General features: G+C 38.9%; 1 protein-coding gene across 2 annotated transcripts; it reads right to left on the reverse strand.

The window, feature by feature from the left end:
- Positions 1-1,137: 1,137 nt before the first annotated feature.
- ZC4H2 (zinc finger C4H2-type containing) lies at positions 1,138-31,115 on the reverse strand. 2 transcript variants are annotated; one of them, XM_049643894.1, is made up of 5 exons: positions 30,970-31,115; positions 9,391-9,562; positions 7,645-7,817; positions 6,638-6,800; positions 1,138-2,649 (listed from the first exon to the last, which is right to left on the reverse strand). In XM_049643894.1, the coding sequence occupies exons 1-5, from the start codon at positions 31,020-31,022 to the stop codon at positions 2,536-2,538; spliced, it is 675 nt and encodes a 224-aa protein (XP_049499851.1). In that variant the 5' UTR covers positions 31,023-31,115; the 3' UTR covers positions 1,138-2,535. The 2 variants fall into 2 exon arrangements, with proteins under 2 accessions (XP_049499851.1, XP_049499852.1); XM_049643895.1 differs by lacking the exon at positions 6,638-6,800.
- Positions 31,116-72,089: the final 40,974 nt, after the last annotated feature.

The following is a 72,089-nucleotide window of genomic DNA, read 5'->3' on the forward strand; positions in this document are numbered from 1 at the left end:
CCAGGTGAGGACACTGAGGCACAGAGAAATTTTTGTCAGCTACTTGGTTACTGGGAAACACTAGGACAGTTTAATGTACAAGATGTTAATTATGGAACCCTTGGGATCAACACTTGTAGAAGAGAAGCATTAGAGGAAGCAGTGTTGAACAGAGGGAGCTGTTGAGCTGAAAGTCTTTTCTTTATTTTTTAAGTTTATTTGTTTATTTTGAGAGAGAAAGAGAGCACAAGCAGGGGAGGGTCAGAGGGAAGGAGAGACATAATCCTAAGCAGGTTCCGCATCCATCAGTACAGAGCCCGATGTGGGGCTTGAACTCACAGTGAGATCATGACCTGAGCCAAGGCAAGATCAAGAGTCAGACGCTTAACTGCACCACCCAGGCACCCCTAACTGTAACACAGTGTTAATGGAAACCTTAGTCCACCCTATGGGGAGCTCTGAAACTAGATGATTTTTCACTGTTGTTCCCTATTGTATCCCTATATGGAAGGAGGCCTTTGTATTCCTGTATCAGTTACTGGATTCCTAGGCCCTATTTTCTAGTTTAGAGTTATTTCAACTACTCCTATCATCAAACCATCCCCAAAGGGAGAAAGGCTTAAAGAAAAAATAATAATTATAGAGAAAAAGTAGGGGAAAACGGGCTCTAGAACCAAATCTGGGTTCACATCTTAAAATTTCTCTTACCAGCTGTTTAACTCAGGACAAGTTATTTAACTTGTCTGAACTTTGGTTTATTTTTTGGAAAATGGTAATAAAAGTACTTAGCTTGAAACATTTTTGGGCACCTGGATGGCTCAGTGAGTTAAGCATCTGGCTCTTGATTTCAGCTCAGCTCATTATCTCAGGGTTGTGAGATAGAGCACTGCATTACGCTCTGTGCACTGGGTGTGGAGCCTGCTTAAGATTCTTTCTCTCCCTTTCCTTCTACCCCTCCCCCACTTCCTCCTTCTCTCTCTCTCTCAAAAAAAAAACATTAAAATTAGAAAGATTGTTTTGAAAATCAAATACAATTATGTACATACAGCATCTTGCATAGAGACCTGGCACAGAGTGGGTAGAGAATAAATGGAAATTATAATAATAGGGTAAATTATTGTGCAGTGGTTTATTCAGTTTCCTTATTTATAGGGTGGAGAGAATGAAAGGGAAGAAGAGCTGCTCAGAACGGGAAAAGGCACGTATTTTATATTACTTGGTACTTAGAAGCATTCAGTCAGCATTCACTCCAATGAACAAATGTTTATTTAAAAGAATTCGTACAGACATAACACTCTACTTTCAAAGAGCAGAGGAACTTTTTATATTATGAACACATGAACACCAGCAACTTAAAACTACAGTTAAAGAAGGAAGAAAATATCCCCCTTTCCCCAGCCAGGGACTGAGATTGGAGTTAAAACTTTCTCACTCAGCCAACTCCCATCTCTGTCTTTAAGTATAAGAATAACTTGACTAGACATCTGATTTTGGTAGAGAGGAGAGATACAGGGCCTGGGGAGCCTAGTGCTTTTTCTTTTGTAAGGGAAGGCCACCTGGAGAATCTATAGGAAAGGGGTGGCCAGCAGTTGACCTGAGCTGAGGCCTCCTTACAGAAGAGGGCAGACCCAAGAGAGGGATGGATGGATGGAAGTCCCACCCTCTTGTCTGTGTAAAATGGTTATCACTCACTTGATTCTCATATATATCACTATGTAAGTGCCAGAATAATAGTTTTGAACAAAAATGGTTTTGTTCAAAATGTTTTTGAACATTTGGCAACACAGATGTCAGCATAGGGTCCCTCTCAACATAAGGCAGCTCCTACATTAGAGCCCAACGATTTAGGCAGCAAGTTATAAAGGACTTGTGGAGTGGGTGTGGCTCCCTAATTTCACCGTGGGGAACTTCTGCCACTGATTTGAAAAGCTAAGGTTATGGGAGAAAAACCCATAAGTCTCAGAATCTCTAGACACACAGCCTGGTACCTGAGAACTTTAGTATATCTGGGAGACTAGGGTGAGAGTGAACTCCAAAAGGAGGCCTTGTCCAAGTTACTTCTGGACTTTGATTAGATGAGATGAGATGAGGGTGGCAGTGGGGGAGAAATATACACCAAAGATACTGGAAAGTCCTGCAAGAAGACTATTGTCCCTTCAGAGCCTAAGGCAAAAGTACAAGAAGAGGGCACACTGGAGCCTTTACCTGAAGGAAGGGCCTCCTCCAACCCTCAGCCCTTAGGCCCCAGGCGTCAGACATAAGAGGCAGAGAATCACATCTGGGCTTTCTGTCCTTCCCTCAACTTCAAACAAGGGCAAGGGTTGAAATGTGGATGGGAGAGAAGGGATCATCGGACACACTGTCATTAGCACCTTCTTAAATCAGAAACTCCAAGAGAAAAAAGAAATAAGAGCAAAGTGAGAGGGGTTGTGCTTCCATCACATTAAATAGGAAACTTGGCAGAGGTAGGGGAGGGTGGTCTCAAATCAGGACATTAATCACTCTGGCCAAGGGGAAGGGTTATGAGCAGCAGAGCTCTATGTATTCTCCATCTCTTCATTCATCCTGCTTCCGTTTTGGCTTTTTGGGGTTCCGGGACCGACTCTTGGCTTTGCACAGAGGACATATAGGTGCATTCCGATGAATTTGCTGATGACATGACAAGCAGGCCTAGTGAAAGGACACAGGACAAAGAAAGTTAGTAATCAGATTCTTTTAGCCTATAGTTCAGGCTTCTGATCCCCAGAAAGCAGTTGTGATTTTCCAACAGAAAGGAGTAGTAATCAATGACTGAGACTCAAGTAGATCGGTGCCAGATGTAACAGATGTAAGGGCTATAAAGGAAGGAGGGTCAAAGAAGGGTACTGAGGAAAAATATCCAAAGTTGGGAAATAACACAAAGTGAGAATTATATATCCATTTAATATTATGTTAAAGCATGGACCAACAGGCTGTGTCAAGGATTATTCAATTCTCTAAGACACATATTAGTAAACTTTCTCTACAAACGCCAAGAAAATAAATATTTTAGACTTTTTAGGTCACATGGTGGTAGTTAAAACTACTCAACTATAACTGTTATACATGAAAGAAGCTACAGAGAATACATAAACAAACAAGCATACATGTGCACCAGTAAAACTTTATTTACAAAAACTGGGAGCAAATCAGACTTGGCCTGTGGGTTCTAGTTTGCTGACCCCTGCTCTAGGAGAATGTTCCTTTATTTGATTATTTACTATTGATCAGGGCCCAACTCTGTGATTTATGGTAATAAGCAACAAATAGTTTTTGCCCAGTAGAGATGCAGATTATTTCTGTTCCAAAGGAAAGATAATTAAAGGTTATAGTTCATCAACCAGTCCTGTATTTAATTTTCCAAACTTATTTCAGCATTCCTTTCATTCCTTTACTATATATGTGTGTTTCTTAAATGCTTTTTGAACCGGCTTTGTAATCCTGTTGAATTCCTCATTAACAACACATGCTCACTATATATTTGCACAAATTTTGTTTCTAACTTTTTAAAAATTATGCTTTGGCAGAGCCTGTCAATCTCCCTGCATTGTAGCCCCTCTGGGAATGTGAGGCTATAAAATCAGCTGGTATGCCACATGAACAAATGCTCAACACTAATCATCTTCAGAGAAATACAAATCAAAACCACAATAAGATCACACCTGTCAGAATGGCTAAAATTAACAACTTAGGAAACCACAGATGTTGACAAGGATGCAGAGAAAGGGCAACCATTTTTGCACTGTTGATGTGAATGGAAACTGGTGCAGCCACTCTGGAAAACAGTATGGGGCTTCCTCAAAAAAAATGAAAAACAGAACTACCCTATGACTCAGCAATTACACTACTAGGAATTTATCCAAAGGATACAAAAATGCAGATTCAAAGGGGTGCATGGACCCCAATGTTTATAGCAGCACTATCAACAATAGGCAAATTATGGAAAGAGCCCAAATGTCCATTGACTGATGAATGGATAAAGATGTGTGTGTGTGTTTATATATATATATATATATATATATATATATATATAGGAATACTACTCGACAATGAAAAAGAATGAAATCTTGTCATTTGCAATAATGTGGATGGAAGTAAAGGGTAGTATGCTAAGTGAAATGAGTCAGTCAGAGAAAGACAAATATCATAAGATTTAACTCATAGGTGGAATTTGAGAAACTCAACAGATGAACATAGGAGAAAGGAAGGAAAAATAAGATAAAAACAGAGAGGGAGGCAAACAATAAGAGATTGTTAAATACAGAGCACAAACTGAGGGTTGCTGCAGGTGAGGTGGATGGTGGGATGGGTTAAATGGATGATAGGCATTAAGGAGGTCACTTGTTGGGATAAGCACTGGGTGTCATATGTAAGAGATGAATCACTGGGTTCTACTGAAGCCAAGACTACACTGTATGTTAACTAATTTGAATTAAAAAAAGTTAAAAATAGTTGGTCATACTTTTGTGGGTCCAGTTCTGGAGTCTCTATTCTATTCCATTGATCTATGTGTCTGTTTTTGTGCCAATACCATGCTGTCTTAATGATTACAGCTTTGTAGTAGAGGCTAACGTCTGGGATTGTGATGCCTCCCACTTTGATCTTCTTCATCAATACTACTTAGGCTATTCAGGGTCTTTTGTGGTTCCATACAAATTTTAGGATTGCTTGTTCTAGCTTCGAGAAGAATGCTGGTGCTATTTTGATTGGGATTGCATTGAATGTGTAGATTGCTTTGGGTAGTATTGACATTTTATTTATTTATTTATTTATTTTTAATTTTTTTTAACGTTTATTTTTGAGATAGAGAGAGAGAGACAGAGCATGAATGGGGGAGGAGCAGAGAGAGAGGGAGACACAGAATTGGAAGCAGGCTCCAGGCTCTGAGCCATCAGCCCAGAGCCCGACGCGGGGCTCGAACTCACAGACCACGAGATCGTGACCTGAGCTGAAGTTGGACGCTCAACCAACTGAGCCACCCAGGCGCCCCGGGTAGTATTGACATTTTAACAATATTTATTCTTCCAATCCATGAGCACGGAATGTTTTTCCATTTCTTTGTATCTTCTTCAATTTCCTTCATAAACTTTCCATAGTTTTCAGCATACAGATCTTTTACATCTTTGGTTAGGTTTATTCCTAGGTATTTTATGCTTCTTGGTGCAATTGTGAATGGGATCAGTTTCTTTATTTGTCTTTCTGTTGCTTCATTATTAGTGTATAAGAACGCAACTGATTTCTGTACATTAATTTTGTATTCTGCGACTTTGCTGAATTCATGTATCAGTTCTAGCAGACTTTTGGTGGAGCCTATTGGGTTTTCCATGTATAATATCATGTCATCTGCAAAAAGTGAAAGCTTGACTTCATCTTTGTCAATTTTGATGCCTTTGATTTCCTTTTGTTGTCTGATTGCTGATGCTACAACTTGCAACACTATGTGAAACAACAGCGGTGAGAGTGGACATCCCTGTCGTGTTCCTGATCTCAGGGGGAAAATTCTCAGTTTTTTCCCATTGAGGATGATATTAGCTGTGTGCTTTTCATAAATGGCTTTTATGATGTTTAAGTATGTTCCTTCTATCCCGAGTTTCTCGAGGGTTTTTATTAAGAAAGAATGCTGAATTTTTTCAATTGCTTTTTCTGCATCGATTGACAGGATCATTTGGTTCTTATCTTTTCTTTTATTAATGTGATGTATCACATTGATTGATTTGTGAATGTTGAACCAGCCCCACAGCCCAGGAATGAATCCCACTTGATCATGGTGAATAATTCGTTTTATATGCTGTTGAATTTGATTTGCTAGCATCTTACTGAGAATTTTTGCATCCATATTCATCAGGGATAAACTACCTGATGATCCAGCAATTGCACTACTAGGTATTTACCCCAAGGTTACAAAAATACTGATTCGAAGGGGTGCATGCACCGCAATGTTTGTAGCAGCATTATCAACAATAGGCAAATTGTGGAAAGAGCCAAAATGTCCATCGACTGCTGAATGGATAAAGAAGATGTAGTATATATATACAATGGAACATTACTCAGTCATCACAAAGTATGAAATCTTGCCACTTGCAACAACATGGATGGAACAAGTGTGTTATGCTAAGCAATATAGGTCAGTGAGAGAAAGACAAATACCATATGATTTCACTCATATGTGGAATTTAAGAAACAAAACAGATAAACATAGGGGAAAAGAATGAAATAAAGTAAGATAAAACCAGAGAGGAAGGATACAAACCATAAGAGATTCTTAAATACAGAGAACAAACTGAAGGTTGCTGGAAGGGAAGTGGGTGGGGGATGGGCTAAATGAGTGATGGGAATTAAGGAGGGCTCTTGTTATGATGAGGACTGGGAGTTACATGCACGTGATGAATCACTAAATTCTACTCCTAAAACAAATACTACATTATATGTTAACTAACTTACATTTAAATAAAATCTTGAAAGAAAAAAAAAAACAGCTGGTCTGCTACAGCACATATAAAACACCCCTTCTTCTGTGTCCTAAGCAAAGGCTGTTTTAGGAAGGCACCAAATAGGTAATTCCAAAGCCCCCGTCCCAGCCTCCCATGAGGTTGCTTGAAGACACCTTTCTTCCTCCACAACCCTTTCCCAGCTCACTTACTTTCATAGGTGGGGGCTGTTGCCTGAAGGTGGCTGTCTGCCGAGTGTCCTGCTTTCTAGCCACCTGGAGTTGTTGGGCAGCAGCGGCTGCAGCGGCCAGGGACTCAGGGATGGGGGGCTCCTGAGGCTCCGTCTGCCACTCTGCTTTCTGCTTCTCAAAGTAACTTTGGAGATGAAAGACATTAGCTGGATCATTCTGAAAGCAAGGAGAACCTTGCCCCTCTTAGAGACTCCATGCCACAGAACCAGTATGGCTCAGTATAGAAAGTTCCTACACCCTCCCCAGCACAAGGTTCCCCTTGGGTACCTGGCTCATTGTCTGCTGGGAAGGGTAATCCTTCTGCTCTCTGGCTCTGATAGACCCAGAAAATCAAGAATCCCAGGGCTAGCAAAGTCCTTAAAAGACATTTGCCTATTGTTTACCCCATGTACCTTTGCAATATTCCCATTAAGTATCCTCAGGCCTATGCTGACATGCTTTTCAGAGTAAGAAGCTCACAACATCCACAGGCAGCCTGCTCTACCATATGGAAGTCTGCTTCCTTCTACTGAACTGAACTATCTCTGTAAGGTGAGTGTAGTTCTTAATTCTGGGTCTTAAACAGAAGTTCCAAGGCTAGCCCCTAGAGACCATGAAAGCCCAGCCTTCTATATTTTCAAAGGTTTCTAGACATCCCTTCTGGACCTTGACTTGGGAAGTAACCTTGTAAGAGTCACAGACACACACACACACACACAAAGAGTCACAGACACAGTCACGTGTTACCAAAATTACACAAAGAATTTTAAAAGCCACCTAGAAATACTAGTCTAACTGTCCTTGTTTTGGTGCACAGAGACTTGCCCAAGGTCATACAATGAGTCAACCACTGACAGTCCTGGGGCTAGGACTGGGTACCATGACTTTTAAACCAGATTTTATGTTTGTATATGTGCCGCTACATGTGTGTGTCAGTATGTATGTGCTGTGTGTGTGTATGTTGCAAGGACAGGGAGCAAGCAGCTTACTCCAAGGACAGCTTCTCCTCCTCTTCACATAGGTCAGGGAGCCTCTGCAGGCCTAGAGTCATGCGCAGGGCATCCACATGTTCCTTCAGTGGCTTATACTCATCATGCAGCCGCCGTGTAGACTCTAGCAGCTTGTTTAGGTCATTCTCAGATTGTTTGATGGTGTTTTCCATCTGAAACATAGAGTGAGGTAGGTACCAAGAAAAGACACCAACATTCTCCACAAGGGTCTATAGCTGAGTGGATAAAATAGCACAGGCTCCAGAGCCAGGCCAATCTATAGTCATGTCCTTAATTCACCATGTAGTCTATGTGACTCTCTTCAAGCCTCAGTTTTTTTCATCTGTATAATGGTGATAATAATAGTTCCTACCTCATATAATCTTAGGAAAATTCAGTGATTGAGTGCATATAAGCTTTAAGTACAAGGACTACCACAGAGTAAAGGGTCAATTAATGGTAGTTATTATTCAAATATAGCACCTTAAAGCTAGAATGGACCTTAGAGCTCATTTAGTCTGCCCCACCAATATTTTAGAGATCAGATAATTGAGACTCAGGAAGAAAAAAAAAAAACTTCCTCAGAGAAATACTTCTCAGGGGCAAAACCTAGACAAAAATTCAGGACTTCTGCTTCCCAGGCTACTGGCTTTTCTCTTAGATCAGTGGTTTTCAAAATGTGGTCACCAAATCAGCAGCATTAGCACCACCTGAGAACTCATTAGGAATCCAAATTCTCAGACACCACCCCAGACATATAAAATCAGAAATTCTGGTGTGGAGTCCAATAATCTATGTTTTAAGAGCCTCTTCCATGTGACTTTGATGTATGTTTAAGTTTGAGATCCACTGGGTTAGATTCTAAGCCCCAGCTAATATTTTCTTAACTGAATTGACTTTGTATCCTTGGTTAGCTGGCAGCAGAAATGCCAACTCCTCATAAGACCCTGGAATCCTGTGATCTTGTGACACAGGAAATACCATTACTACTGTCTAAGTCACATCTATATTTCCTTTAAGGTCTTTGGCTTGGCAATATCAGGAAATAAGTATTGTCATAAAAATGAGTTTCCCAAGAATAGAAACTTAACTCCTTCAAATGTAATTAAAAAATACTTTTTATTGTCATAAGCTCTAAGGATTAGAAAGGACATTATAAGTCAGCACCTCCAATTTTCCTCCTGGTGCAGGAATATCAATACTGCAGCTCAGACAGGTGATCATTCAGACCATATTTGAATAACTCCAAAAAGTGGGAAACTTATCACCTTAGCTGACAGTTTATTCTCCATGTTCCAAGTATCTCCAAAAGAGAGACTCTAATGAGGGAGCCTCACTTTAGTAGGCTGGCAGATATTATTTGTTTAGCCTACTTGGAAGCCTTGGAGCCCTTTGAGCTAGACCCAAGAGGCAGTTGTCTGCTCTGCTTTACCCTAAGGCTAACTCTCAACTCCCAGAATGAGAGCACATCAGTGCTGAAAGAGACGTTAGAGGTGACTGACTCCCTGTCATAGTAAAGAGAAGGAAAATAGGGCCTAGCAGAAAAAGGGACTTGTCCAGTGATATACAATCAGTGACAGAGCCAAGACTAGATCTCAGAACTCCTGGATTCTTCCATTCCACTACAGCCTGATGCCTACTCTCCCAAGTTGGTTGGCCAAAGCCACATCACAAGAGGCCATGGTACTCACTACTGTCTATTTCTCAGAGGGCCTAGAGGTAGGCTTCTGGCCATCAGCTACATACCACATTGATATCAGCATGGATCAGTCGGAGTTCCTCCACATGGGCCATCTTCTCCTGTAGCAACAGGTCCATCTCTTGCTTGTATTCCTTCAGGTGCCTCTCCTCTGATTCAAGGGCCTCAAACTCAGCCTTCAAACGTGCCTTGATCTTCTCCATCTGCAGGGTCTTGTTCCTGCAATTACCAAAAAGCAAGAAACAGACCAGTAGGAGAAGGGAGAAAAATGGGAATAGAGTGCAGTTAGGCCCTGAACCAGGGTTATTTTTCTAAGCCACCTTTCTAAGCTTTTCTTTCTCCAGGCATAGCCAACCTAAAGCCAGCCACAAAAAGTTAGGAGATTCTCTATTCTAAGATAGAAGTTCCGTGGGTCTCAAAGGGGATAGTTTTATTCTACTGTGGGACATTTGTAAATGTGGAAGACTTTTTGTTATTAGACTGATCCAAGAGAGAACACTACTGGCATGTAGTGAACATGGGCCAAAGATGCTAAACAGCCTCTCAAAGCACAGTAAAGTCCCATACCACAAATAATTCCCACTCAAAATGCCAACAATGACCTTTTGAGACATTCTTAAAGGAGCACTGTCCATTAACTTTTGTACAATGATGGAAATGTTCTGTCTCTATGCTTTCCAATACACTAGCCACCAGGCATGTGTAGCTACTGGGTACTTGAAATGTTGGTAGTGCAACTGATGAACTGAATTTTGAATTTTATTTAATTTTGATTAATTTATCTTTAATTTAAACCACACATGTGGCTAATTGGAAAGCACAGCTCTACAGGGTCAACTACTCAGTTCCAGAAGAGGAAGAGGACTAGAAGAACTATAGTTCATTTCTTTTCCTAAAAAATATAAAACCTGTTATTGGTTGTTAAATCCCAATTGTATACTCTCTGGTTAAGTAATCCCACCCTTGTGAATTTATTCTAAGGAAATAATTAAAGAAAACAAAAGGTTAATACACAAGACTGTTCATTATGGACTATGGGCAAAATTGTAATATTTAGAAGCCATTAAAATGAATCATTATGAAGACTTGTGACATGAAAAGTACTGAAGATATGATACTCAATAAAATGCATATGCACTCAGATTGCATTTTTCAAAATATACATGCACAAAATGGAAGGAGGCCCCTCTGCAGCACACTTTTGTCCTTCCCCTGGCTCTCTACTCTCTGGTTCTGAGGTACTTCCTAGCTGTTATCCATCACTAGCTGGGCTTGAAAAAAGCACAGAAGACACGAAGGAGTCCCTTATCTCAGGGACATAAGAGCTTAAAATCATTCAGGCCAAAGTGAAAAATACAATAGCTGAAATGCAAAATGGACTGATGCAATGAACACAAAGATGGAAGAAGTAGAGGAAAAATAAGTGAAAGAGAAGATAGAATAATGGAAAATAATGAAGCTGATCAAAAGAGGGAAAGAAAACTCTTGGATCATGAAAGTATACTTGGGAAATCAGTGACTCCATGAAATATAATAGCATTTGTGTCATAGGAGTCCCAGAAGAAGAAGAGAGGGAAAAGAGAGCAGAAGGTTTATTTGGGGAAATTATAGCTGAAAAATTTTCTAATCTGAGGGAGGAAACAGACTACCAAAACCAGGAAGCTCAAAGAACTCCCACCAAAATCAAGAAAAGCAGGGAAACACCAGGGATATTGTAGTTAAATTTGCCAAATATACAAATAAAGAAAAAAATCCTAAATCATCGAGAAAAAAAAAATCCTAACTTACAAGGGAAGACAAATACGGTTAGCATCATCAGATCTCTCCACAGAAATGGCAGGGCAGAATGAAGTGGAATGATATACTCAATATGCTGAGTAGAAAAAATCTACAGCCAAGAATACCCTATCTAGCAAGCTTATCATTCAGAATAGAAAGAGAGGTAAAGAGTTTCCCAAACAAAACCTGAAGGACTTTGACCATTAAAACAACCCTGCAAGGAATATTAAAGGGGACTCTTTGGGAAAAAGACTAGAAAGGAAATGAGAAAATCTCTGGAAATAAAGACAACAAGCATTAAGATGGCACTAAATTCATAACTATCAACATTTACTCAGAATATAAATGTACTAAATAGTCCATTCAAAAGAATGGGTGTTGGGGTGCCTGGGTGCCTCAGTTCATTGAGTGTCCAACTTTGGCTAAGGACATGATCACATGGTTCGTAAGTTCGAGCCCCACATTGGGCTCACTGCTATCAGCTCAGAGCATGCTTTGGATCCTCTGTCCCCCCCCCTCTCTCTGTCCTTCCAATGCTCGCTCTCTCTCTCTCTCTCAAAAATAAACATGAATAAACAAGAATAGGTGATGGGTATTGAGGACACTTGTTGGGATGAGCACTGGGTGTTGTATGTAAATGTTGATTCATGGGAATCTACCCCCAAAATCAAGAGGACACCATATACACTGTATGTTAGCTAATTTGACAATAAATTATATATATATATATATATATATATATATATATATACACATATAAAGAATGGGTGTCAAAATGAATAAAAAAAGAGAAAGATCTATCTACATGCTGCCTACTGGAGATTCATTTTAAACCTAAAAATGTCTGCAGATTGAAAGTGGGGGGATGGAGAAATATTTATCATGCTAATGGACATCAAAAGAAAGCTGAATACCCATACTTATATTAGATAAACTACCTTTTAAACAAAAGACTGTAAGAGATGAAGAAGGACACTATATCATAATGAAGGGGTCTAACAAGAAAATCTAAAAATTGTAAACAGATATGTCCCCAACTTGGAGGAACCCAAATATATAAAATAATTAATAACAAACATAATGGAACCCAATGATAATAATACAATTGTAGTAGGGCATTTTGAGATCCCACTTACATCAATGGACAGATCATATAAGCAGAAAATCAGCAAGGAAACTATGAATGACACATTGAACCAGATGGAATTAGCAGCAGAATACTTTCTTGTGAAGTGCACATGGGGGCACTTCTCAGTATAGATCACATACTAGGTCACAAATCAGGCCTCAACAAGTACAAAAAGATCGAGATCATACCATTACATATTTTCAGACCACAACACTATGAAACTTAACCCCCCCACACACACACATGTGGAAAGAAAACAAATAAATGTCAATTAAATGGGTCAACCAGAAAATTAAAGAAGAAATAAAAAAAATACATGGAAACAAATGATAATGAAAACATGACGATCCACATCTTTGGAATGCAGCAAAAGCAATCATAAGAGGAAAGTATATAGCAATACAGGCCTATTTCAATAAGTAAAGAAAAATGTCAATTACACAACCTGAACTTACACCAAAAGGAGCTAAAAAAGAACAACAAATGAAACCTGAAGCCAGCAGAAGGGAAATAATAAAGATTAGATAGAAATTAATAATATAGAAACAAGAAAAAACATAACACAACAATAAAATCAGGAGTTGGTTCTTTAAAAAAAATAATAAAATTGATAAACCCCCAGTCAGACCTATCAAAAAGAAAAGAGAAAGGACCCAAATAAATAAAATCATGAATCAGAGAGGAGAGTTGACAATACCACAGAAATACAAACAATTATAAAAGAACACTATGCAAAAAACGTGTGCCAACAAACTGGACAATGTGGAAGAAATGGATAAAATACTTGAAACATATAAAGTACCAACACTGAAACAGGAAGAAATATAAAACTTGAACAGTCCTATAACCAGCAAGAAAATTGAATGAGTAATCAAAAAACTCCCAACAAACAAAATTCCAGGGCCAGATGGCGTCACAGGAGAATTCTCCAACACATTTGAAGAAGAGTTACTACTTATTCTTCTCAAACTGTTCCAAAAATAAAAATGGAATGAAATCTTGCAAACTTATTCTATGAAGGCAGCAATGCCTTGATTCCAAAAGAAAATACTCCATTAAAATGGAGAATTATATGCTAATATCCTTCATGAAGGTGAATGTAAAAATTCTCAACAAGATAATAGGAAGTCAAACAAAACACCACAATCAAGAATTATTCACCACAATAAAGTAGGATTTATTCCTGGGTTGCAATGGTGGTTCAGTATTTGCAAATCAAGGAATCTGATACACCACATTAATAAAATAAAGGATAAGAACCATATGATTCTTGGGGAACCCGGGTGGCTCAGTCCATTGAGTGTCTGAATCTTGATTTCAGCTCAGGTCGTGATCTCAGGGTCATGGGATCAAGCACCATGTTGGGCTCCACACTAAGCATGGAGCCTACTTGGGATTCTTTCTCTCTCTCTCTCTGTCTCTCTCTCTGTCTCTCTCTCTGTCTCTCTCCCTCCCCTGCCCCTGTCTCCTGCTTGTGTGCTCTTTCTTTCCCTTTATCTCTAAAATAAAAGAAATTTTTTAAATAACCATACGATTTTCTCAATAGATGCAGAAAATGCATTTGACAAAGTCCAGTATCCATTTTTTTTTAATAAAAGCCCTCAACAAAGTAGGGATAGAGGGAACATAAATGAACATCATAAAGGCCATATATGAAATATCCACAGGTGATATCATCCTCAATGGGTAAAAACTGTGAACTTCTCCTCTACAGTCAGGAATAAGACAGGGATGCCCATTCTTACCATTGTGATTTAACTTAGCACTGAAAGTCCTAGCCTCAGCATTAGACAACAGAAAGACATGAAAGGCATTCATATTGGCAAGGAAGAAGTCAAACTTTCAATATTTGCAGGTAACATGATAATATATGTAGAAAAGCTGAAAGAACACTTTTCCACCAGAAAAGTGTTAGAACTGATACACGAATTCAGTAAAGTTGCAGGATGCAAAATAAACAAACAAAAATCTATTGAATTTCTATACATCAATAATGAAACAGTAGAAAAAGAAATCAAGGAACTGATTCCATTTACAATTGCACCAAAATCCATAAAATACCTAGGAGTAAACATAACCAAAGAGGTAAAAGATCTTTACTCCGAATCTTTAGAACACTTATGAAAGAAATTGAAAAGAGCACAAATATTTGGAAAAATATTCATGTTCATGAATTAGAGGAAGAAACACTGTTAAAATGTCTATACTACCCGAAGCAATCTACACATTTAATGCAATCCCTACCAAAATACCACCAGCATTTTTCACAGAGCTAGAACAAACAACCCTAAATTTGTATGTAACCACGAAAGACCTCAAAGAGCAAACGTGATCCTGAAAAGGAAGGAAAACAAAGCTGTAGACATCATAATTAAGGACCTGAAGCTATATTACAAAGTTGTAGTCATCAAGACAATACGGTACTGGTACAAAAAAAGACACATAGATCAACGAACAGAATAGAAAACCCAGAAATGGACACACAACCAAATGGTCAACTAATCTTTGAAAAAGCAGGAAAGAACATCCAATGGGGAGAAAAACAGTTTCTTCAATAAATTTTGGGAAAACTGGACAGCCACATGCAGAAGAATGAAACTGGACCACTTTCTTATACCAAACATAAAAATAAATTCAAAATAGATGAAAGACCTAAATGTGAGACAGGAAACAATCAAAATCCTAGAGGAAAACATAGACAGCAACCTCTTTGATTTTGGCTGCAGCAACTTCTTACTAGACACATCTCCAAAGGCAAGGGGAACAAAAGTAAAAATGAACTATTGGGACTTCATCAAGATAAAAAGCTTCTGCTCAGGGAAGGAAACAATCAATGAAACTAAAAGATGACTTATGGAATGGAAGAAAATATGTGCAAATGACATGTCTGATAAAGAGTTAGTATCCAAAAGCATAAAAAAATCTTATCAAAGTCCATACCCAAAAAAACAAGTAATCCAGTTAAGAAATGGCAGAACACAGGGTGCCTAGGAGTGTTAGTTGGATAAGCATGTGACTTTTGATTTCGGCTGAAGTCATGATCTCAAGGTTCATGGGATCAAGCTTCGTGCCAGGCTCTGTGCAGTCATTACAGAGTCTGCTTGAGATACTTTCACTCTACTTCTCTCTCTGCCCCTCTCCCTTCAAAATAAGTAAACAAATAAAAGTTTTTAAAAAAGAAATGGGCAGAAGACATAGACATTTTTCCCAAGAAGACATACAAACAGCTTACAGACAAATGAAAAGATGCTCGATATCACTCATCATCAGGGAAATACAAATCAAAACCACGATGAGATATCACTTCACACCTTTCAGAATGATAAAATTAACAACACAGGAAGCAACAGATATTGGTGAGGATAAGGAGAATGGGGAACACTCTTATACTCTTGGTCTGAATGCAAAGTGGTGAAGCCACTCTGGAAAACAATACGAAGGTTCCTTAAAAAGTTAAAAATAGAACTACCCTATGACCCAGAAATTATTATATTGACCCAAAGGATAAAAAAACACAGATTTTAAGGGACACATGCACACCCAATGTTTATAGCAGAATTATCAACAATACCCAACCTATGGAAAGAGCCCAAATGTCCATTGAGTGATGAATGGATAAAGAGTGGTGTGTATGTACACACACACACACACACACACACACACTAGAATATTACTCAGCCATAAAAAGAAATGAAATTTTGCCATTAGCAAAGACATGGATGAAGCTCTAGCTTTATTATGCTAATTATGTATTTATGTAATTATGTAATAATCAGCGTATTATGCTATGCAAAATAAGCCAGCCAGAGAAAGACAAATACCATATTATTTCCCTCACATGCAGAATTTAAGAAACAAAACAGATGAACATGGGGGAAGGGGAAAAAAGGAAGGGAAGGAAATTATAAGAGACTTTTAAATATAGAGAACAAACTGCGGGCTTATGGAGAGAAGTGGGTGGAAGATAGGCTAAGTGGGTGATGGGCATTAAGGAGGGCACTTATTTTAATGAGTACTGGCTGATATGTTGGCTGTGAACCACTAAATCTACACCTGAAACCAATTTTACCATATATTTTAACTAACTAGGATTTTTTTTAAATTGAAATAAAAATAATAAAACATAAAAAAAATTGCACAGTGAAGAAAACAATCAAAAAACTAAAAGGCAACCTTCTGAATGGGAAAAGATACTTTCAAATGGCATATCTGATAAAGAGTTACTATCCAAAATCTATAACAAACTTATCAAACTAAACACACAAAACAAATAACCCAGTTAACAAATGGGCAGAAGACATGAAGAGACATTTTTCCCATGAAGACATTCAGATGTCCAATAGACATATGAAAAGATGCTGAACATCACTCATCATCAGGGAAACATGAATCAAAACTGCAATGAGATATCACTTCACATTGTCAGAATGGCTAAAACTAACAACACAGGAAACATGAATATAGGGGGGAAAGAGAGGAAATCTGTAAAACCTACTACTCTTAACTATAAAGAACAATCTGAGGGTTGCTGGAGATGAAGTGGACGGAGGATGTGTTAAATGTGTGATGGGTATTAAGGAGGGCAGTTGTGATGAGCAATGAGTGTTGTAAGTGATGAATCTCTAAATCCTACACCTGAGACTAATATTAGAGTATATGTGAAGTAATTGGAAGTTTAATAAAAACTTGAAACTACAAAAAAAAAAAATATATATATATATATATATAGAGAGAGAGAGAGACTCAACCATAGAGGCCAACCTGATGGTTACCAGAGGGGAGGCAGGTGGGGCGGGGGGTGGGTTCAATAAGTGATGGGGATAAAGAGTGCACTTGTGATGAGCACTGGTTGTATCAAGTGCTGAATATTGTATGAAGTGCTGAATATTGTACACCTAAAACTAATGTTATATACTTTATGTTTACTGACTGGAATTTGAATAAAAATTTAAAAACAAAACATATTTCCATGTAAAGACTTATACGATCCTGTTCAGAGAAACATTATTCCTAGAAACTGAAAGGTGGACACAACCAAAATGTTTATTAATATGTCAGTGAATAAACAAAATGTGGTGTATCCATACAATGAAAAACCATTTGTCAATAAAAAAGGAAACAGTAGCATATGATACAGTGTGTGTGAACCTCAGAAACAATATGCTAAGATTTATGCAATGTCCTGAAAATGCAAATCTATAAAGACAGGAAGTACATTCCTGGTTGCCTGGGGCTGTGGGTGGGAATGGAAGTCAACTGATATTGGGCATAAGGGTTCTTTATGGGGTGATGGAAATGTTCTAAAATTGTATTGTGATGATAGTTGTATAATTGCAAATTTACTAAAAGCTATTGAATTGTTCACTTATAATGGATGTTTTCTACAGTATATAAATTGCAACTCAATAGAGCTGTTGAACATATATCCTCCAATGGATTCTTAACACACCTAGAATTAAATCTAAACTTACAACACTGTCAGAACTGAAATTCTAAGGTCTTTCTATTCCTCTGTCCCTGTTTCTCTTGGAAAATAAATGAATCGTCAAAAGGCTTGTGTGTAGGAAAATAGATTTTTTTTAATATGAAATTTATTGTCAAATTGGTTTCTATACAACATCCAGTGCTCATCCCAACAGGTGTTCTCCTCAATACCCATCACCCACCCTCCCCTCCCTCCCACCCCCATCAACCTTCAGTTTGTTCTGTTTTTAAGAGTCTCTTAGATTTTTAATGAAGTTGGTCAACTGAAGTACCCAGGAAGACTAGGGAGGGGGTTAATGATGAAAACCAAAATGGAGACATTACCCTTGTGGTCAACTGCCTTTACTATGCTCTTCGGGCTTAGTATCTAGTGACCAACCTTCCATGCTCTGTCTAGTAACTGGGTAGTTTGAGCTTAAGATCAAATTTAAGTAAAATGTCCTCCCTTTCTCAAATCTAGAGTGAGCATCATGCTAGCTCCTTCTCTTTAAATTTTCTATCAATCAAGTGGACAAAGAAAGTTTATTAAGTAAATACCATTTACTCCAACATTGTGCTGGATCCTGTGGGTGACTGAGGAGAAGATCCCTTCCTTCAAATAAAGTAATTGTGATCCAATACAGAAAATAGAACAAAATGTAACTGTTATGGTTGAAGTGGAAGTGGGACCCCCAGAGTCCTTATTCTTTCTTCAAATCCAACTCTGCCTGACTGTATTAGAGTAACCCTTGATATACCTTTCTGGAACTCCCAGGGCTCCTCAGAACATTATTTCAAAGCTACCAATCAAATCCATCCTCTTCGTTTCAGACATGAAGAAACAAATGTCCAGACTGGGAATAGAACTAGCCCAAGACCACAGAGCTATGGTCCTCTGGGTCCTCTATGTGTACAGACTTACATATGAAGCAATTTAAAATCCAGATAATATACATACAAGAGCCTTCTAGAGACTGGCACAATTCTATAGTTCTCTCTGTAAATCCCACATCATCTATAACACTGCTTTCACCATAAGCAGGGCTCAGAAATTACATTTGGAGTGACAAAATGAATGCAAATATGTAGTAAGTTTAGGGTATTGAATGTAATTTCAGTAGCCTAAGAGAAAGAAAAACATTACCACAGGTGGGGAGGATTTGGTTAATTCAGTCAACATTTATTAAGAATTCATAAGTGCCAGGAACTGGGAAGAACAAACTGGGTATTCACAAGGTTCTGTTTATTTTTTATATTTTAATTCATTTCTTTATTTTTGAGAGAAAGTGCATGCACACAAGAGTGGGGGAAGGTCAGAGGGAAAAGGAGAGAGAGAATCTTAAGCAGGATCCACACCCAGCATGGCATCTGACATGGGGCTCAATCTCATGACCGTAAGATTATGACCTGAGCCAAAATCATGAGTCAGACACTTAACTGACTGAACCACCCAGATGCCCCCAGAAAGGTTCTGTTTAATAATAGTTATTTGTGTGTGTGTGTGTGTCTAGTATGTTCCTGCAATTGTTAGCTGTTTTATATGTCATCTAATTTAATCATTATCACCAGCATATGAATAGGTGTGTTTAGCTTCATTTTTGAAAAATCTGAGGCTGAGAGAAGTAAAGTGGCTTGTCAAAGCTCACAAACCAGGAGACAGAGAATTCATTGTGCTGAGCCTAATCAACCTTTGCACCATACCAAGGAACTTTCCTCATATGATATATTTCAAGTGACAGAAAACAAGCCAATGGGGGTGAATTCTTGTCCTAGTGCAGTCACCGATTTTTAGGGTGAAATAGGGCACATCCTGGAACCTCCTGGAACCATGGAAATTCTACCTGAGAAGTAGAATTCAGTGTAGACTTGCACAGAGGTCTTGGATGACTCCATGAAGTAGAATCTGTGTCACGTTTGGCTCAACAAGTGAGGAAAGCATTCAAGTCATTAAAGATGTTATTTTATGTAGAAAAATTACTAATGAAATCCTCCCAAGAGGCTAAGTGCAGCTGGTATGGCCACAGAATTGCAAGAAAACCACCGGATACTTCCTTAGGGTTTCTCACAGTCACTGGGGCCACAGTGTTACTTAACTGTTAAACAAGGATACCTGACCTCCATAGGCCATAGCCTATCCAGACAGAATCCCAAGTCAAAATAAAAACATTCAGCTGGCTGACTTCTTTCCAATGGCTTTTTGCTGGCTAATGTGGAAGAAGAAGGGTAGAAAGAACGAGAGGTTCTAAGGCAATGGAACATCCATTCTGGGACCAGATGTGACAGGCTCATCCAACTTCGGAGGTTGCTTAGCCTCAACACTCACACAACAAGCAGGGTAGGACATCTGGGACCTGTAGGACTTGAGGATGGGCAGATCAAGTAAAGATATTGGCTAGTGAAGATGGATAAAAAAAAAGCTGCACAGATTTATTGATAAGGAAATGGTAAAAAATGGACAGATCCAGAATATATTATATACGTATAGCCCACCAGGTCTTACTAATGCAGTGATTTTTAACTTTTTTTTTTTTTAATTTATTTTATTTTTTTTTATTTTTGGGACAGAGAGAGACAGAGCATGAACAGGGGAGGGGCAGAGAGAGAGGGAGACACAGAATCGGAAACAGGCTCCAGGCTCTGAGCCATCAGCCCAGAGCCTGACGCGGGGCTCGAACTCACGGACCGCGAGATCGTGACCTGGCTGAAGTCGGACGCTTAACCGACTGCGCCACCCAGGCGCCCCAATGCAGTGATTTTTAAAGTGTGATCCCTGGACCAGCAGTAACAATATTGCCTGGGAACTTGTGAGAAATGCAAATGCTCAGGCTCCACCCCAGATCTACTTAATCAGACTCTGGAGACAGGACCCAGCAATCTGTTTGAAGGGTCCAGCAGGTAGAGCCTGATGCATAACCAGTATGCTAATGTTTAATAGTCACTGAACTAATGCTTCAGATGTAGGGAGTCGGAGAGGGAGGAATAAAAAATTATTCCAGATTTTGGGTTGGGGTGACATTTACTGATGGGGCAGACTAGGAAAGGGGAATATTTGGGATGGGGGTGGAATTGAAAGTTCTGTTGGGGCCTGTTTGAGATGCCAGTGGCACATTCAGTGGGGTTGGTTAAGTGGGAAGTTGGATATGTGAGTCTGGAACTCAGGAGACAGATCAGAGCTATTCATCTTGATTCTAAGATCCTTGAGAGAAGGTCTAATTTATCTTAATGGTTCCCACAGAATATCCCAGCCTGGTGTATAGCACAGATCAGGCGGTTGGTAAATGTCACTTAATGAAGAAAAAAGAGCCAGCTTTTCTGGCTTACTCTAGTCTAGCTAGAACACTCCGTAAATACTGAGTGTTCTTCCATTTTATATTTATTTGCTAATCTGGGAAAACAGCTACTGTCAGAAAAGCAGGTATCTTAGAACAGTTCAGTTTGAAGACTTCATTACAGCTATCAAATGTCAACTCCTCTCCATTCTCTCTCCTGTGATGGGCATTGTTTGGCTTGACTTGCCCATTCCTAAATCACAGAGGTACCAGATCTCCTGTGATGAACTGTTGAGTGAGCACTGGGGATGTGTCAGTTCTCAAGCCAGGTGACAGAAGAACCTGCTGAAGCTGCCACAGCAATGACTGAATGAAGTAAGGAAAGGAGATGTCAATTCAAAACTTTATCAAAAGGCAGAATAACTTGAGTGGAATAATAAATTTCTGTAAGTTTCCTTGTGGGAGCCCAAAAAGTTAGTGATCCATTTGGACTGGGGAATGTGGAAGGTTTTGAATAAGAGGCAGGGTTTGTTCTGGGTCTTCCCTGAAAAAAAAAAAGAGTAGGACTTATAGGCTTAGAATGAGGGAAGGGAATTCAAGAATGAGGGACTGACACTGGCAAAGGCCTACAGGAACGAAAATTTGTGAGAGAGCAAGGAACATTCATGTAGATAAAGTATAGGTTGAATGAAAAGGAGTAGTAGCAGATAAGATTGGAAAGGTGGGCCTGGGCCAGCCTTGGGGGGGGGGGCATGAATATAACAATTGTAGGCAAATAGCAGTCCAGTAGACATACAGTAAGAAATGACCTACAGCAAGAAATGATTTTCATATTGTGACTCAATACACACATAGACAGATAAAAACTTGAAAACAAAAGTTTGTGAGAAGAACACCTACCATTTCTTATGTAATGTATGTTTATATTTTCTATCTTATTTTATTATTTTTTAATTTTTTTAATGTTTATTTATTTTTGAGAGAGAGAGAGACAGACAGAGACAGAATGTGAGCTGGGGAAGGGACAGAGAGAGGGAGACACAGAATCCAAAGCAGGCTCCAGGCTCTGAGCTGCCAGCACAGAGCCTGATGTGGGGCTCGAACTCACAAGCACGAGATCATGACCTGAGATGAAGACAGACGCTTAACCTACTGAGCCACCCAGGCCCCCCTTTATTTTACTTTTAAAAAAGGTTTTATAAATGTTACTGGAAACTGACTAATTTATTTCATGAAACATATGGCTCATGACCTGTGTTTTGAAAAAAAAAATTGCTATAGGCAATGGGAAGTCAGTAAATGTGTTTGAAGGATAACATAGTAACACCAGCACTTTAGGAAGGCAGTTCTTATAGCAATGTGGATGGCACTGAAGACAGGGAAGGAGAATGAAGACAGGAAAGTAATTCTGTAGGTACAAATGGATAAAACATTACAAAAACGCAGGACAGTCATGATGAAGGCATAATGGGGCAGTAAGTGTGGAAATGGAGAATGGGGCAGGAATTTGAGCCATATGGCAAATGTAGAAACAATAGGACTTACTAAGACATCAGAGGTGAGTTATAAAAAAAAATGTAAGCAACACTGACATTTAGGTTTCAATCTGAGGTAACTATTCAGAGAATAATGGCACTAAATCATTAGGGTAAGTACCTGGACTGGGGTAGGGGGAAACAAAGTCATAAGATTTGGCCAATGTAAGCATCATATGTGGAACAACCAGGTGGACAAGTCCAGGAGGCTGTGGGATGTATTGGGCTGAAGCTTGGAAGGATGCTAGGGGGTAGAGACTGGGGATTTGAAAGTAATATTTGAAGCCATAGGAGTATAGCTGGATGAAAGAAAGAAAAAAAAGAGGACCTAGAGCAGAAACTTAAGAGAATCTCCTTCACACCACAAAACAGGCATGATTCTGACATATTATGGGTTCTGATTCAGACCACTGCAATACAATGAATATTACAATAATAAAAGCCAAATATTTTTTGTTTCCTAGTACATAAAAAGCTATGTTTACACTGTACTGTAGTCTATTAAGTATGCAATAACATTATGTCTAAAAAAGATGTACATACGTTAAAAATATTTTATTGCTAAAAACAGCTAAACATCATGTGACATTTCAATGAATGATAATCTTTTTGCTAGTGGAGGGTCTTGCCTTGATGTTGATGTCTGCTGACTGATCAGGGTGATGGTTGGTGAAATGTGGGGTTGCTGTGGCAATTTCTTAAAACAAGACAATGAAGTTTGCTATATTAATTGACTCTTTACATGAACGATATCTCTGTAGCATGTGATGCTGTTTGGTGACATTTTATCCCAGAAGTTCTTTTAAAATTGCAGTTAATCCTCTCAAACACTGCTGCTTTATCAACTGATATTTATGTAATATCCTAAATCTTTTGTTGTCATTTCAACAATCTTCATGGCATCTTCACCAGGAGTATATTCCATCCCAAGAAACCACTTTCTTTGCTCATCCATAGGAAGCAACTCCTCATCTGTTAAAGTTTTATCATGAGATTGCAGCAATCCAGTCACATCTTCAGGTTCCACTTCTAATTCCAGTTTTCTTGCTATTTGCACCATATCTGCAGTTAGTTCCTCCAATGAAGTTTTAAATCCTTTAAAGTCATCCATAAGGGTGCAATTATTTCTTCTAAACTCCTGTCACTTTTGATATTTTGATCACTTCCCATGAACCATGAGTGTTCTTAATGACATCTAGAGTGGTTAACCTTTTCCAGGTTTTCAATTTGCTTTACCCAGATCCATCAGAGGAATCACTATCTATGACAGCTATAGCCTTACAAAATGTATTTATTAAAAAATTTTTTTTTGACATTTATGTATTATTTTTGAGAGACAGAAACAGAGCACGAATGGGGGAGGGGCAGAGAGAGAGAGGGAGACACAGAATCTGAAGCAGGCTCCAGGCTCTATCAGCACAGAGCCCAACGTGGGGCTTGAACTCACAAACTGTGAGATCATGACCTGAGCTGAAATTGGGTGCTTAACTGACTGAGCCACTCAGGTGCCCCACAAAATGTGTTTCTTAAGGGTGAAATTACTCCTTGATCCATGGGCTACAGATGGATGCTGTGTTAGCAAATACAGAAACAACATTAATCTAGTTGTTCATTTCTATCAGATCTCTTGGGTGACCAGGTGCATTGTCAGTGAGCAGTAATATTTTGAAAGGACTTTTTTTTTCTCAACAGTAGCCTCAATGGTAGGCTTAAAATATTCAGTAAACCATACTGTAAACAGATGTGCTTTCATCCAGGCTTTGTTGTTCTGTTTATAGAGCATAGGCAGAGTGGCTTTAGGATAATTCTTAAGGGCACTGGGATTTTCAGAATGGTAAATGAGCCCTGGCTTCAACCTACATTAGCCCATAACAAGGGAGTCAGCCTGTCTTTTGAAGCTTTGAAACTAGGAATAGACTTCTCCTCTTTAGCTATGAAAGTTCTAGATGGCATCTACTTCCAATATAAGGCTGTTACATCAACACTGCAAATCTATTGTTTAGCGTAGCCACCCTCATTAATGATCTTAGCAACATTTCTGGATAACCTGGTGAAGCTTTTATATCAGCACTTATTGCTTCACCTTGTACTTCTGTGTTATGGAGAATGCTTCTTTCCTTAAACCTCATGAACCAACCTCTGCTAGTTTCAAACTTTTCTTCTGCAGCTTACTCACTTCTCTCAGTCTTCAAATAATTAAAAGTTTTTGGGCCTTGCTTTGGATTAGGCTTTGGCTTAAGGGAATGTTGTGGCTTGTTTTATCTTCTATCCAGACCACTAAAACTTTCCCAATATCAGCAACAAGGCTGTTTTCCTTTCTTATTGCTCACGTGTTTATTGGAACAACACTTTCAACTTCCATCAGGAAATTTTCCTTTGCATTCACAACTTAGCTAACTGGCACAACAAGCCTAGCTTTTGGCCTGTCTCATCTTTTGACTTACCTTCCTCAGTAAGCTTAAGAATTTCTAGCTTTTGATTTAAAGTGAGAAATGTGTTTCTTTCAATTGAACACTTAGAGATCATTGTAGGTTTATTAATTGGTCTAATGTCAATATTGATGTATCTCATTGTATAGGGAGGCACAAGGATATGGGGAGAGATGGCAAAACATCTGGGCAGTGGAGAAGTCAGAATGGACACCATTTACTCATTAAGTCCACCATTTTATATGGCTGCAGTTCATGGCACCCTGAAACATATACAATAATACATCACAGACCACTGACCACAGATCACCATAAGACATATAATAATAGTGAAATTTTTGAAATTTTACAAGAATTACCAAAATATGACATGGGAACATGAAGTGAGCAAATGATGTGGGAATAATGGCACCCAAAATCTTGCTTGATGCAGGGGTGATACAAACCTTCAATTTGTAAAAAATTCACTATCTGCAAAGCACAATAAAATGAGGTATACGTGTATATACTTCCAAAATGTGTTTTCCCTTTTTAAGTGGGGAAAGCTCAAAATGTGTTTTCCCTTTTTAAGTGGGGAAAGCTCATTGTGTATAGATATGTGTGCATGGGTGAGTATAATGTGTGTGCATGAATGGAATGGGCATGTCAAAGAGGTACTAGTGTGCTCTGGTTCATCTAGTGGTGGCTGCATTCACTTTCTCTGCCTCATAATTTCTTTTATTCCCTTTTCCATCTCCCTTTTTTGTTCTATTCTCCTCTTCCCCTTTGTACATAACTGTGTGCTCTTTCACCACCACTTGAAAGCTTAATGATTGGGTGAGCAAAATAGACCAGTGTGAGATTTGGGGTCTGTGATCTGGAGCACAGTGTTGCTGTGTGGTTGGGATTGTGAGGAAAGACAAGGCTGGACACATGGTCAGAGTCACGAGTGAGAAATGGTCTGTGGTGGAAGAATCTATTCCTGAGGCATTTCCTATTTCAAATTCTGCTGTTGGTATACATGAGCACTGAGTATGAATGTACTTCGTGCTGGGCCTCCACCTGGGGAGTCTGTCTAGTTTCCAGCTTGTCTTAATCAGGTTTTTTGTTGATGTTGCTTGCCATCATCACTGCTACTTCAGCTTAGAAACAACATTATTGTTAGTGTTTAATCAAAATAGGCTGCTCTGCTCATACCTTCAAGGGATTTGAGAATAGTTGAAGAACTGCATAATGGTTAATCAGATTATCAGCATTTTTTGAAATGCATATGCCATGTGAATAGGATATATTCTCTCCCTTTGTTAGCTGTATGACCATAGATATGTTACCTAACCTCTCCGAGCCTCAGTATCCTTACTGTAAAATGGGGAAAATAATTCCTACCAGATTTCCACTAGGAAGATTGAATATTAAATGACCCAAGAGCTTTGAAATTAGGTGATCAACAGATATGCTACCTCCTTTCTCCAGTTCTTTCTTCCCTTTCCTTTGTTCCCTCCTTCTCTTCACCTCCCATACATGTTTACCTGTCTATGTGTGAACATCAAATATTTGTAGTACTCTCCCCACTTTAAATTCTTAAACCAAATGATGTAACCTTTGTATATTACTGTAAAGTTGTCAGAAGCAAGCTAATTTAAATGATTTGGGGGACAGACACACCTAGAATTATTATATCTTCTTGGTGGCTTGGCCCTTTCTTATGTAATATCTCACTCTGTTCCTGGGATTTGTCTTTGCTCTGAAATCTGCTTTATCTGACATTAACACAGCCATGCCTGGTTTCTTTAATTCAAGTTTGCATGGTATCTTTTCCCCTCCTTTTACTGTCAGCATATCTATATTATTATATTTGAAGTGCATTTTTTATAGATAGCATATGCTTGTATCATTTTTTAAATCCATTTTTAATTGGTGTGTTTAGACCACTTATATGCACATGATTATTGGTATGTTAAGCCGCAGCCTGCCATTTTATTTTGTGCTGTTTGTTCTCTCTGGTTTTAGTTTTTGTTTTTTCTTCTTTGTCCTGCTTTCCTATGGGTGACTTGCACATTTTTTTAATGTTTATTTTTGAGAGCGAGAGAGAGAGAGTGCGAGCAGGGTAGGGGCAGAGAGAGGGAGATAGAGAATCTGAAGCAGGCTCCAGGCTCTGAACTGTCACCACAGAGAACAACATGGGACTTAAACCCACAAACTGCAAGACCATGACCTGAGCTGAAGTCAACAACGCAGGGCTGAACCCACGAACAGTGAGACCATGACCTGAGCTGAAGTCAGATGCTTAACCAACTGATTCACCCAGGAGCCCCTTGAACATTTTTTTTTTAATTCCACTTTGATTTATCTATAATGTTTTTGAGTGCATCTCTTTGTATAGCTTTTTTAGTGTTTCCTCTCATTATTACAGTATGTATGCATAATTTATCTCAGTCATCTGATGTCATCATTGTTATCAGCTCAAGTGAAATATACAAACATCATCCCACTTTTACATCCCTTTACACTCCCCTATTTATGACATGAATGTCTTAAACATTTCCTCTATGTACACGGAGAACTACATGAGACAGGGAGATAAATTTTGATCCAATCATCAAACATAATTCAGACAACTCAAGAGAAAAAAACTTTTCTTGTATTTACCCATGTTTTAGCTCACTGTGTTCTTCCTTGCAAGAGTCCTTTTACTGTTTATTTTGTGTTCAAATAACCTACTTTAGTCATTAGTCATTCTTATAAGGTAGACTTCCTACTGATAAATTCCCTGTTTCAATTCATTTTAGAATGTCTTACTCAATTAATCATTTTATTCATGTAGGATATTATCACTGGACATAAGATTTTGGGTTTCATCCAGGATTTCTTTCAGGGTTCATGATTCTCTTCCTTCAGCACTTGGAAAATGTTGTGCCAGTTCCCGCTAGGGTCTGGTCAATGTCTGATGAGAAATCTGTTGTCTTCTAATTTTTTCCCCCTGAATGTATAGGTAAGGTGTTGTTTGGTTGCTTTGGTCTTTGGTTGCTTCCTAGATCTTTTCTTTGCCTTTTGTTTTCAGAAGGTTGATTATAATGCATCTTGGTGTGAATTTCTTCACATTTATCCTGATGGTGTTTGCTTAGCTTGATGATTCTGGAGGTTCAAGTCCTTTGCTCAATTTGGGAAGTTTTAGCCAGTATTTCTTCAAGTACTTTCATAGTCCTCATTTCTCCTCAATTCCTGAGATTCTGTTGACATAGATGTTAGATCTTTTTTATAGTCCCACAGGTCTGAAGGCTGTGCTTAAGTCTTTCTTTTATCTTATTTTTTTGGAATCTAATTTTCCTTTGTTTGGATTTTGATTTCTATAGTTTGATGTTTAAATTGTCTGATTTGTTCCTCTGTCTTCCCCATCTTGCTGTGGAGCCCATCCACTCAGTGTGTGTGTGTGTGTGTGTGTGTGTGTATTTGTATACATGTATACAATTTAAAGTTGATTTTAAAAATGATCAAACCATATGCTGTGTATTAAAAATGTACTTCAAATATAATGATATAGGTAGGACGAGAATAAAAAGAAATGATAACATGGAAACTTGAATTAAAAGAATCCAGGAGTGACTATGTTAATATCAGATAAAGCAGATTTCAGAGCAAAGGAACAGAGTAGGATATTACACAATAAGAGAGGTGAGGCCACCAAGAAAATATAACAATTCTAGACGTGTATGCCCCCAATATGTATGTATGTATGTGGTATGTGTGCATGTGAGTGTGTGTGTGTGTGTGTGTGTACACATACATAATAATTTTCAGTTCATAAATTTCTGTTTAGTTCTCCTTTATGTTTTATATATCCTTGCTGGGACTTTCTATCTATATGCTGAGATATTCAATTTCATCATTTAAGTGTGGTGCAATCGCTTAGTGTATCATTTTTATGATAGCTGCTTTAAAATCCCTGTTGGGATGAGCACTGGGTATTGTATGGAAGCCAATTTGACAACAAATTATATTTTAAAAAATCCTTGCAAGATAATTCTAACATCTGTGTCATCTCAATGTTGGCATGTGTTTACCTTCTCTTGTCATTTAAGTTGATAATCTTGGTATGGCAAGTGATTTATCTAAAAATTAAATTTGGACAATAGATCTCTTTTAAATCTTTTGGTTTTGCAGACCTGACATGTGTTTTGTTTTGTTTGTTTTGTAGGAAGTGATCAGTATAAGTCCAGGTTCTCCACTGGGCTCCTGGTTGACTGTCAGGTTTGCAAGGGACTCCTTGCTACTGCTGGTTGCTGGTGGGACTTCAGCCCTTTCTGTAGGCCTCTGATGTACCCATCCCAGCTAGTGGTAGGAATGCCTGGTTTATACTGGTAAGGGTAGAGGTTCCCCATGTATTCTCCACTGGTAGGAGTTACTTCTCTTGCTCTCAATTGTACCTTCTTTTGGGATTGGGCAGAGGTTTCTTTAAAGTCCAGTAAGAGTAAAAGTCTAGGTCTCTGACTTTCAGGCTTAAGCTTCTTATTAGCTGTTATTAGCTTATTGTTATTATGATAGCTGGCCTTCTGACACACCAAAGTATCTCACTCCCTATCTTCTTATAATTTTGCAGAAAAATATTGCAACATAACCCCCGTCTCCAGCCTTTCCCATGGACCCTCCATGGGATACAGTGGGAAAACCAGAGCCTCTGCACACAAATTGACTGGGTTCCTGTCAAAATCTGGCATTTTCAAGCTGTTTGGCTCTGGGAAAGCTACTTAAATGTTCCGAGCTTCCATTTTCCCAGTTGTAAAAGAGATGTAGGAAGCTCTCCGGACTGTTGCTGAAATAAGCAATAGTGGGTCAGTGAGCTTGGCACACCAGGTGCTCAATAAATAATAGTTCCCTTCCCTTTAAACCCCTGTGGAAGAGATGCAGACCGTCCAAAGGACAAAAAAAGCTCAAGTGTTTCCCTACACTGCCTATATGCGTGAGTCTCACCTAAGGCATTCACTCCAAGGGTTAAATCTTTTGGTCCAACGTCTTATTTCTTAAAGGGACATACTTGCTATCCACTCTCCCCCACTGCTGCTTTTCCCCAGGTTCTGTGAAAACACTCAAGGGAGACTGCCCAACCCAGGCCAAGCTGGAGTGGGCGAAGGGGTGTGGTTCTGGCAAAGCATAGTAGGTGCAGGAAAGCCCAAGAAGTCCACTTGCCAGATGATACTGTGTTCTGAGCAAGGACAACATCATTGCCTTGCTAATGCTGCTCCTGGAGGGAAAGGGTCAGGACACAGGCAACTCCAACTTTGCTTGCCTACCTTACACCTCTGGAGTCTTAGAACTGCAGTTGAGTTCCCACTTTCTGGCACAGCCACCACTTCCCCAGTCTCCATTGATCCCATCCTCCTTATGGAGCACCGGGTAGGAGAGGAAGAAGATGGTGAGTGTGTGAATGCAAAAATGACACACTCTGGAGTGCTTGAGTGCTTGCCATCCTCCCAGTCCCAGCCTGCTGGATACTGCTGCACCCCCAACTCTCAGTCCCTGGCAGCCACCACCAGCCCCAATGCACTGGACTTTGCTCTCAAAAGGCTAGCGTGAGTTTCAGGTCCTGAAGTTGATCAGGAGACTTAAAACAAAACAAAACAAAACAAACAAACAAACAAACAAACAACATCTTGACTCTTAAAAAGCAAGGAGCCAAATACACCCTGGAGCCAACAAACACTAAAAAAATAATGGATTTTAGAATGCTGTCCCCCAACTCCCATCCCAAGATGAAAAAGGCTGTCTTGGAACCAACAACCCCCCCAACCCCCCTGTGTCTCCATCTGGCTTTTCTATGACACTGGCAAGAGAGACGTCTCTGTTGGTCATTCTCTCTGCTAGTCTCAGTTCCGACACTTTCCAGCCTCCCTTCCATCCTTGAATTCCGTGCATGGGTTCCTTTCCAGCCCCTCTCCACAAGTAGATTAACAATAGATACTTTCCATAGGTAACTCAGCTCCCTCCCGCAGCGGGGGATTTTGGGGGCATCGAGGGGGTCTGGGAGGCGCTGCAACGTTCCACTTACCTGATCTCTTTAATGCTTTCCAATTTGCACATGATTTCTTGTTCATCTGCCATGCTTTTCACTCTCAATTTCTCGTCCTGAGAAATGTACAAACACACAAGTCCAGCGATACAATAGACACAACGTAACCACCTCCTCCGGGCAGGGGATCTGAGCCTGTGCGGTAGGGATTCTGAGCAGGCCTGGGAGCTGTAGTTCTTAGCTCCAAGAGAAGCCAGGCAGCGCAAGGACCAGCGAGACTACAACTCCCAGAAGGTCTAGCGAGACATGCCTATTTCGCTTCCTGCAGCCACATTTTAAATCAATTTGTCACAGATAATTATGTCAAAGGTTATGAGGTATTCTAGTGAACGGGGATGTTCCTCTAGCCCCTGCGGAAAAAATGGGAAAAAAATACCCCGGAAGGCAACTGGAGAGATAAAAGACGTACTCACTCACACCCCTCCAGGGGCCCTTAAGCCCACTCATCCCCAAAAGGTAACCAGGAGTCAGTCGCTAATTAGTGGGTGCTTTGAGGCTGGAGAGAAACCCTGCAGAATTCTCTTTTGGGATGTTGAGTGTTCGGGTGGCAGCTAGGGGAATTAGTGGTTTTGGCATTCAGATGGAGATGCGGGAGGGCGGGGTTGGAGAAGAGGCAGGGGAGGAAGGAGTAGCTGCTAAAGCTGGGGGAGTGACCTAGTTCCTTCCAGCCTTCAATCCATTCTGAGCTCAGATTGTGCCAGTCAATGAAGGAGGCAAAAATGAATAAAAATAGGTCCTTGGCTTTGAGGAGCAGGAGAGCCTGTAAGGTGACCCATTAATTACAGTGCAGTGTTCTATCATAATACAGGAATGGATAAGGTGTAACCTGACCAGAAAAGATGTAAATAGGTCTCAAAAGGTGACGGAGAATTTGCCAGACCATTGGGGAAGATAGACTTTCCAGGAGAAGGCACAACACATATATAAAGGAAAGGACAAGTGGACCACGGTGTCTGAAGTATAAGGTTCATATATGGGCTGTGGAGGTGGGAAAGAGAAGTGGGAAAAGTATGTAGAAAGCTGGGTTGGAGCCAGAATATGAAAGACCTTGAATGTCACACTAAAAAGTTTAGACTTAATCATATAGGCACACATTTATTCAATTTACATTTATTAAGTGCTTACTATGTGCCAAATAATACCAAATTATTTTATGTTTCAAAGCATGGGAGTGATAAGATTGGAGGGATGTCTTAGGGAGGTAACTCTAGAGGCCAAATGGAAAATGATTTGGAGGAGATGAGAGCTTGTAAGAAATAGTTACTTCCAAAGCACAGACTGGGCCAGAGAGCTGGACTTTACAAAAAGAAGACTTTGGCTCACTCTCAACTAAAGGTGAATCAGAGTCTCTCTGAATGAGCTTTCCCTTTCTTTTTCTGGGCCTCAGTTTCCTTATTTGAAAAATGAACCTATCTAGCCCCACTTCAAAGGCTTGTTATAAGTATTCAATGAGATCATCCCAATGGTACTGAATACGGGCTTGGTAATTTTTAGGTGCTAGAGAAAAGTTAGTAGAATATATATCTCAGGACATTGTGGATGTCCACATTGATTTTTTAGAGGTTCTATAGGGAAAAATGAAGCCCCTCTCTTCTTTGGATCCCAGAAATACCTTTCACAACCAGGAAATTCTCCATGGTGTCTAGCCCAATACTTTCTTGATGGTCTTTAAGATCCCTGTCATATAGTTCCACTAGTAAGCATTTGAAGACTATTGAGTTAACTTGTCACAAAGACTATGGGTCTGAGCTACCCTACCATAGAGTCCAGAGGCAAGAATTGGGCCAAGCTGTGTCCTGTAAGAGGAGGGCAAAGGGTACAAGTCTGTGTAAGTGCCTGGCACATATCAGCTACTAGTGCTGAGAGCTGCATGTACAGTCCCTCATTTCATCCTCACAACCACTATGAAGGTGGTAAGTAGGTTCATCTCCTTTTACCAGGAAAAGAACGGACTCATATAGGGAAAGTGGCTTGGCCCAGTGGCTCAAGGCCAGCAACTCTTAGCTTCTATGAGTTTACCTTGGCTTCTTGACCTCTTCAATAACAGGTATCTCACCTGCTCTTTACTGAGTTGTAAGAAACCAGGGTAGTTAGGATAGGAAGGAAAATGTTATAGATAAACAAAGGGAAATATAAATTATAGCCTTCTGCCCCTTTTCCTGAAGCAGTACTTAAAACAATATTCAAGCCAAACTGATAGTCTTCTTATAGTAAGTGTTCAATAACTCTCAATTGATTAGAAGTTTGTAATGGATGAGAGAATATTTAGGAGCTGTGCTAGCAGTGAGTTCTAATGCATTATTTTTTAACGTTTATTTATTTTTGAGACAGAGAGAGACAGAGCATGAACAGGGGAGGATCAGAGAGAGAGGGAGACACAGAATCTGAAACAGGCTCCAGGCTCTGAGCTGTCAGCACAGAGCCCGACGCGGGGCTTGAACTCACGGACCGTGAAATCATGACCTGAGCCGAAGTCGGACGCTCAACCGACTGAGCCACCCAGGCGCCCCTCTAATGCATTATTTTATTAGAAAAACTGATTGCTTTGAAGCGGTGGGAAAAAATCTTAGTCCTATCAGGACCAGCATTGTCCTCATTGCTATGAAACAGGTAAGGAGGGCAAGGAATGTTGGGGTGAATACCATTAAAACACAAGGATTTAGTAAAGAAGAAGCCAGCCAGTTGCTTGTGGGCATGATACTTTCATGAAATAGATCAAGATTTAAAGAGTAGAGGCCAAACTGTTTGAATTTGTGTATCTTTTCCTGTATTTCAACAGTGAACTGAACACTAAGAGAGGAGGCAGAGATGCAATTGCCTTTCAAAACGTGCTGCAAAGTACTTATTAAATTTCTCAAACCATGTTTCTTTTTAAAAAAAATTTTTTTAACGTTTATTTATTTTTGAGACAGAGAGAGACAGAGCATGAACAGGGGAGGGTAAGAGAGAGGGAGACACAGAATCTGAAACAGGCTCCAGGCTCTGAGCTGTCAGCACAGGGCGCGACGTGGGGCTGGAACTCACGGACCGGACCGCAAGATCGTGACCTGAGCCGAAGTCGGCCGCTCAAACGACTGAGCCACCCAGGCGCCCCTCCAACCATGTTTCTTTCTTTTTTTTTTTTTTTTTTTTTTTTTTTATTTTTGGGACAGAGAGAGACAGAGCATGAACGGGGGAGGGGCAGAGAGAGAGGGAGACACAGAATCGGAAACAGGCTCCAGGCTCCGAGCCATCAGCCCAGAGCCTGACGCGGGGCTCGAACTCACGGACCGCGAGATCGTGACCTGGCTGAAGTCGGACGCTTAACCGACTGCGCCACCCAGGCGCCCCAACCATGTTTCTTAATTAGCATTCCTAAGAGAAAAATTAGCCAAAGTTCTTGGGTCACTCAGCTAAAAACTATTCATTGTGTACCTATTATGTCAGGCACTATGTTCTGCAGCAGAGATCCCATAGTAGATAAAATAAGCTCTGCCCTCAGCAAGCTTGCAGTTTATTTGACCAGTTATATTACAAAGATCATACACAAATATATAGCTATACCCAGCAATTAAGGATTGGAAGAAGTCTGGGTTCTGTGAGTACACATAACAGGAAAATAAACTTAGTCCTGGGCAGAGGGCAAGGTTATAGTCAAAGAAAACCTTCCCAAAGGAAACTAAGCAGAAAAGGAGGGAAGGAACAGGAGGCATCAAGGATTAATTCATATAATCAGCCTTCAAATATTTCTTGGGCACCTACTACATGCCAGACACTCTTCTAGGTACTGGGGATATAGTGCTTTGAATGTATTAATTCAGATTAATTTTTGCAACAACTCAAAGAAGTATTTCTGTTATTATCCCCATTTTATAGGAAAGGAAGCTAGAAGGCATAGAGAAATTAGATAATTTTACCAGAGTCACTCAACTAATAAGTGGCAGAACTGAGATCCGAATTTAGATTGTCTGTCTCTGGAGGCCATGCCCCTAACCACTATGTTCTGTTACTTTCCTAAGATTCCTGGCCCCATGAAATTTGCGTTATAGTGAGAGGAGCCAGGCAATAATCACGGAAAAGAAAAAACAATTAAATATGATAATTTTAGGTGAAGATAAAGCCAATAAACAAACTAAAAGAGAGTAATGGAATTACAGTAGTGGCAGAAGAGAAGATATTTTAGATAGGGTGGCCAGGGAAGTCTCTACATTGGAGTAGAGACCTGAAAAGGAATCAGTCATGCAATGATCTGGAGAAAGAGTATTCCAGGAAGAAGGAACAGCCAGTGTAATGGTCCTGAGGCAGAAACATGCTTGATCTATGAAAGAAAGTAGGTAGGATTCTGGCTGATTGAGGGGAACAGTAGTATATTGAGGAGATGGGCAGAGACAATATCTTGTAAACCCTAGTGAGAAATTTGGATTTTATTCTAATTACAATGGCATCCATTGAGGGTTTAAAGTAATGGAGTAACATGATCTAGTTTTTTTAAATAAAAATTTTAATGTTTATTTATTTTTGAGAGAGAGAGAGACAAAGTGCGAGCAGGGGAGGGGCACAGAGAGAGGGAGACATAATCTGAAGCAGGTTCCGGGTTCTGAGCTGTCAGCACAAAGCCTGATACAGGGCTCGAGCCCATGAACCATGAGATCATGACCTGAGCCAGTTGGACTCTTAACTGACCTAGCCACCCAGGCACCATGATCTAATTTTTAAAGATCACTCTGACTGCTATGAGAATAACAGATTGTACTGGGTCAAGAGTAGAAGCAGGAAGCTAGTGAAGGGCTATTGCGGTTAACCAGGAAATAGATGATGGTGGCTTGGATTGGGTTAGTAACAGTGGATATGAAGAAAAACAGACTAACTGGAAACATATTATTGGATCCAGAACTGGTACGATTTGCTCACTGGTTGGATAAAGAAGTATGGAGGAAAAGATAGGGCATCTAAAATGACGCCTGGAGTTTTAGACTGGATGATAGGGTAGTGCCAAGAACGGAAGAGAACTATAGGGTGTTAGTTAGAAAGGATCCTACATGTGGCATATGTAGTAAGATTTTCACAGAAAATCTGAAGATCAGAAATGGTAATTCACCTGCCTGTGGTCAACCAGTAACTTGGGAGCAGAGATAAGCAGTCCCATTTTCACAGTCTTCCAGAAATTTTTATATTCTTCATCTCTTCAATTAATCTGGCCTAATAATTCTTATAATGTGTGTGGGGGTCAGAAATTGAAGACTTATTCAAGATTCCCTTAGGAGATGGGAACTGTGGGTGATTAGCATATAATTTGCATCTGCCTACATGGATTATGCTAGGTATTTTCAGGCCATGTTTCATCTGAGATTCTTGCTATGTTTTTTTTTTTTAGTTTTTTAACGTTTATTCATTTTTGAGAGAGAGAGCGAGCGAGCAAGCACAAATGGGGGAACGGCAGAGAGAGAGAGAGGGAGACGCAGAATATGAAGCAGGCTCCAACCTCCAAGCTGTCAGCACAGAGCCAGATGCAGAGCTTGAACCCATGAACCGGGAGATCATGACCTGAGATGAAGTCGGACCGTTAACCGACTGAGCCACCCAGATGCCCTGATTCTTGCTATTTTTGATGGCTTTGTGTCATTAAATATCTTGCTCCTTTACCCTTTCTCACCTACCCAATGTCACTGACCTAAATCCCCCAAATGAAAGTGCAGGGTATAAAGAAATGTTGTCAGAGTAGGGAAGGCCCACTCCAAATCTATAAACCATATTGTGAAAAAACCCTATTATAAAAGTAGCCTAGTGTACATCTACTGAATTTTCTTAGTAAACATTCATCAGCTTCCTCCAGAACTCAAGAGAGAAGGTACATTGACTGCTGAGTCTATGACTTTGGATTCAAAGTCCTTTCCCCTACTAGGTCTCAGTCTTCGCATCTCTAAAATGATAAGATGGCACTAATATACCCAGGAACTTAAAAGAAAATATCTAACAGAGGATAGATGCTTAAAAGCCCCATTTTCTAAGCCCAACAAGATGTGAACCTAGGGCCCTCTCTTGTTTATTTCCCTGTGTTATCCATCCCCCCAACTCCCAGTAGATGTGAGTTATTTAAGCCATCTGCCCTTGCTCTTTCCTGTTTATCCTGTTCTAAAAGATGCAGTCATTCTCTCATTTCCTTGAACTTTCCTCTTATGTACTTGTTCGCACAGCACTTGCATTCTGACCAGGAGAGGCAAAAAATCATGTGAACAATTGCTTTTGTTGTATTTATTTCTGTAATGTATTCAGGTTTTCTAAATCTGTATGGATCAGCTTCCATGAAGAGGCAGGCTAAGGAAGCAGGGGAGCTGTGTTGAGGGACTGGTTGTACCACTTACCAGCCAAGCCCTTTCTGAGTCTCAGTTTCCTCATTTGTAAAATATCATCACACTAGATGAGGAATTCCAGGGCCTTCTCTGGTACTGATGTTCCGAGATTCTATTTTCTACCACATATACTTTTAAAAATTCATCAATTTAACTGGGAATATTTGCCACCAATTCTTTCCTCATTAGTTTCTCATTTACTCAGAACCACACAAATGAGAGAAGGAGGCAGGAGACCTGGCTTCTCTGACCAGCTTTTCCATTCACTCTCGGTGTGACCTATGCAGGTCTGTTTCGTCTCTGTGCTTCCATTCCAACATTTTTAACACAAAGGGGTTAGACTTTGTGTCTGGTATTCTAGGTCAGTTACTCTGGGATTCTACAATGTTATAATTGAGTATCTTTAAGGATTAATAGGTAGACAAAAATAACTGGATAACTATATTTGTAACTTTTCTGACTCCTTAGATATCCCCCTGAACACATAAGCTGATAATGGTCAGGACTTTCCAAGATGTGTGTTCACCTGTGTGTTAATATATTTGCTATTCTACTAAATGCTTTCATCTGTATGTTTCATTTTTGCTGGAACCTGTTCCAGTGTTCATTTAGCTTCTATGATAGCAGAACAGAAGGCTTGTTGCTGGGCTCTATCTGTTGTTGCTTCCCAGAGAGATGGTCAGAGCCATGTTCTCAGAGTGATATCATACTGCAATGGCCTTCCTTGCTTTGGCTTTCAAGCCACAGCACTGCTTTTACTGCCTTTTTCTTTGAGTGCATTTCTCCTCCTTTGCTTCTTTTCTTCCTCCTTACTTCAAAATAGAAGCTATCCCCAAGGTATTGACATCAAATTTCTTTTTTTTTCTTCTGCTTTCTCCATCAGAGATCTGATAACACCCCTCCCACTTCCTTCAATTCTTACCTCTTTGAGGAAGACCAAACTGTATGTCTAGTTCAAATGACCTTCAGGCTCCCATTACTAAGTGTCTGCTTTATATCTCAAGGACCAAGTATGGAGCTGGGCTTGTAGAAGGGCTGAATCACATTTTTCCCAGTTTGGGGTATCTTGCAAGCATCCATAGGCTCCTCCTCCTCCTCATACAGATGTTTAAGGATTAAATGAAAAAAGATAAGGTATGAAAAAGCACCCTGTACAATGACTGAAATATAGTAGGCATTCAGTACCTGTTAATACCTTTTACTGTCCTCTCCACTTCTCCAAATTCTCAGAGTTGCTTTGTTTCCCCAAATTTGGAAAGAATTTAGTGAACAGAAATAGGAGCAGAGCATAAAAAATGATAAATAGTTTTTCTTAATTTATGCATAAGAAAACAATGATAGAGGTTTATTTAGAGATGTCAAAATGGACAGGGCAGCATATGATGTGAAGGTTAGAGTCATTGTCTCCCCCTTAATATAGGGCCAAAAAAACACCACCTTTAATTATAGTAGAGCCTCAGAGGGATGATAACTTGTAAAGCCACCATGACAAGAAAAACAACCCCGAAGGAAAATATGGACAGATTTAACTATATAAAGATTGAAGCTATATAATGCAATGTTATATGCATAAAATACAAATAAAAACAGACTAGGGAAATAAAAATAACTCCTAATTCTTAGTGTTACCTCACCCGGGGGTTGGTTGCATTATGAACAGCAGACCAAATCTTAAGTGAAAGGAATTAATCTCAATAAATGAAACCTCAGGCATCTTTAGGTGAATAGTTTGGGAGATAAGTGAAAAGGCAAATATCTTTTCCTGAGTTTTCAAAATCCCCCTGCATAGACCTCATATAATTGCCCAACCTGACTGCCCCATATATTCTTTCCATTCTTAGCCCAGTAGTAGTATGCACGGTGGTGAGTCACCCAGACTCTGCACTTAGGCTGCATGTCCGTGCTCCAATATGTTTAGCTGTTTGACTTATGGACAAATCACTTAGTTTATCTGAATTTTGTTCTTCTCATCTGGTATGATGGTCATTATAACTACCTTTCAGAGTTGCAATGAGAATTAACTTGAGTTAATATTTGGAACTGGCTTAAAACCAGTAAGCAATATAGAAATATTTGCTATTATATTAAGATAGATATTTTTCAATGATCTTTCCACCTTTTTATTTACCACCATTGACAACCTAGCTCCACCACCAGTCAGGTTCCCTTTATCCTCCAAATACTAAGTATTGAAAGGAATGATTGTGCCTATCTGCTTAGGAATGAAAATGCCAAATAAGTACATTAATGATGTGATCACCAATCTGTCATAAAATTGAAGATACAAAATATTTAAATTTCTGAGATTATTTTAAAATATGGAAATTATAGGAGCACCTGGGTGGCTCAGTCAGTTAACCATCTGACTCTTGATTTTGGCTCAGGTCATGACCTCACAATTTGTGAAATTGAGCCCTGCAATGGGCTCTGTGCTGACAGTACAGAGCCTGCTTGGGATTTTCTCTCTCCCTCTCCCTCTCCCTCTCCCTCTCCCCGCCTCTCCCTCTCTCCCTCTCTTTTTCTCTCAAAAATAAATAAACTTTTAAAAAAAGTAGGGCAATTTTGTTCCTGGTCTTATAAAATGGCCATTAATATGCTATACACATTGATTATATGATCTACTATTTGGTATTGATCTATTATTTGGTATTAACCAAATAATGTTAGATAAACCCTACATATAGCACATTGGCACACAAAAATGCATCTCAACTTTATCATAAATCAGATTAAAAATCAATATTCTAACTCTATGGAAGACTAATTAATATAGTTTCCTTTATTTAAATTTATACAAAATTTCTGCAGAATGATTTGGATGATTTGGGTTTCTTGGGGGGGGAAGGTATTCAAGGATGGAACAAAAGAATTCAAGAAACACTTTTTTTCTTGATCCAACATTTCACTTCAACAAATGTTTATTGAATAACCTCCCCATTTTGGGTGTTATTCTAAGGGCTGGAGGTCTAGAGAAATAAGGCAGTTCCTACTTTCAGGAAGTTCATAGCCTAATTTGAGATGGGCTGGTAAACAAACAATGGTAATACATTGTTATTTGTGTTATAAGGGAGAAATTGATACCATGCTCTGGGTTCATATAGAAAGGATTAAGGAACTCCAAATGGGAGAATCACGAGGGTTTTCCCAGACAAGTATTATCAGAGCTAGGTCTTTTTCAGGCACTGGAAGAAAGCTTGAATCAATATCCCTCTGGCAGGCAAAGACATGCATGTTCCTAGAATCCACACCCCTCTAAACCAGCACATCTTGAATAAAGAATGACACAACATTTCTACCCCTCTTGATCCTCGTATTCCCTTGGTTTATTATTTATTTATTTTTTTTAATTTTTTTTAACGTTTATTTATTTTTGAGACAGAGAGAGACAGAGCATGAACGGGGGAGGGTCAGAGAGAGGGAGACACAGAATCCGAAACAGGCTCCAGGCTCCGAGCTGTCAGCACAGAGCCCGATGTGGGGCTCGAACTCACGGACTGCGAGATCATGACCTGAGCCGAAGTCGGCCGCTCAACCGACTGAGCCACCCAGGCGCCCCTCCCTTGGTTTATTTAACACACAAAGGCTTCTTTAATCATCAAGACAGCATGGTATTGGCACAAAAACAGACACATAGACCAATGTAATAGAATAGAGACTCCAGAATTGGACCCACAAATGTATGGCCAACTAATCTTCGACAAAGGAGGAAAGAGTATCCAGTGGAACAAAGACACTCTCTTTAACCAATGGTGCTCAGAAAACTGGACAGCAACATGCAGACAAATGAAACTAGACCGCTTTCTTACACTATACCCAAAAATAAACTTAAAATAGGTGTAGGACCTGAATGTGAGACAGGAAGCCATCAAAACCCTAGAGGAGAAAGCAGGAAAAAACCTCTCTGACCTTAGCTGCAGTAATTTCTTACTTGACACATCTCCAAAGGCAAGGGAATTAAAAGCAAAAATGAACTATTGGGACCTCATGAAGATAAAAAACTTCTGAACTTCAAAGGAAACAATCAACAAAACTAAAAGGCAACTGACAGAATGGGAAAAGATATTTGCAAATGGCATATCAGATAAAAGGCTAGTATCCAAAATCTACAAAGAACTCACCATACTCCACACCCAAAAAAACAAATAATCCAATTTGACAATAAATTTCATATTAAAGAAAAACACACAAAGGCTAGTGAATATCAGTTCTCCAAAAGCTTCTCAGAAATCTGCTAGATCAATGGTTTTCAAATTGGGTTTGAGAGAGCCCTAAAATTTAGAGTAAAGGGGAGCCACTGCACTCCTGGTTAAACTAGAGCTCAGCTGGTATTGTTTTCATTTTGGGGGTTTCATGAAAGAGATTTTTCAACATAGTGCTCTGTTGCTTAAAAATTACTGGATTTTGAAAAACAGTAATTTAGTCCTATTTGTCCTTATTTTAAATATAGGGAAACTGAGGATCAGAGTAAGCAGGACCTGGCTGAAGACCAAAGAAATGCAACAAGTAAAAAGTGCTATTAAGATAAGCATGCTTATCTTTAACTTGCCAAAAACAGCTTTGCCAAAGGGCCTTTTTAGACTATAAATCCTCCAGTCCCAAGCTACAAGCCCTGCCTAGTGTGGCCCTGTTAGGAGTGGAGGGTCAGGTAAGGCTGGAAAGGTCCAGAAACAAGGACCAAGAATTCTCCCCATTCACCTGATACCACATATTCACAAAGGTGTTAGACGGGTGTTTGGGGAAGACTCAGGCCCTACAGAAAAAGCTGGACTTGTAACATTGACAAGCCACAGACCAGAGAGCTCATTGGAATGTGACATGAATTAACAGGAGTATCTCAAAAGGCAAGAGATGCAGAGCAAGAAGTCTCCAACAGAGTGCATATTTGGAAGATCCCAGAAGACAGCTACCTCCAGGATGGTGTTTCCATAGAGACAAGGGCTCCAGCCACCAGATTTCAGTTAGCTCTGATATGGAAGCAATGGAGGAAGGTAGATACAGACATTTATGTGAGATAAAAGCAGGTCTCTGTTGTAGAGGGATTGGTGACCTCGACAGCAAATTAAGCATAAAGAACAAGGCAAGAGCCTAAAGATCAACACTGGGACAAAATGCTGATTCTTTCCAAATTGATTCATAAGTTTAATGTATTTGATACCAAACTACAGAAAAAAAAATTGGGTAGAGACAAGATAATTCTAAAATTGGAATGGGAAAGCAAAGGAACAGGAATAGCTAAAATAATTTTGAAAGAGAATACTAAAGTGAAATAAATCACTTTAACCTCTTTCAATACTTATTAGATAGCTACAGTAATTAACACTGATTGGTGGAGGGATAAACACAGAAATCAATAGAATAGAATAGAATAGAATAGAATAGAATAGAAAGCCTAGAAATTGACCCACACAAATATACCAAACTTATTTTTGGCAAAAGTACAAAAGCATTTCAGTGGAAGAAGAATGGTCTTTTCCATAAATTATGCTGGACTAAGTGGATATCTGTTGGAAAAAAAAATAGTCTTGACCTAAACCTCACATCTTATGCAAAAATTAACTCAAAATTGATGATGGACTTAAATGTAAAATGTAAAATTAGAAAATTTTACGAAAGGAAAACAGGAGAAAATCCTTGGAATCTAGGGCCAGGCAAATAATTCTTAGATTTACAACAAAAGCATAATCCATAAAAGGAGAAATTGATAAATTGGACTTTATCAGGATTTAAAACTTCTGTTGAATGAAGATTAAAAAACAAGCTATAAACTGTAAGAAAATATTTGAAAGCCGCATAGTCAACAAAGAACTAGCATCTAGAATATATAAAGAACCCTCAAAATTTAACAGGAAAAAAAAACACCCAATCTGATTAGAAAATGGGCAAAAGATATGATGAAGGAACATGTTATAGAAGAGGATATACAGATGGCAATTAAGTACACAAAAAGATATTCAACATCATTAGCCACTTGGGAAGTACAAATTAAGACCACAATGAGATATTGCTACATACTGATCATAAAGTCTAACATAAAAAAAAATTGTGATAACACCAAATGCTGGCAAGGATTCAGAGAAACTGGATCATATTGGTGAGCATGTAAAATGGTATGGCCACTCTGGCAAACAGTTTGTAAGTTTCTTTTTAAAAAAGGAAACCTGTAACTATCATACAACCCAGTAAATGCACTCTTAGGCATTAATCTTACAAAAAAGAAAACTTATGTTTATACCAGATCCATATATTTATAGCCATTTTATTTTTAATAGCCAAGAACTGGAAATAAGCCAGATGTTTCAACACATGAATGTTTGAACAAGTTGTGGCACATTCATACCATGGAGTACTACTCAGCAATGAAAACATAATTATGCTGAATGAAAGCCAATCTCCAAAAGTTACTATATGATTATGTAACATTCTTGAAATTATAAAACTGTGTAAGTAGAGAACAAATTAATGGCTGTCAAGGTTTAGAAAGAGGATGGTGGTAAGAGGGAAGTAGGTGTAGCTATAAAAGAGCAATGTGAGGGAGCCTTGCAGTGGTGAAAATGTTCTGTATCTTGACTGTATCATTGTCAATATTCTCTTTGGGATATTTTACTATATTTTTGCAAGAATTACCATTGGGGAAACACAGTAAAGGGTGCACAGGATCTATCTGTATTATTTTGGCAACTGCATATGAATCTACAATTTTCTGAAAACAAAAATCAGTAAAACTTTTGTTTATCTTGATTACTGTTTTGTTTTGTTTTTTTTTTTTTTGGATCCCCTTAAAATTCTTCCCAAGGCAAATACCTTACTCATCTTACCTTAGTGCCAGACTTTCTCCTTCTCTTCTGTATCTCAGGGCCTAGCATAGACCAGGCCTTCAAAGGATTCACACTCTACAGATGAGGAGTGGATATCTCCCTTCAGATAAGTCATTCCCAATCATGCTACCTTCACAGGAAAAAAAACAAAAACAAACAAACAAACAAAAAAAAACAAAAAAAAAACAGCATTCCTTGTAACCTTCTGTCCATGTTTATTTCTTTTCCCTTTGGCATAAAGATCAACTTTCAACATTGTTGAGGCAATCTGGATTTAGTTTATGAGCCCAAACATACCAGTGATCTTCCACTTTTTCCAGAGGTGTTATAGGGCACAGACTTTAGTGAAAAGGAGCCTAGGCCAGGTGTCTAAAGCCTTAGCATCTAATGCAAGATCAGCAACTCATTGACTTCAGGACATTTGACAAGTCACATTACCGCTTGGAGCCTCAGTTTCCTCATGTACCAAATGGGAATAGTAATGCTTTCCTGTCAAAAAAGATTTGTAACCTGGAAAATACAGTGTATCTGAAAGACGTATAAAGATACATTTTGCACCTCCCTATCTTCATAAACTGAATAGAAATAAGAAGAAAGGGGTGGGGAGAAGGGAAGGGCACATTTAATAGTTATTGCATAAGGCATCATTTGGGGGTGGCACTATATTGGGATAGTTCTTTCCATTGGAACTTGAAGATCATCCCAGTAGTCAATACTGGTTAAGGTTAGGACTTCTCAGTGGTGAGGAATCTCAGATTATTTCCAATTTTGAAGGTTCTTGGGAATATTATAAAGTAAAAGTTGATAGGTCCTCAGTAAGTTAAGTTACCATGTGACCCATTAATTCCACAACGAGGTATATACCCAAGAGAAACGAAAACCTATGTCCACACAAAAACTTGTACATGAATAGTCATAGCAGCATTATTAATAAAACCCAAAAAGGTAGAAATAAGCACCCAAAGTCCATCAACTGAGAAATGGATAATCAAAATATAATTTATCCTTACAATGAAATATTATCTATCCATAAAAGAATGAAATTCTGATCACCTGCTAAAACATGGATGAACCTTAAAAATATTAGACCATATAGAAGGGCCACATATTGTATGATTCCATTTATATGTAATATTCAGAATAGGGAAATCCATAGAAAGTAGCTTTGTTGTTGCCAGGGGCTGGGTCAGTGTGTGTGTGGGGGGGGGGCAGTGAGTTATATAGAGTGACTTCTTAATGGGTATTGGTTTTCTTTTGGTGGTTATGAAAATATTTCAGAATTAGGCAGTGGAAATGGTTGCCACAACATTCTGAATGTAATAAAAGCCACCAAATTGTACATTTAAAAAAGTAACTGTACATTTTAAAACGAGTGAAATTTATGCTATATGGGCTATGTCTCTGAAAATATTAAATAATGTCTTATATCAGTGACAGTATTTAAACTCATCTGTAATGTCAAGGCCTCAAATTAAGACCTAACATGAATGTGACTTTCAGACCAAATGTGTCTTCTCATCCTTCATACTCCCTGACCCCACCCTTTTGATAGGCTGCGATTACCATCCACATGTGTGTTAAAAATGTAGCTGAATCCACTAATGCCACTATTCAGGCTCAGATCTGCCCATGTCTGAACACTTGGCAAGACATATAGTAACTCTGCACACTGATTTGTGGGGTTTAGAATTTACTTGCATTCTGAAGTTTGAGGTTGGGTGTCCCTTCACAATAGCTGAACTCCCCAAGCCTTCCTCCTCCCAGGCATACCCAGGATTCAGTGGTCTCAGAGACCAGGCCTGGTCATGTCAGTGATTTCATTCCCTAACTCTCAAACTTGCCTGCTCTTCCCCACTTGTGCTCAAGTCTGCAGAGCTAGGTTTCTGCTACTTTCCCATTTTGGTGTTGATGGTTACTGTGGTTGATATTGCCAAGTTTCACTCCCTCTTTTCTTCCCACAGATAAAAAATACTACAATGGTTTATCATTCTCCACCTTGCTTTTATTGCTTGCCAGTACCTTTACTTGGGACAGATCTGGCCCCCACACTTCCTAGTCACTGATTATGTTCTATATACTATTCTAGAACCCCAGATTCTATCTCCCTGCTAATTCCCGAGAATTTTGCAAGAGTCTGGATACATGGCTGTCTAATCCACCCAACACAAGGCTTAACTTAGTGCTGCCACTTCAAGAATTGGATGTTGGTTCTAGACCACGTAAATGTGCAGTCCTTAGCTAACCTGTGCAAATGGGGCCATTGTATCCCACCCTCCAGATAGGATTACTAGATTTAGGAAATAAAGTACAGGATACCCAGTCAGATTTAAATTTCAGGTAAACAATATTTCTTTAGTATGTCTCATGCAATATCTCAGCCATACTAACTTTTGTGGTTTAACTGAGATTCAAATTTAGCTGATCATCTTGCATTTTATTTGGCAACTCTGTCACCATGGGAGTTGGCATCAACTTAGTCACCCCATCCCTTTAAGCTCCTTATCTTAGTGTCCTCCTCCTCCATTCATGTACTGCCTGATTGATTTATTTAGTTCTTAATCTCAGCCCTTGTTATTGTTATGGGTTCTTTTCTTCACCACTCTGCTAAAGCCTCCTCTCTTCTCTATTTTATTTATTTATTTATCTATCTATCTATTTATTTATTTATTTATTTATTTATTTTAAATGTCTCACACAATAGAAATTGTATTTCTTTTTATTTTATTTTATTTATTTATTTATTTATTTTTTTAATATATGAAATTTATTGTCAAATTGGTTTCCATACAACACCCAGTGCTCATCCCAAAAGGTGCCCTCCTCAATACCAATCACCAACCCTCCCCTCCCTCCACCCCCCATCAACCCTCAGTTTGTTCTCAGTTTTTAACAGTCTCTTATGCTTTGGCTCTCTCCCACTCTAACCTCTTTTTTTTTTCCTTCCCCTCCCCCATGGGTTTCTGTTAAGTTTCTCAGGATCCACATAAGAGTGAAACCATATGGTATCTGTCTTTCTCTGTATGGCTTATTTCACTTAGCATCACACTCTCCAGTTCCATCCATGTTGCTACAAAGGGCCATATTTCATTCTTTCTCATTGCCACGTAGCATTCCATTTTGTATATAAACCACAATTTCTTTATCCATTCATCAGTGGATGGACATTTAGGCTCTTTCCATAATTTGGCTATTGTTGAGAGTGCTGCTATAAACATTGGGGTACAAGTGCCCCTATGCATCAGTACTCCTGTATCCCTTGGGTAAATTCCTAGCAGTGCTATTGCTGGGTCATAGGGTAGGTCTATTTTTAATTTTCTGAGGAACCTCCACACTGCTTTCCAGAGTGGCTGCACCAATTTGCATTCCCACCAACAGTGCAAGAGGGTTCCCGTTTCTCCACATCCTCTCCAGCATCTACAGTCTCCTGATTTGTTCATTTTGGCCACTCTGACTGGCGTGAGGTGATATCTGAGTGTGGTTTTGATTTGTATTTCCCTGATAAGGAGCGATGTTGAACATCTTTTCATGTGCCTGTTGGCCATCCGGATGTCTTCTTTAGAGAAGTGTCTATTCATGTTTTCTGCCCATTTCTTCACTGGGTTATTTGTTTTTCGGGTGTGGAGTTTGGTGAGCTCTTTATAGATTTTGGATACTAGCCCTTTTTCCGATATGTCATTTACAAAAATCTTTTCCCATTCCGTTGGTTGCCTTTTAGTTTTGTTGGTTGTTTCCTTTGCTGTGCAGAAGCTTTTTATCTTCTTAGGTCCCAGTAATTCACTTTTGCTTTTAATTCCCTTGCCTTTGAGGATGTGTTGAGTAAGAGATTGCTACGGCTGAGGTCAGAGAGGTCTTTTCCTGCTTTCTCCTCTAAGGTTTTGATGGTTTCCTGTCTCACATTCAGGTCCTTTATCCATTTTGAGTTTATTTTTGTGAATGGTGTGAGAAAGTGGTCTAGTTTCAACCTTCTGCATGTTGCTGTCCAGTTCTCCCAGCACCATTTGTTAAAGAGACTGTCTTTTTTCCATTGGATGTTCTTTCCTGCTTTGTCAAAGATGAGTTGGCCATACGTTTGTGCGTCTAGTTCTGGGGTTTCTATTCTATTCCATTGGTCTATGTGTCTGTTTTTATGCCAATACCATGCTGTCTTGTTGATGACAGCTTTGTAGTAGAGGCTAAAGTCTGGGATTGTGATGCCTCCTGCTTTGGTCTCCTTCTTCAAAATTACTTTGGCTATTCGGGGCCTTTTGTGGTTCCATATGAATTTTAGGATTGCTTGTTCTAGTTTCGAGAAGAATGCTGGTGCAATTTTGATTGGGATTGCATTGAATGTGTAGATAGCTTTGGGTAGTATTGACATTTTGACAATATTTATTCTTCCAATCCATGAGCAGGGAATGTCTTTCCATTTCTTTAAATCTTCTTCAATTACCTTCATAAGCTTTCTATAGTTTTCAGCATACAGATCTTTTACATCTTTGGTTAGATTTATTCCTAGGTATTTTGTGCTTCTTGGTGCAATTGTGAATGGGATCAGTTTCTTTATTTCTCTTTCTGTTGCTTCATTGTTAGTGTATAAGAATGCAACTGATTTCTGTACATTGATTTTGTATCCTGCAACTTTGCTGAATTCCTGTATCAGTTCTAGCAGACTTTTGGTGGAGTCTATCGGATTTTCCATGTATAATATCATGTCATCTGCAAAAAGCGAAAGCTTGACTTCATCTTTGCCAATTTTGATGCCTTTGATTTCCTTTTGTTGTCTGATTGCTGAAGCTAGAACTTCCAGCACTATGTTAAACAACAGCGGTGAGAGTGGGCATCCCTGTCGTGTTCCTGATCTCAGGGAAAAAGCTCTCAGATTTCCCCGTTGAGGATGATGTTAGCTGTGGGCTTTTCATAAATGGCTTTTATGATGTTTAAGTATGTTCCTTCTATCCCGACTTTCTCAAGCGTTTTGATTAAGAAAGGGTGCTGGATTTTGTCAAAGGCCTTTTCTGCATCGATTGACAGGATCATATGGTTCTTCTCTTTTTTTTTGTTAATGTGATGTATCACATTGATTGATTTGCGAATGTTGAACCAGCCCTGCATCCCAGGAATGAATCCCACTTGATCATGGTAAATCATTCTTTTTATATGCCGTTGAATTCGATTTGCTAGTATCTTATTGAGAATTCTTGCATCCATATTCATCAGGGATATTGGCCTGTAGTTCTCTTTTTTTACTGGGTCTCTGTCTGGTTTAGGAATCAAAGTAATACTGGCTTCATAGAATGAGTCTGGAAGTTTTCCTTCCCTTTCTATTTCTTGGAATAGCTTGAGAAGGATAGGTATTACCTCTGCTTTAAACGTCTGGTAGAACTCCCCTGGGAAGCCATCTGGTCCTGGACTCTTATTTGTTGGGAGATTTTTGATAACCGATTCAATTTCTGCGCTGGTTATGGGTCTGTTCAAGCTTTCTATTTCCTCCTGATTGAGTTTTGGAAGAGTGTGTGTGTTTAGGAATTTGTCCATTTCTTCCAGGTTGTCCAATTTGTTGGCATATAATTTTTCATAGTATTCCCTGATAATTGTTTGTATCTCTGAGGGATTGGTTGTAATCATTCCATTTTCATTCATGATTTTATCTATTTGGGTCATCTCCCTTTTCTTTTTGAGAAGCCTGGCTAGAGGTTTGTCAATTTTGTTTATTTTTTCAAAAAACCAACTCTTGGTTTCGTTGATCTGCTCTACAGTCTTTTTAGATTCTATATTGTTTATTTCTGCTCTGATCTTTATTATTTCTCTTCTTCTGCTGGGTTTAGGCTGCCTTTGCTGTTCTGCTTCTATTTCCTTTAGGTTTGCTGTTAGATTTTGTATTGGGGATTTTTCTTGTTTCTTGAAATAGGCCTGGATTACAATGTATTTTCCTCTCAGGACTGCCTTTGCTGCATCCCAAAGCGTATTTTCATTTTTGTTTGTTTCCATATAATTTTTAATTTCTTCTCTAATTGCCTGGTTGACCCACTCATTCGTTAGTAGGGTGTTCTTTAACCTCCATGCTTTTGGAGGTTTTCCAGACTTTTTCCTGTGGTTGATTTCAAGCTTCATAGCATTGTGGTCTGAAAGTATGCATGGTATAATTTCAATTCTTGTAAACTTATGAAGGGCTGTTTTGTGACCCAGTATGTGATCTATCTTGGAGAATGTTCCATGTGCACTCGAGAAGAAAGTATATTCTGTTCTTTGGGATGCAGAGTTCTAAATAGATCTGTCAAGTCCATCTGATCCAATGTATCATTCAGGGCCCTTGTTTCTTTATTGACCGTGTGTCTAGATGATCTATCCATTTCTGTAAGTGGGGTGTTAAAGTCCCCTGCAATGACCACATTCTTATCAATAAGGTTGCTTATGTTTATGAGTAATTGTTTTATATATTTGGGGGCTCCGGTATTCGGCGCATAGACATTTATAATTGTTAGCTCTTCCTGATGGATAGACCCTGTAATTATTATATAAAGCCCTTCTTCATCTCTTGTTACAGCCTTTAATTTAAAGTCTAGTTTGTCTGATAGAAGTATGGCTACTCCAGCTTTCTTTTAGCTTCCAGTAGCATGATAAATAGTTCTCCATCCCCTCACTCTCAATCTAAAGGTGTCCTCAGATCTAAAATGAGTCTCTTGTAGACAGCAAATAGATGGGTCTTGTTTTTTTATCCATTCTGATACCCTATGTCTTTTGGTTGGCACATTTAATCCATTTACATTCAGTGTTATTATAGAAAGATACCGGTTTAGAGTCATTGTGATGTCTGTATGTTTTATGCTTGTAGTGATGTCTCTGGTACTTTGTCTCACAGGATCCCCCTTAGGGATCTCTTGTAGGGCTGGTTTAGTGGTGACAAATTCCTTCAGTTTTTGTTTGTTTGGGAAGACCTTTATCTCTCCTTCTATTCTAAATGACAGACTTGCTGGATAAAGGATTCTCGGCTGCATATTTTTTCTGTTTAGCACACTGAAGATATCGTGCCAATGCTTTCTGGCCTGCCAAGTTTCAAAAGAGAGATCAGTCACGAGTCTTATAGGTCTCCCTTTATATGTGAGGGCACATTTATCCCTTGCTGCTTTCAGAATTTTCTCTTTATCCTTGTATTTTGCCAGTTTCACTATGATATGTCGTGCAGAAGATCGATTCAAGTTACGTCTGAAGGGAGTTCTCTGTTTCTCTTGGATTTCAATGCCTTTTTCCTTCCCCAGTTCAGGGAAGTTCTCAGCTATGATTTCTTCAAGTACCCCTTCAGCACCTTTCCCTCTCTCTTCCTCCTCTGGGATACCAATTATGCATATATTATTTCTTTTTAGTGTATCACTTAGTTCTCTAATTTTCCCCTCATACTCCTGGATTTTTTTATCTCTCTTTCTCTCAGCTTCCTCTTTTTCCATAACTTTATCTTCTAGTTCACCTATTGTCTCCTCTGCCTTTTCAACCGGAGCCATCGTCGTTTCCATTTTGTTTTGCATTTCATTTAAAGCGCTTTTCAGCTCCTTGTGACTGTTCCTTAGTCCCTTGATCTCTGTAGCAAGAGATTCTCTGCTGTCCTCTATACTGTTTTCAAGCCCAGCGATTAATTTTATGACTATTATTCTAAATTCACTTTCTGTTATATTATTTAAATCCTTTTTGATCAGTTCATTAGCTGTTGTTATTTCCTGGAGATTCTTCTGAGGGGAATTCTTCCGTTTGGTCATTTTGGATAGTCCCTGGAGTGGTGAAGACCTGCAGGGCACTTCCCCTGTGCTGTGGTGTATAACTGGAGTTGGTGGGCGGCCCCGCAGTCCGACCTGATGTCTGCCCCCAGCCCACCACTGGGGCCACAGTCAGACTGGTGTGTGCCTTCTCTTCCCCTCTCCTAGGGGCAGGATTCACTGTGGGGTGGCGTGGCCCGACTGGGCTACTTGCACACTGCCAAGCTTGTGGTGCTGGGGATCTGGCGTATTAGCTGGGGTGGGTAGGCAAGGTGCCCGGGGGGCAGGAGGGGCAGGCTTAGCTCGCTTCTCCTTAGGTGATCCACTTCAGGAAGGGCCTTGTGGCAGCGGGAGGGAGTCAGATCTGCTGCCGGAGGTTTGGCTCCGCAGAAGCACAGAGTTAGGTGTTTGCACAGAGCGAGCAAGTTCCCTGGCAGGAACTGGTTCCCTTTGGGATTTTGGCTGGGAGATGGGCGGGGGAGATGGCGCTGGCGAGCGCCTTTGTTCCCCACCAAACTGAGCTCTGTCGTCCGGGGGCTCAGCAGCTCTCCCTCCCTTTGTCCTCCAGCCTTCCCGCTTTCTGAGCAGAGCTGTTAACTTATGACCTCCCAGACGCTAAGTCGTGCTTGCTGTGGGAACAGAGTCCGTCAGGCCCCTCCGCTTTTGCCAGCCAGACTCGGGTGCTCTGCTTGGCCGGCGAGCCGCCCCTCCGCCCAGGCTCCCTCCCGCCATTCCGTGGAGCGCGCACCGCCTCGGGCCCTTCCTACCCTCTTCCGTGGGCCTCTCGTCTGAGCTTGGCTCCGGAGACTCTGTTCTGCTAATCCTTTGGTTGTTTTCTGGGTTATTTAGGCAGGTGTAGGTGGAATCTAAGTGATCAGCAGGATGCGAGGTGAGCCCAGCGTCCTCCTACGATGCCATCTTCCCTCTCTCCCTTATTTATTTATTTTTATATTTTTATTTTTATTTATATTTTTTTGAGAGACTGTGAGTGGGCAAGAGGGACAGAGTGAGAGAGAGAGAATCTTAAGCAGGCTCCATGTTCAGCAAGGACCCTGATGCAGTGCTCAATCCCATGACCCTGAGATCATGACCTGAGACAAAATCAAGAGTCAGACGTTCAACTGGCTGAGCCATCCAGGTGCCCCTCAACTCTATTTCAAATATCCCCATTCTTTATCCAGAATAATAAGAGCCACTTGATTGCTTATGTGTCAAGCATTGTGCTGGGTACTTTCATTTCATCCTCAAAGCAGTTATTATTTCAACACCCATTTTATAGATGAGGAATCTCAGGTGCAAATAGGTGAAATAAATTTTCCAAAAGCCACTTACTAAATGGCAAAGCCAGGATCTTATTCATATTTATTTTCATGATTCTAAGATAATTATTTCCCATTAAAAAGCGTTTATATAAGAATTGTTTAAATTTTGTTTTAATTTTAAAATTAACTCAAGTTTTTCATTTGCCAGTTATGGAAACACAACTTCACATTTTCCGTGATGTTTCATCATTGAATAATAACATTTACTGAGTACTTACTATATTTTATGTACTATGTTAAGCCATTACATGGATAAATTAATTTATTCTTAAAAGCACTTTATGAATTAAGCATTGTCATTATTCTCGTGTTCAAGCTGCAGAAACAGAGTCAGAGAGAGGTAATATAACTACCCCAAGGTCACTTAGTTAATAAGTGACATGCCTAGTTATCCTAGGGAACCTAGGGAACCTAGGGAAACTGGCTGAAGAGCTCATGTATTTAACACTATGCAATACTCTATGAATAAGATAAAGAAAATTTTGGTTTATTATGTCTGTGTTAATTAAATCAGAGTGTTCTTAAGGATCCAAAACAAATTTTTCTTTATATTAGTCAATGCCTAGAAACTTTGTACTATTTTGTATTGCTGAGTTGTTGCAGAAGCCTTAATCTTTTTCAGTTTATAGACTTCATAGTTGAAAAGCAGGTTCAGGAACTCATTTCACCATTATAAATTATTAGCTGTGATATGCTTTTCATGATCTTCTTGGCTTTTTCCCCCCACTGAATCAATGATATAGTGCTAAAGCAACAAGATTTCAACACATATTTACGAAGAATTCTTTCCCAGTTATAAGGTGGCCAGGTAGTAAGTGAAAATATTGGAATTTAATCATATTCTTTTCTTTATATCTCACTTCCTTCCATCAAAAGAATTTCATGCAGTTTACAGAGATACACACATTATAAAAAATATAGTGAAAAAGAAAACAGGAACAAATGGGAAATAAATGCATAAAATAAGATAAAGTTAGAGGTAAAGACAAGAAAGAAAGTCTTGCATAATTGCTAGTGGTAGCCACAATCTATCTCTGAGTTTATTAGCAACCAAGGTCAGAATGAAATTACAAAATTAATCATGCTTTCCAGAGGATTCACTGGAGAAAAAAAGCAGATTAGTTTCTCAGGACTCCCTTTTCTTTAAAAGACAGATTCTAGGTGACAACAGGAAAATGGTGGAGCAGGCAGCTCCATTCCCATCCTAATAACAAAACAATGAAAAATGGGCAAAAATATTGTTAGAACCAACTTTGTTAGAATTGTGGAAAGCAAATGTTTACAGCAATCAAGACAATTTTAATCAATAAATTCTTGTGGAAAATTTTTGTACAAAAGTTTATGGTGTTTCTATTTGTCATTGTCCCACCCTCTACTCAGGTTGGCAACGGTCTTGAAAAAGGCAATTGCATTTGTAGAGACTTTGGTACCAGCTTCCATAAGAAGCACAATAGACCTCATTTACAAATTATTACATAGGTCTATTCTAACCTATCTGTGGGATAACTTAAGGACTGATGCAAGGCATTCATGTCTGTTTTGACTAACTTGTAGTATACTCAGGCCATTAAACTAGTGGGTGTTGCTTGAAAACATTGTAAGGCAAAGCAGACAAACCACACACTACTGGGGCAAAAGACTACTGTTTACATATGCAGTATTCCTCCTGAGGCCTGGGAGAAAAAGCTGGAGGAAAGTTTCCTTGGGAAATTAAGGCATTCAAAAGTACCTGTGTATATGAAGGAATTTAGGAAGCCTTGTATGTACACAGGGCAAGATGCATCCTCACAAAAGGCCATGAAGACCTTAAGCTTTCACTTTGGACTGATTCTTAGGCTTGATGCTTAAAGGTAAGGTTCAAGCTAAGTGTCAAAGAAAGGCCCATCACACAACCAATATGCAAAGACAGGGAGAGGTGGGGTTTTGTTTGTTTCCTTAGGCCCTGACATTTATAGAAACATGTTCACACAAGGGGGGCACCAGCTAAGAAACAAAAACTTCAGGGCGCCTGGGTGGCTCAGTTGGTTAAGCAGCCGACTTCAGCTCAGGTCATGATCTCACGGTCTGTGAGTTTGAGTCCCGTGTCAGGCTCTGTGCTGACAGCTCAGAGCCTGGAACCTGTTTCAGATTCTGTGTCTCCCTCTCTCTGACCCTCCCCCGTTCATGCTCTGTCTCTCTCTGTCTCAAAAACAAATAAAAGTTAAAAAAAATTTAAAAGAAACAAAAACTTCAAGAACCACACACAATAAGAAATACAGTTTCTGCAAGGTAATCAAAGTCACTAGACAGACTATTACAGATTTAAAAAAATGTAACATTAAACCTGGGGGAAGAATGATAACCATATTTCCAGAGTTATCACATTATAATATTCAAATGTTGTTTACAACAACAATCACAAGGCATACAAAAAAAAACACACATGAAGAAGTGCCTCTTCATAAAAAAATAAATTCACATAAACCATCTCAGAGCATGCCCAGACACTGAACTAACTAAAAAAAGACATTAAGACAACTGCCTTAAATGAGAAAGAATGAAATATGGCCTTTTATAGCAACATGGATGGAAGTGGAGAGTGTTATGCTAAGTGAAATAAGTCATACAGAGAAAGACAGGTACCATATGTTTTCACTCTTATGTAGATCCTGAGAAACTTAACAGAAGACCATGGGAGGGGGGAAGGAAAAAAAAGTTAGAGGGAGGTAGGCAAACCATAAGAGACTCTTAAAAACTGAGAATAAACTGAAGGTTGAAGGGGGTGGGAGGGAGGAGAGGGTGCGTGATGGGCATTGAGGAGGTCACCTGTTGGGATGAGCACTGGGTGTTGTATGGAAACCAATTTGACAATAAATTTCATATTAAAAAAAAAGATTTAAAAAATTTTAAAAAGACAACTGGCTTAAATATGCCAAAATAACTCAACAGAACAATGGATAAAGAACTAAAAGGCATTGATAAGGAATGTAATATATGAATACTATGAGAATATAGAGATAGAAATTATAAAAAGCCAGAGATGTCTGTAAGACCTCAGTTTTGGTGGAGGTGATGACAGGTGTCATTTCACAAGCAGATGAGAGCACACCTAGTAAAAACTTGCCATATTCACGCCAGGGACCAAACAGTGCACACAGAAGTCAAGGAGAACCTCTGCAGATGATTGGCCCAAAGGATAGAGCAGCCAAACCACAACAGTAGAGTGCACGTAGCACACACCAGAGACACTCCATGAAGCACCAGGCCCTGGGAACTAAATGGTCTCTTCTTCATAAAGATTATTTTCAGGAGCATAATTGGATTTTCTAACCCAAGAAAGTAAGGGCAGACAAAATGCCAAGATGGAGAAATTTATCGAAAATAAAAGAACAAGATAAGGCTACAGCCAGAGAGTTAAGTGAAACAAATATAACATGTCTGATGGATAATTTAAAGCAACAGTTATAAAGATACTCACTGGGCTAGAATAAAGAAGGGGAAGAAATCACTGAGGACCTTACTACATAAATAAAAGAGTTAAAAAAGAATCAATCAGAGATGAATATAATAAACGAGATTGGAAATAAGATTAATGCAATGAACAACAGGAAGGAAAAAGCAGAGGAATGAATTAGGAGTCACAGAAGAAGAGAGAAAAAAAGGCAGAAAATTTATTTGAAGAAATAATAGCTGAAAACATCCTTAATCTGGGGAAGGCAATAGACATCAACATCAAGGAGGCACAGAGGAATCCCATCAAACTCAACAAAAGCAAGCCAACACCATGACATATTGTAATTAAATTTAATGCAAAATATAGTGATAAAGAAAAAAAAGTCTTAAAAGCAGCAAGACAAAACAAGCAATTGACTTACAAGGGAAGACCTATAAGACTAGCTAGGGAGTTCTAACAGAAACTTGGCAAAGCAGAAGGAACTGGAAGGAATATTCAACGTGCTGAATGGGAAAAAAATCTTCAGTCAAGAATACCCTATATAGGGGCGCCTGGGTGGCTCAGTTGGTTAGGCATCCAACTTCAACTCAGGTCATGACCTCATGTTCTGTGGGCTTGAGCCCCATGTCGGTCTCTGTGCTGACAGCTCAGAGCCTGGAGCCTGCTTCGGATTCTGTATTCTTTCTCTCTGCCCCTCCCCCACTCATGCTATGTCTCTCTCTCAAAAATAAACATTAAAAAATTTAAAAAAAGAATACCCTATATAGCAAGGCTATCATTCAGAATAGAAGGAGAGATAAAGAATTTCCCAGAAAAAAGAAAACAAACCAACAAAAATGAGTTCATGACCACTAAACCAGCCTTTCAAGAAATATTAAGGGGGGCTCTTTGAGTGCAAAACAGATACCAAAAGTGACAAAGACAAGAAAGGATGAGAGAAAAATCTCTGGATACAAGGATAAAAGAAGTAATAAAATGACACTTAGTACATATCTATCAATAATTACTTTGAGGGGCGCCTGGGTGGCTCAGTCGGTTAAGCGGCCGGCTTCAGTTCAGGTCATGATCTCGCAGTCCTTGAGTTCGAGCCCCGACTCAGGCTCTGTGCTGACAGCTCAGAGCCTGGAGCCTGTTTCAGATTCTGTGTCTCCCTCTCTCTACCCTCCCCCGTTCATGCTCTGTCTCTGTCTCAAAAATAAATAAACGTTAAAAAAAATTAAAAAAATAATAATTACTTTGAATGTAAATGGACTAAACACTCCAAACAAAAGACATAGAGTGTCAGAATGGATAAAAACTCAAGACTTCTCTACATGGTGACTATAAGAGACTCACTTTAGACCTAAAGACACCTGCAGATTTTAGGTAGGGGGTTGAGAAACATTTATCACACAATTGGATGTCAAAAGAAAGCTAGAGTAGCAATAATTATATCAGACAAACTAGACATTAAAACAAAGACTGTAACAAGAGATGAAGAATAGCACTATATCATAATAAAGGGGACAATCCAACAGGAAGATATAACATTTGTAAATATTTATGCCCCTAACATGAAAGAACACAAATATATAAAACAATTAATAACAAACATGGAGGAATTTATTGATAATAATACAATAATACTAGGAGACTTTAACACCCAATTTACATCAGTGGACAGGCCATCTAAAGAAAAAAAAAACCAAGGAAATAGCTTTGAATGACAAACTGGACCAGATGGACTTAATAGATATATTCAGAATGTTTCACCCTAAAGCAGTAGAATGCACATTTTTTTCAAGTGCTCATGGGACATTCTCCAGAATAGATCACATACTGTGTCACAAATCAGGCCTCATCAAGTACAAAAAGATTAAAATCATATCATCAACCTTTTCTGACCACAATGCTATGAAATTGGAAATCAACCACAAGGAAAAATTTGGAAATCCCACAAATAGAGGGAGCTTACACAGCATGTTATTAAACAATGTATGGGTCAACCAAGAAATCAAAGAAGAAATTTAAAATATGTATATGGAAATAAATGAAAAAGAAAATACAGTGGTCCAAAACTTTTGGGATGTAGCAAAAGTAACCTTAAGAGAGAAGTACAGAGCAATACAGGCATACATCCAGAAGCAAGAAAAACCTCAACAATCCTAGATTTCAAGCTATACTACAAAGCTGTAATCATCAAGACAGCATGGTACTGGCACAAGAACAGACACTCAGATCAATGGAACAGAACAGAGAACCCAGAAATGGACCCACAAACGTATGGCCAACTAATCTTTGATAAAGCAGGAAAGAATATCCAATGGAATAAAGACAGTCTCTTCAGCAAGTGGTGCTGGGAAAATTGGACAGCGACATGCAGAAAATGAACCTGGACCACTTTCTTACACCATACACAAAAATAAACTCAAAATGGATGAAAGACCTCAATGTAAGACAGGAAGCCATCAAAATCCTCAAGGAAAAAGCAGGCAAAAACCTCTTTGATCTTGCCCCCAGCAATTTTTTACTCAACACGTCTCCGGAGGCAAGGGAAACAAAAGCAAAAATGAACTACTGGGACCTCATAAAAATAAAAAGCTTCTGCACAGCACAGGAAACAATCAGCAAAACTAAAAGGCAACTGAAAGAATGGGAGAAGAAATTTGCAAATGACATATCAGATAAAGGGTTAGTATCCAAAATCTATAAAGACCTTATCAAACTCAACACCCAAACAAAAAATAATCCAGTGAAGAAAGGGGCAAAAGAGATAAATAGACACTTCTCCAAGGAAGACATCCAGATGACCCACCGACACATGAAAAAATGCTCAACATCACTCATCATCAGGGAAATACAAATCAAAACCACAATGAGATACCACCTCACACCTGTCAGAATGGCTAACATTAACAACTCAGGCAACAACAGATGTTGGCGAGGATGTGGAAAAAGAAGATCTCTTTTGCATTGTTGGTGGCAATGCAAGCTGGTTCAGCCACTCTGTAAAACAGTATGGAGGTTCCTCAAAAAACTAAAAATAGAATTACCCTACGACCCAGCAATTGCACTAGTAGGCATTTATCCATGGGATACAGGTGTGCTGTTTTGAAGGGAACATGCACCCCCATGTTTATAGCAGCACTATCCACAATAGCCAAAGTATGGAAAGAGCCCAAATGTCCCTTGATGGATGAATGGATAAAGAAGATGTGGTATATGTATACAATGGAGTATTACTCGACAATCAAAAAGAGTGAAATCTTGCCTTTTGCAACTACGTGGATGAAACTGGAGGGTATTATGCTAAGTGAAATTAGTCAGTCAGAGAAAGACAAAAATCATATGACTTCACTCATATGAGGACTTTAAGAGACAAAACCAATGAACATAAGGTAAGGGAAACAAAAATAATATAAAAACAGGGAGGGGGACAGAACAGAAGAGACTCATAAATATGGAGAACAAACTGAGGGCTGATGGAGGGGTTGTGGTAGGGGGGATGGGCTAAATTGGTAAGGGACATTAAGGAATCTACTCCTGAAATCATTGTTTCACTATATGCTAACTAATTTGGATGTAAATTTAAAACAATAAAAAAATAAAATTAAAAAAAAAGAAGCAAGAAAAATCTCAAATAAGCACCCTCAACTTACAAAAAACAATATAGAAAAAGAAAGTCAAATAAAGCCTAAAGCCAGTATAAGGAAGTAAGTAATAAATATTGGAATAGACATAAATGATATATAGGGATGCCTGGGTGGTGCAGTCAGTTAAGTGTCCAACTCTTGATTTCAGCTGAGATCATGTTCTTGAAGTTCATGACTTTGAGCTTGGCATCAGGCTCCATGCTGACAGTGAAGAGCCTACTTGGGATTCTCTCTCTCTCCCTCTGCCCCTTCCCCACTCATTCTCTCTCTCTATGTCTCTGTCCCTGTTTCTGTCTCTGTCTCTCTCCCTCTCAAATAAATGAACATTAAAAATTGTTTTAAAAATATATGATATAAAAACCAAAAAATCAGTAGAACATATCAATGAAACCAGGCACTGGTTCTTTGAAAAAATTAATAAAATTGATAAACCCCTAGCCAGAGTTATCAAAAAGACAAGTGAAAGGGCCCAAATAACTAAAGGCACAAATAAGAAAGAGAAGTAACAACGAACAACACAGATATACAATTTTAAGAGAATATTATGAAAAATTATATGGCAACAAATTGTAAAACATGGAAGAAATAAATTCCTAGAAACATATAAACTACCAAAATTGAAACATGGAGAAATAGAAAACTTGAATGGACCAATAACCAACAAAGAAATTGAATCAGCAATCAAAGAACTCCCAATAAACAAAAGTCCAGGACCAGGTGGTTTCACAAGTGACTTCTACCAAACACTTAAAGAAGAGTTAATACCTATACTTCTAAAACTATTCCAATAGAAATAGAAATGGAAGGAAAACTTCCAAACTCATTTTATCAGACCAGCATTAACATGATGCCAAAATCAGATAAAGACTCCACTGAAAAAGAGAACTACCAATATCACTGATAGCCATAGATGCAAAAATTCTCAATAAAATAATAGCAAAATGAATCGAACAATATATTAAAAGAATCATTCATTATGATCTAGTAATATTTATTCCTAGGCTGCAAGGGTGATTCAATATTTGCAAATCAATCAACATGATACACGACATTAAAAATAAAAAAAAGATAAGAATCATATGGTTCTCTCAATAGATACAGTAAAAGCATTTTACAAAGTACAATATCCATTCATGATAAAAACTCTCAACGAAGTAGAATTAGAGGGAACATACCCCAAGATAATAAAGGCTATTGACTAAAAACCAAGAGCTAATATCATCCTCAATGGGGAAAAACAGAGCTTTTCCTCTGTGGTCCGGAACAAGACAGGGCTGTCCACACTCACCACTTATTTAACATAGTACTCGATGTAGTAGCCACAGCAATCAGAAATAAAAGTCATCCAAATCATCAAGGAAAAAGTATAACTTTCACTATTTGTAGATGACATGGTACAATATATGGAAAACCCAAAAGACTCCACCAAAAAATTGCTAGGAATGATAAACAAATCCAGTAGTATCGTAGGAGAAAATATCAATATACATAAATCTGTTGCATTTCTCTACACCAATAATGAAGCATCAGAAAGAGAATTCAAGAAATCAAATCCATTTACAATTGCACAAAAAAAAAACACATAATATACCTAGGAATAAGAGGTGAAAGACCTGTACTCTGAAAACCATAAAACACAAAAGATATTGAAGACGATACAAAGAAATAGAAAGACATTCCATACTCATCGATTGGAAGAACAAACATTGTGAAAATGTTTATACTATCCAAAGCAATCTACACATTTAATGCAATTTCTATCAAAATAACAACAGCATTTTCCACAGAGCTAGAATAAACAAACCTAAAACTTGTATGGAATATAGAAGATCCCAATAAGCAAAAGCAACCTGGAAAATGAAAAGGAAAGCTGGAAGCATCAACATTCCGGACTTAAATTATATTACAAAGCTGTAGTAATCAAAACAGTTTAGTGGTGACACAGCGATAGACAGATCAATAGAACAGAATAGAAAATGCAGAAATGATCCCACAACTATCTGCTCAATTAATATTCAAAATGCAGAAAAGCATATCCAATGGGGGGAAAATCAGTCTCTTCAACAATTGCTATTTGGAAAACTGGACAGCAACATACAAAAGAATGAAACCCGATCACTTTCTTACCCTATACCCAAGAAACATTCAAAATGGATTAAATATTTAATATGAAACCTGAAACCGTAAAAATTCTACAGGAGAGCACAGGCAGTAACCTCTTTGACATCAGCCAAAACAACTTATTTCTAGATCTGCCCCTGAGGCAAGGGAAATAAAAGCAAAAATAAACTATTGGGACTTCATCAAAATTAAAAATCTTCTGCACAGCAAAGGAACAATCAACAAAAAGCCTACCTATGAAATGGTAGAAGATACTTGCAAATGACATATCTCATAAAGGGTTAGTATCCAAAATTTATAAAGAATTTCTAAAACTCAACACCCAAAAAATAAAATAATCCAGTTAACAAATGGGCAGAATATATACATAGACATTTTTCCAAAGAAGACATACAGATGGCCAACATATAGAGGAGAAGATGCTCAAAATCACTGATCATCAGTGAAATAAAAATAAAAACTACAATTAGATCTCACCTCACACCTGTCAGAATGGCTGATATCAACAACACAAGAAACAACATGTCTTGACGAGGATGTAGAGAATGGGGAACCATCTTGGACTGTTGGTGGGAACGCAAACTGATGCAGTCACTCTGGAAAACAGTATGGAGGTGCTTCAAAAAGAGAAAAATAGAACTGTCCTACAATCCAACAATTGCACTACTAGGTATTTACCCAAAGAACACAAAATTATAGTGTTATCTACAATAGCCAAATTATAGAAAGAACCCAATGTCCATCAACCGATGAATGGATAAAGAAAATGTGGTTTACAATGGAATATTGCTCACCCATAAAAAGAATGAAATCTTGCCGTTTACAATGATGTGGATGGAGCTAAAGAGTATTATGGAGAGCAAAATAAGTCAGAAAAAGACAAATATAATATTATTTCACTCACATGTGAAATTAAGAAAGAAAACAAAGGAGCAAGGGGGAAGAGAGAGAGAGAGAGAGAGAGAGAGAGAGAGGCAAACTGAGAAACAGAATGTCAACCATAGAGAACAAACTGATGGGTTACCAGAGAGGAAGTAGGTGCAGGGAATGGGTTAAATAGGTGATGATGATTAAGGAGTGCAGTTGTTCTCATTGGCACCAAGTGTTGTATGTCAATGTTGAATCACTAAATTCTACTTCTGATATCAATATTACACTGTATGTTATCTAACTGGAATTTAAATAAAACATTGGGAGAACTAAGTTGGCAGAGTAGTAGAAGGACCCTAGGATTGTCTTTTCCCACAAACACAGCTAGATAAATATCAACTCATTCTGAACACCCAAGAAATCAATCTGAAGACTGATAGAACTAATTGCACAACTAAGAAGGAGAGAAGAGGCCACATCGTAGAAGGCAGCAGGTATGTAGATGTGATTTGGTGGATAAAAGGATCGTGGGTGCTACAGAAGGTCAGGAGCCCTGATCTTGGAGAGAGACAGACAGACAGACAGACAGGCAAGGGATAACATAAGGAAAACACTTCCCCAAAGCCATTGATTGGGAAAACTAAAGGGGCTGATTATCATGGTTTTTACAACAAGGGGAGCTCAAAGACTGGAGTTTTAGACCCTGGAGTTTTAGGGTCATGGAGGTATGGGTCCCAGTGGGCACTGCAGTGTTCTTGTGGAGTAGGAGGGCAGATAGCCCTGAAGTGGTGGTGCAATCTACGGATCCCCTAGGATATATTGAGAGAGACAGTTCCCCCTACTTGGAGTGCATCTGGGAGAGGTGGCATTGTCTCTCCAGGGAAAAAAGAGCCTGCAGGCACTATTATGCTCCCCTGCTCCATGGCATAGGTGCAGAGGCATCTGTTGAGGGTGACTAACCCGGACACTGACCTTTTGCTGCACCTTACTCAAAACCACAGTCTCCTAGGAGTTGGTGCGACATCCCTTGTTGAACAAACTGGCACCCACCCCAGCATAGTGAGACCCACTTCCCAGAGCACCATACCATGTCACTAAAGTTTGGGTTTTAAAACTCAGCTGGCCTGTCTGGGATAAAATACAGGTGTGCTGCACTCCCGGGTGAGCAGATGTCCTGGACACAGACAGGGTGAAGGCACAGATTGGTGGGATGCGTGGGACAGACAAGGGGAGTTTGTTTGTTCATGTGTGAGGGATTCCTAGACAGCTGCAGGTGGGTAATACCCTCACGCAGGATGAGGGAGAGGGCTGGGGCCACTTCACTTCCTGCCCCTCAACATAAACTAACTTTAGTAAGCAGCACATTGCCAATAATGCCAGCCAAAACTGATTATACCAAGTCCTTCACCCATTTCTATGCATGGTGCTAATTCACTAGGGCAAGTGGGTGAGAACCAGAGAAGTCGCCCCTCCCTCAGAAGACTAGCATAAACCCCCAACATGTACCACATCTACTGACCAGAGTGCTGCAAGGCTTTAGCTCTTGTGGAAATAGCATCAGGCCTCTTATAACAAGCAAGCCAGATCACACCTAGTTAAAACTCACCACACTCTGGCCAAGGACAAAACATTCCTCACTGCAGGCAAGGAGAAACTCTGCAGAGGACTGACCCGAGGGAAATGGCAGCTAAAGCACAGCAGCAGATTTTACAGAGCACACACCAGAAACACTTCCTGAAGCATCAGGCCCTGGACAATATATGACCCTTCTTCATAAAGCTATCACTCTCAGGACGAAGAAACATAACAGGGTTTCCTATGACAGAAGAAAATGCCAAATTGGAGGGATTCATTCCAAAAGAAAGAGCAAGAAAATGTAATAGCCAGGGATCTAATAGAAACAGATATAAGTAATAGGCTTAATCCATAATTTAAACCGATTATCATAAGCATACTAGCTGGGCTTGAGAAAAGCATTGAAGACACCAGGGAGTCCGTTACCACAGAGATAAAAGACATAAAAACTACTCAACCCAAAATAAAAAAAATGGTATAACCAATATCATATTCCTGATCAACACAAATGCAAAAATTCTGAACATGATACTAGCAAATCCAATCCAACAGTACATTGAAAGAATAATTCACACACACACACACACACACACACACACACAATCATTCACCATGACCAAGTGGAATTTATGCTTCAGGTACAAGGGTGGTTCAATATTCACAAATGAATCAACATGATAAAATAAATTAAGGAAAGAAAGGTAAAACACCATATGATCCTCACAACAGATGCAGAAAAAGCATTTGACAAAGTAACTTATCCATTCTGGATAAAAGCCCTCAACAAAGTATAGAAAAAGGGAACATACCAAACCTAATATTATCTTCAATGGGGAAAAACTCAGAGATTTTCTTCTATGGTTAGAAAAAAGGCAGGGATGTCCACACTCAACATTGTTATTTTATATAGTACTGGAAACACTAGCCTCAGCAATCAGACAACAAAATGAAATAAAATGGATCAATTCAACAATGAAAAAGTCAAATTTTCACTAATCTCAGATGACATGATATTCTATCCAGAAAACCTGAAAGACTCCACCCAAAACTGCTAGAACTGATACACAAATTCATGAAAGTCGCAGTATACAAAATCAATGTATAGATATCTACTGTATTTCTATATACTAATAATTAAGCAGCAGAAAGAGAAATCAAGGACTCAATCCCATTTATAATTTCACCAAAAGTCATATACCCAGAAAGAAACCTAACCAAAAGAGGTAAAAGATGTGTACTCTGAAAACAATAGAACACTTGTGACAGAAATTGAAGACAACACCAAAAAAAAAAGGGGGGGGAGATTTCATGCTCATGGATTGGAAGAATGTTATTAAAATGTCAATACTACCCAAAGCAATCTACGTATTTAATGCAATCTCTATCAAAAATCCACCATCATTTTTCACAAAGCTAGAGAAAAACAATTCTAAAATTTGTATTGAATCACAAAAGACCCCAAATATCCAAAGCATCTTGAAAAAGGAAAGCAGAAGACTAAGATGGTGGAGAAGTAGGAGGACCATGGGCTTTCTTAGTCCCTCTAACACAGCTGTATTGAGGTCAAATCACTTGGAACACCCAGAAAATCGATTTGCAGACTGGCAGAAGTATCTCCATGGTTAGAGGGAGACAGCATGGCAAGTGTGAGGTGTGTGAAAGTGAATTGGGGAGAGAAAAATGGCGGTGCCATGGAGGGGAGGGAAACCTTTCTTTGGAGAGACAAAAAAAGGAAGAGAAAGAGAGAGGGGTTGAGAGAGTGTGGCATCGGGTTTGCACAAGAGGAAAATCTCTCTGGACCATGCACTGGGGAGTGAGGAATACTGAGTGTAGCAGTATTGTTTGTTTGCTTGTTTGTTTGTTTTACAAACAGCATTTGAAATTCAAACTCTGAGATTTTGGAAGTGCGTGACTTTTTCCAGAGTGGGGCTGTGGCTGGCACTCCTGGGGAAGTTGGAGCTGGCTCTGGAGTGCTTAGTCCTGTCTTGACTAGAGATCTCTGGGGCATTTTGGAAGAGAATATTCCCCTTCCTGGAGTACTTTTGGAAGAGTACTCCCTAAGAACAACATACCCTGCAGTCTCCAGCAAAAGGCCTTTCATTAACAGGAGACAGAGACACACCCAGAGGGAATATAACCTTTGCTTCTTTTAGAAGTGCAACACCATAGATTCTGTGCACTGCACAGGTGTGTGACTATTTTTCAGGGACAAATGACTTCAGACACAGTGTGGAAAGTCTCTACACCTGAGGATTGGGAAGGGTTCATGGGGTCCTTTAAGACTTCCAGTCTTGAATCCCAGCAATGCGCCATGAAAAAATGCAGGAGAGTTATGATACAGGGCGAGCTGATGGCCCTTGCTATTCTGTAAGGGCTACCTGAACAATAGGGGGTGTGAGATCCACTGTCCAGGGATGAGAGATTGGGGGTGGCACCATTTCCACCCAACACCACCATGATGGGACTTTGGAGCTTCAGAGAGCATCACAGAGGCCCCCAGTGGAGGTGGGACAAGCTTACACCTAACCCCGCCCCAGGTGCCTGGCAACTTCTTATTTACTGGGACAAGACTGACTATGAGACAACACAGCAGACCTCTCCTCTAGAGTACCAGCACAGCCAGCACCCCCCATGCACCAAGTGTATTGAATATCAAGTTTGTCAAAACGACACCTTCAGTTCTCATGTAAATAAGACCAGGCTTACTTTTTTTCTTTTTCTTTTTTCTTTTGGAATCAGGTTCATAGTTTCTTGTTTGTTTATTTCATTTCCTTTTGTCTTTTTATTTGGATCAGGCTTCTATATTTCTTTCTTTTGTCTTCATTTTTCTTTTCCTCATTTTTTCCTTTCTTTATCTTTGGAATCAGCCTTATATTTTTTGATTCTCTATATTCTTTTGTTGTTGTTGTTCTCTTTCCTTTTCTCTATTTTTGGGATAAGTGTTTTCCCCCATTTTTCCAGCCTTATTTTAACACACAAATCAAAGCACACCTACTTAAAGATCCAAACACTCTCCACTGCAAGAACAGAGAAGCTCTATACAGGACTGACCAGTGGGAAAGAGCAACCAAAACACAACAGCAGAATACACCAGGAACACTTCCTAAAGTGCCAGGTTCTGGAGAGTGTATGATCTCTTTTTAATATAGCAGTACTCTCAGGTGCAAGAAACATAACAAGAGCTTTTAAGACATGCAAAAGACAGAAACTTAGCCAAAATGACAGGACTGAGGAATTCTTCCCAGAAGAAAGATGAAGAAGAAATCACAGCCAGGGACTTGCTCAAAACAGATATATGCAATATATCTGAAAAGGAATTTAGAACATAGTCATAAGACTACTAGCAGGGCTTGAAAAAAGACACCAGAAAAACCTTTGCTGCAGAGACCAAAGACCTAAAAACTAGTCAGTATGCAATAAAAAAATGCTAGAACTGAGATGAGAAACCAATTGGATAGTCACAATGAGGACTGAAAAGGCAAAGGAGAGAATAGGTGAAATAGAAAATAAAATTATGGAAAATAATGAAGCTGAAAAGAAGTGGGAAAGCAAACAATTATATCACAAGGGTAGAATTAGAGAACTAAGTGTTTCCATGAAAAGTAACAATATCTGTATCATAGGAGAGCCTGAAGAAGAAGAGCAGGAAAAAGGAGCAGAAGGCTTATTTGAAAAAAAATATATAGCTGCTTTGAATGCATCTGGGGATAGAAGGAGACAGGCATTCAAGTCCAAGAGACACAGAGAACTCCCCCTCAAAATCAACAAAAATAGGGGAACACCATGACATATTATAGTGTAACTTACAAAATACAAAGATAAAGGTCCTGAACCTACAAGGGTAGATACATAGGATTAGTAGCAGATCTGTCCACTGAAACTTAACAGGTCAGAAGGGAATGGCAGGAAATATTCAATGTGATGAATGGGAAAATATGCAGCCAAAATTCTTTAGCCAGCAAGGCTATGATTCAAAATAGAAGGAGAGATACTATCCCAGACAAACAAAAACTATAGGTATTTGTGACCACTAAAGCAGCCCTGCAAGAAATTCTAAGGGGGACTCTTTGAGTAGAGAAACAAAAGAAGACCAAAGCAACAAAGATTATAAAAACCAGAGAACATCACCAGAAAAACAACACTACATGTAACACAATGACACTAAATTCATACCTTTCAATATACACTCTGAAGGTATATGGACTACATGCTCCACACAAAATACATTGGGTATAAGAATGGATGAAAACAAAAACAAAAACAAAACAAGCTCCATCTATATGCTGCCTACAAGAGACTCATTTTAGTCCTAAACCTGCAGAATGAAAGTAAGGGGATGGAGAACCAGCTATCATGCTAATAGATGTTGAAAGAAAGCCACAGAAGCCATATTTATATCATAAAAATTAGATTAAAAAAGACTATAATAAGAGATGAGGAAGGGCATTATGTCAAAATTAAGGGGCTATCCATCAAGATCTAACTATTGTAAGTATTTATGCCCACAACTTGAAGCATTCCAAATATATAAATCAATTAATAACAGACATAAATTGATTGATAATAATACCGTAATAGTAGGGGACGCTAATACCCCACTTACAACAATGGACAGATCATCTAAGCAGAAAATCAACAAGGAAACAATGGCTTTGAATGACACCTTGGACCAGATTGACCTAATAGATATATTCAGAATATTTCATCCTAAAACAGCATACACATTCTTCTCAAGTGCACATAGAATATTCTCCAGAATAGATCACACAATGGATCACAAATCGACCCTTAACAGGGGCAAACATATTGAGATCATACTTTGCATATTTTCACATCACGATGCTACGAACCATGAAATCAACCACAAGAAAAAAATTGGAATGCCCTCAAGTATATGGAGGTTAAAGAACATCCTACTACAGAATAAATGGATTAACTAGGAAATTAAAAAAGAAATGAAAAACACATGGAAGCCAATGAAAATGAAAACACAGCAGTCCAAAATCCTTGGGTTGCAGCAAAGGCAGTCCTAAGAGCAATGTATATTGCAAATCAGTCCTATCTGAAGAAGCAAGAAGGTCCCAAATATGCAATCTAACCTTATACCTAAAAGAGTCAGAAAAGGAACATAAAATAAAAACTAAAGCCAGCAGAAGAGGAATAATAAAAATTAGAGCAGAAAAAAATTATTTAGAAAAAAAAACCAGTAGAACAAATCAGTGAGACTAAGAGTTGATTTCTTGAAAAAATTAACAAAATTGATAAGCCCCTAGCCATACTTATCAAAACTAAAGGATGGAGGACCCAAATAAATAAAATCACAAATGAAAGAGGAGAGACTACAGTAAACATCATATAAATGCAAACAATTATAAGAATACTATGAAAAATTATATGACAACAAACTGAGCAATCTGGAAGAAATGGACAAATTCCTAGAAATTCATAAACTACCAAAACTGAAACAGGAGAAAAATAGAAATTTGAACAGAATCATAACTGACAAACAAATTGAATCAGTAATCAAAAATATCCCAACAAACAAGAGTCCTGGGCCAGATGGCCCAGACATTTAAATTGTTACAAAGAAAAAATTGGCAATGGAAGGATCTTCCAAACTCATTCTATGGTCATTACCATAGAATCAACATTACCTTGGTTCCAAAATCAAAGACCCCAATAAAAAGGAAAATTACAGTATCCCTGATGAACTTGGATGCAAAAATTCTTAAGATACTAGCAAATCAATCAACAGTACATTAAAATAATTGTTCCCTATGATCAAGTGGGATTTACTTCTGGGCTGCAGGGCTGGTTAAATATTTGTGAATCAATCAACATGATACAGCACATTAATAAAAGAAGCGTATGATCCTCTCAAGACACAGAAAAAGTATTTGACAAAATACACCATCCTCTCTTTATAAAACCCTCAAGACAGTAAGGACAGAAGGAACATACCTCAACATCATAAAAGCCATATATTAAAGACCTACAGCTAATATCATCCTCAATGGGGAAAAACTGAGAACTTTTTCCCAAAGGTCAGGAACACAACAGAAATGTCCACTGTCACTATTGTTGTTCAACACAGTACTGTACATCCCTGCCTCCGCAATCAGACAACAAAAAGAAATAAAAGGCATCCAAAATTGGCAAGCAAGTAGTAAAGCTTTCACTCTTTGCCAATGTCATGATACTCTATGTGGAAAACCCGAAAGACACCAGAAAACTACTAGAAATGATAAATGATTTTAGCAAGTCACAGGATACAAAATCAATGTACAGAAATAAGTTGCATTTCTGTACACCAATAATGAAGGAATAATGAAAGAGAAATCAAGAAATCAATCCCACTACCATTGCTCCAAAAACCATAAGATACCTAGGAATAAACATCACCAGAGTGGTAAAAGATTTCTACACTGAAAATTATAAAAGCTTGTGAATGAAATTGAAGAAGACACAAAGAAATTGAAAAACATTCCATGTTCATGGATTGGAAGAACAAATATTGTTAAAATGTCTGTAGTACCCAATGATATCTACACACTCAATGCAATCTCTATCAAATACAAGCAACATTCTTCGTTGAGCTAATTCAAACAGTAATAAAATTTTTATGGAAGCAGAAAAGATCAAGAATAAAATAATATTGAATAATAAAAATGAAGCTGAAGGCATTACAGTTATAAATTTCAAGCTGTATAACAAATCTTTAATCATCAAGGCAGTATGGAACTGGCACAAAAATAGACACATAGATCAATGCAATAGAATAGAAAACCCATAAATGAACCCACAACTCTCTGGTCAACTAATGTTCAACAAAGCTGGAGAGAATATCCAATGGAAAAAGGCAGTCTCTTCAGTAAATGGTGCTGGGAAAACTGGACAGCGACATGCAGAAGAATGAAACTTGACCACTTTCTTACACCATAACCAAAAATAAATTCAAAATTGATGAAAGACCTAAATGTAAGACAGGAAACCATCAAAATCCTACAGGAGACAACAGGCAGCAACCTCTTTGATCTCAGCTGCAGCATCTTCTTATTAGACATGTCTCTGGAGGCAAGGGAAACAAAAGTAATAATGAACTATTGGGACTTCATCAAGATAAAAAGCTTCTGCCCAGCGAAGGAAACAATCAGTAAAACTGAAAGTCAACCAATGGAATAGGAGAAGACATTTCTAAATTACTTAGAAAAAAGGTTAGTATACAAAATCTGTAAAATACGTATCAAAGTCAACACCCCCCAACACACACAAAACAAA

The sequence above is a fragment of the Panthera uncia genome, chromosome X, assembly GCF_023721935.1.
Source record: "Panthera uncia isolate 11264 chromosome X, Puncia_PCG_1.0, whole genome shotgun sequence".
Classification (NCBI taxonomy): Eukaryota; Metazoa; Chordata; class Mammalia; order Carnivora; family Felidae; genus Panthera; species Panthera uncia.

Bases quoted from the DNA above. Each gene is read 5' to 3' on its own strand.
- ZC4H2 (XM_049643894.1), bottom strand. From the start codon at position 31,022: ATGGCAGATGAACAAGAAATCATGTGCAAATTGGAAAGCATTAAAGAG. The intron at 6,801-7,644 runs GTAAGCTGCTTG...TCATCTCCAAAG, and splicing joins GAGGAGAAGCTGTCCTTGGA to TTACTTTGAGAAGCAGAAAG. The intron at 2,650-6,637 runs GTAAGTGAGCTG...TCCTTTCACTAG, and splicing joins AACAGCCCCCACCTATGAAA to GCCTGCTTGTCATGTCATCA.